This window comes from Panicum virgatum, chromosome 8K (genome assembly GCF_016808335.1).
Source record: "Panicum virgatum strain AP13 chromosome 8K, P.virgatum_v5, whole genome shotgun sequence".
NCBI classification, from domain to species: Eukaryota; Viridiplantae; Streptophyta; class Magnoliopsida; order Poales; family Poaceae; genus Panicum; species Panicum virgatum.
Genome location: NC_053143.1, coordinates 38,756,698 through 38,828,786, shown reverse-complemented (window position 1 = coordinate 38,828,786; position 72,089 = coordinate 38,756,698). Strand labels below are relative to the sequence as shown.

Genomic DNA, 72,089 nt, shown 5'->3' with positions numbered 1-72,089 from the left:
ACTTTCAAGAACTCATCAAGTTCTTTATTTTGCTATACTTTTGCAAGTCATTCTTGCAATATTGGTTAGCATACAACTTTCTTTTGTCCTTCGATTCTTTTCAAGTCATTATCCAACATGCCACTATAGTAGTGCATGGGAATTGTTGGAATAACTTTAAAAGCTCCCCCAGACTTCTTTACTTTTATGTGATACTCAAGTAGCACGTGAGTTATCACAAAACTTTCCCCTGCCATGCAGGATATGAATGGTACAAGTGCCAAAAACTTTTCTGACATGCGGTATAAAACTTTAAAGGCAATGGTAACACATATTTAATTCTACGTTGGTCAAATTGAACATGCGTTAAACTCATTTCAACCATTATCTTTACTATTGAAGGACAAAGGAAAACACTTTATAGTAATAAAATTTTAGTCACAATGACTAAAATATGCACATATACTTTCTTTTCTGATTAAATCTTCCCGTTGGTTCCAATTTAATCAGAAAATTTAACGAATTAAAATATTCGCAAAACTTTAGTGAGAGAAACCAAAAACTTTTCGAAAACAGTTGCATCTCTTTTCCATATCAACTAAAAGTCAGAATGGAACAAGCACTTTTCTTTCTTAACCTCAACTATACAGCTGAGTAACATCAAAATTTTATCTGTAGCATCGATCGGAATCAACTTTTGTCTATTAATTTCTCTCTACTTGGGAAGAATTGTATGTCTTAATTTAATGTTGGTCAAAATTAAAACATACAACTTTCCTTTACTTTCAATTCTATATCACCGTTGGGCAGAAATAGAACACATGAGTAGAATAAAAATTATAATATTGACATCATCAACTTTGGTCAGAAAATGACAACATCATAATAACCTTTAATTTTCTTTTCTTTTAAGAGCAAAGTAATGCTCAACTTAACACTTATAATGGCAAAATGGTGCCAAAACATCCTTTCTTTGACACACAACAGCGGAAGCTTTTCTTAACCTTAAACTTAAAGGCTCCTTTTTCCCACAGGGAAAAACTCATCTGAGTTTATCTTTCTTTATTGCAGTGGAAAACTTTTTCTTTCTTTCATTAAGTTTATCTTTGTTTTTTTTCTTCTCTATTCTCTGAAAATTGATGCTAAAAATGTCAGAGAATTAACATTGAACTTAAAATCACAATGAAATTATGATATTGTTATCATCAACGTTGGTCAGAAAATAACAATATCATAATTTAACTTTAAATCAATACCTTTCTAATTCCTCTATTTAAATTTTCCCGTTGGTTCGAATTTAAATAGAGAATGAGACTTTTACTTTGCAGCGGAAACAAATAAACATACTCATATTCAGAAGCAAAAACACTTTAAAACTTTGCCATTCTCTAAGACAAATTATTTGGTTGGTTCAAATTTGAATAGAGAATCAAAACTATAGGAAATGCTTCTGAAATGAGTAAAACAATTGACAAACTTTACTGTGTACGCAAAAAAAAAAAGAGGCCCAGCAGCAAATACGGCCCGCGGCCCATGCGCGCGCTGCGCTTCCTCGTGCGGCCCAGACGCGCGATCGCGCGGCCCAGTCCGCCCGCTCTGAGCCTGGCTCGGCCCAGCTCGGCGGCAGCCCAGCTCGTCTGGGTCCGAGCGCCCCTGGCCGTCGGATGGGCATCGGACGGCCGCCCGTCATCCTCGCGGAAGCAAAACCCGTCGCCGGCTCCTTCCCGTAACCCTAGCTCCATTCCTCCTTTCCTCCCCTTCTTTTCCGGACCCGAGTGGCGGCGGCCAGTTCGGCTCGCCGGAGGGGAACGGCTGGCGCCGCCGCTGGCCTTCACGCCGCCACGCCGCGCCTATCCGACCGCGCCATGGCCGGGCACAAGCTGGGGCCTTTCTTTCTTCTCCTCCCGCGCCGCGCCGTTCTGGTCGTTGAAGCCTCGCCGGCGGGCACGCAGAGATGGCGGCGCCGCCGTGGCACCCCTCGCCGGTGCACGCGTGTGGCCTGAGCCGCGCGCGGCGCTGTCGAGCGGCACCTCGGTGGTGCCCTTTGGGGCCGTGCGCGTGCGCTCAGGGCGGCATGCGCGGCGTCGGCCCGTTCTTTCCCGCACAGAGGCGGTGGAGCACCGGCAAGCCGGCGTCTCGGGAGTTCTATTGCGCACGTCGTTGGCCGGCGGCGGCATGGAGCCAGGTGCGTCCCTGCTCCTCTCATCCTTTCTCTTAGGGTTAGGATTTGAGCTATATTCTTTTCCTCTTTCGATCCGAGATCGAAATTTCTTTCTCCCTCTTTCGATTCATGACCGAATCCTTTCTGTCCCAATTCGATCTACTCTCTAGACCGGCTCTGATGCCATTGTTCAACTCTTTAGATCGACTAGGTAGTAGATCGGCGGGTTACTCACTGATTCTTGAAGAACATACCATCAATGGTTGAATACGAACCCGACGCCGATGTCCAGAACGCCGGCGACGGAGTCGTGGACGAGGTTCGAAGTCGCGGGCGTTGGCGGCGTGGCGCAGGGGCAGTGACGTCCTCGCTGTGTCGAGGACGGTGGCTTCGGTAGGCTTCCCGCCGCAGCAGCAGCCCCCTCTCTAGATCGGGTTAGGGTTTAGGATGATGGGAACTGTAGCGGCGGGGTGAACCTCATATCCCGTGCCGCAGTCCCCACCTCCTCTATATATGGCACTGCGCGACGGGGGCCCACCAGCCATCTATTGGGCTGGGCGTCCCCGATCAGGACGCGAGTCAAGGTTGGCCCAGTCGTTGGACTGGCCCGGTGGAGATCAATACTAACAAGTAATTGTCAAGATATTGACCTTCGCTGACAAATGTAACAGGTGGCTGCACTAAGGGAGCTCAAGAAAGAAGAATTCATCGAGTTCTTCGATCAGTACATAAAAGCGGGCGCGCCTCAAAGGAGGACATTAAGCGTGCAAGTCTTCGGCGGCAACCATTCGGCAGAGTTCAAAAAGGCGATCACCGAAGCCGGTCCGCCCAAAACGTATAGAATTACAGACATATCCGGCTTCAAACGATCGAGGCCGCTGTACGGCTCACTCAAGGGAGGTCCGGGCAGGATCACCATGGACTGACAGCCATCATGCCTTATCTTTCATGCACCTAGTGTTATGGCCTGTGCAATATACGCATGAATTTTCGATTGTGAATCCTGCATCAGATTCGATTGCATGATTATTGATGCCATTCTTCACTCATGGTTTTTATAACCAATAATTCACGACAGCGTGTCACTTTGTGGGCAAAATCTAGGGAGCTGTACAAATCTTGTATGTTCACATGTCTGTTTGCGTTTCTTCTGACAGCTATGCAGCCTGTACAGTTACGTATCTAGTGAACTAGAACTAGAACAAGAAGGCGCCGAGAGACAATCACGCACAGCATTCCTACAAACCAAGATACAGCTTGAGTCTGGCTTCCCGTGCGGCCGTGCCCGATGCCAGCCGAGAACCATCATGGCGCGCCCATCCGCACGTCCATCGCCGGCCCGACTTCGGCAAGCCACGGCAAGTTCGCGAGCTTCCGCCGGCCCCCACTCGAAGCCGCTGCGGTGTTAGCACCTGAACGAGCCCTGGTGCGGCGTTGGCGAGTGATGCTTGGGAGGTGGAGTGCGCAGGGGAGAAACAAGCAAAAGAGCAGATTGAGAAAATTTACGAATAGGGTAGCGAGATGCAAGACGAGGACTGCCCTTGTTGCCGGTGGCAAGGTGCGCCAGAGCGACCGAGGAACGTACAGACCCAGTCCGGGATTCTATTCCTTTGATAACCTGTTTACAAGTGCCTACAAGTGCCTAAGTTGCCATTATAGATCAGGCGCCTAACAACCTCTTCTTTCCTTTAACTAACAATCTCCAGACTTTGGTAGATCAGGTCGCGGGCGCCGGCGGTACACGCGCCCAACAAACGTGACTGTGACATTTCCCCCTCCCCAAGAAACAGCTCGTCCTCAAGATGAACATCTGGGTAAGCAGCACCAAAGGTCGGCAATGGCTCCCAAGTGGCATCAGACCCACCCACTGAACAAGCAGCTCCCAAGAACCAACGGTTGAGTCGAGCACGAAGGTTTCTTCTTAATATATTGATGCACAGCTCTCCTACACGTTCGAGAAAAAAAATCGAGCACGAAGGATCTTCGCCGGAGTAGGAATGACACGACCAAGCAAAATAGGGGGCAAATCCACATCGACGATAGCGAGGCTAGGCGTGGCGGAGACTACTTTCTTGCCCTTGCCGGTTTGATGATGCCAACTTCGTGGTGCTCGGGCCGTCGGGCGAGGATGGCTGCACTACGAGCGACAGCGTCAGATCTTTCTTTAACTATACCTCTGATCAGGTTTTTTAAAGCCTGATATATTTTTTTTTCATTGAAGGATTCGGTGTATTTTCTTTTCATTGAAGGATTCAGTGTAATTTTTAAAGCAGCTTGGCATGGCGATGGTAAGGAACATGGGCCCATTTAGGCCATTGTTTGTGATTTTGGTGATTGAGTGACAACATAATCAATGAGACTAACAAGTTTGCGAGATCACATTTGTAGGATTTTTAGGTCCCATGAATATAATTCAAAATGTCCAAACTACCGTCAAGACACAATGTCAAATCAATCGTCGAGACGCCAAGTCCAATCCACCATCAAGATGACAAGTCCAAACCGCCATCGAGGTGCCAAAGCATAGTTACAATCCAGATGGTTAAACCGACGCCCCACCATCGGTGCATCCGATGGTTGCCGGATAAACCGACGCTTAGGCATCGGTGCAAGTTTTGGGGCTAGAAGGGATCGAGTGAAGACAGCGTTTTAGGCACCGGTTTAACCGACGGGTCAAAGACAGACATCGGTGCATTCAACATACTATTGTCCAGAGACGATGTCAAGTGCGCAGCAGTCAAACCTTCAGCACCGGAAGAACTGATGCTCCAACGGAGCAAGCATCGGTGCAATGACGTCAGCAAGAAATGATCAAGTGCAACGGCTACGAGAAGATCAAGTGTCACCGGTTTAACCGACGCCCAAGCATCGATTTAACCGATGGTCCCCTGGAATTGCTGCGGCCGTGTCAGAGAAGCCAACGGCTAGAATCAGCCTATGTGTGACCGGAAGAACCGATGCCCTAGCAGCGGAAGTTTCGACGCCTACGCAAAAAACTGGCCAACGGCTCTAAACGGCTAGTTCAAGTTTGAAGGCTATATATATGGGTTCCCCCGGTCATTTGGAGTTTGCTAGAGTTCCAAGTCACCACACATACACCCAAGAACACCTCCAAGACATTCAAAAGCTTAGTGATCAAATCTTTAGTCCTTAGCACAAGCTTTGTGAGTGTTACTGCTAGGTTAGCTCCTAAGTGAGTGAGAGAGCAATGTGTTGTTGCCTTGTATTTTGGTTCTAGAGTGAACCACACTTGTATCTCGGTGCGCCGGCCCCTTGGAGCATTGGTGGCTCGCCGGCACGTCAACGACCCTCTGCCTTGGTGTGGAGCGGCATCGATAACATTGTGTGGGGGACGGAGAACCCTCCTTTGTGGGCAAGCCCCCTTAGTGGAAAGCGGGATCAAGGTGACCGTGATTGTGTTCACGGAAGAGACTTGATTGCCGGGAAGCGATACTCTTCGTGAGTGCTTCAACAACGTGGATGTAGGGGTGCCTTTGTGGCAATCCGAACCACGGGATAAATCCTCGTGTCGAGAGTTTGCTTCCTCTCATCCCTCCTCTTCAAGCTTCTGCATTTCATATTGCAACTTGTGTGCTTTTACTTTTTTAGTGTAGTATCTTGTTAGAATTGGCTATAGGTTGTAAAATTCTTTTTGGGATGAGGATTTCACACTAGAAGAACCATAGTTGCACATTTAAATAAATTGTTTTAGTTTAAATTTTTGTGCAAACTAGTTGGAGCCATAGGTTAAGGTTTTAGAGTGCCTAATTTACCCCTCCTCCTCTTAGGCTAGAGCATCCGATCACTTTCAGCGTGGAAGGGGTTATTTTCTGCAAATAAGTTCCAAGAAAGATTATTATAAAAATGGATTAACACGAGACGAAACGAGGGAGGCAGCAGGAAGGGTTGGAGAGCTAGGGAGGGTGGCCCGGGCCTTGCTGAATTTTGGACTTCGCGGGCTCGTGATTTTGAGCTTTCGCTTTTGCTCTTTTGCTTTTCTTGCTCCCGAGACCTTCCTTTATTCCTTCTGGGCTTGTCCTGGAAGCAAGAATCCGCACTGATGCCCTTGCTTGAGTGATAGGTTATTCATTCATTCCCCTATTCTAAAGCACACTAGTGCGAACGATAACCAAATAAAGTTCAGAGTCGCAATTTCTTCGCATGAGAAAATTCATATCATGTTGTTTTCATGGACTAAATATGTCACTATCTTGAACTAGTGCTATAAATGTCTTGAAAGTGTGATGCTGTTGACTATTTCCCTTCGGTATTCAATTTTTAAGATCGTCCTATTAGAATATATAGTTATAATATCTAACAAAAATATGATATCACGTAAGTTAAATCTTTCCATATATATTGTTTATACCTTCAGCTACCGTTTGGCAAACTAGAAAATATATGGTGGGAATGGGATTAGAAAATACAAACTAAAAAACTAGGTCTCCATTCTTTCACCCTCTTACATCTCACGTAAGTTAAGAATTCATTCATTTCCTTTTCCCATTCCCACCAATCATGGCCCTATATCAAACAAACCCTCAAACAAATATATTGAAGATGTTAACCGTAAAAGTTTGAAAAAAAATTGACGCGAAAGTTTGAAAAAAAATTTGACTAAGATGAGCATCAAAACGAAGCTAATAGCATGTCAGCGCATGAAAAAAAAGGATACCAGGCATCTTAGGACTGTTTGACAGAGCTCCAGATCTGATATCCACATTAGATTTAAGGTCTTAGTTAAAATAAAGTAATTTTAAAAATGGTTCCAATAATAAATACCCTCAATATGCACGTAACTTCAGATCTAAGAATTTCTAGGTCCGGGATGATTTGGCGATGTGCTCGAGGAATTCTTGGAGCTGACTTATTCCAGCCGGCTCCTCAAAGTGGATACAGGAACCCTGAAGAACTGGGAGCCACGTGCCCTAAAGAAAAGAACCAGGAGCCACCCCAAACGTGCCCTGATCAACTATCGACTCAACAACACCCTGGTGGAAAAAGAACTTATTAGATTAATTATATTTTATTAAAAATTTGAAAAAGAAGTACTCAGTTTCTGTTCCGGAGCGAAAGGGTGCCTAGCCGGATTGGTTAGATGGCCTCAGTAGCACTCCTCAGGTCCTGGGTTCGACTCCCGGTGGGAGCGAATTTCGAGCTGAGGTTAAAAAAATCCCCTCACCTGCCTACACGCCAAAGTACATGGAAATAGGTCCCGGCTCACCCCGGCCAACTACATGGAAATAGGTCCCGGCTCACCCCGGCCCGCTCTCACACGGGTTATGGTATGGGTTACGGTGCCCCCGTGTAAGGGTGGGGCAGGGGTTCGGGGGTTTTCTCGGCCTGCGTGAGAGGTCCTTCATTTTTCATTAATGCCCGGGGGCGGCTTGTCTCACGCGGGTCGAGTTTTTTTTTTAGTTTCCGTTCCGGAGAGCTGGCAGAAGAAGGCGGGTATCGGTGGCCAACAATTCTCCCCAGCAACCCTTGCAAGCTGCTGGCATGGCTCATGAGTGTCTTCTGAACACTGAATCCGAGTAAGAATAGTTCGCATTTCACTGCTGTTTTCTTCTACATTTTGCCCAGTTCCTTCTTCTCATTATTTCCCTCCGTTTTCATTGTAGACACTAGACATTTCGTTTGTAGGTCTCTATTGGAAATAAACTTGCGTAGTTCATTAAGGGCAGTGTTTGTTGTTACAGCCTTACAGATAGGTCGGTTCAATTTGGCACGAACTTCGCCAGAAGGCTGAGCGAGCTCCGACTCCATCGATTTACTTCAACTGAAACAAGACTGTCGCAAGCCGTAACCAACATCCTAATGAGAACATAAGCATCGCCGCAGCAGCCTGCAGCGATCTTCCAGCTAGGTCAAACGTTGACAAGCAGGTATGTGAACTCCCCTTCCCTGAGCTTGGACCACTTCCGATCCCCTCCTATCCAGCCTCATGGCATGCTTTGGATCCACTGGGAAGTTCTTTTAATCTTAAGTGGATCCAAGCAAGCGTATTGTGCAATTCAAATTATACAATTTATTTGCTACGATTGTTATAGTTTAATAACAACGAATTCCTATCCAGTTTATACAAGATTGTGAACTGACGTTTTACAAAGTTACACCCATAAGACTTTGGGTGAAATCACCAGCAAATTCGACTCCCTACCCTTGATCTCGTAGCATCAGCATGCCCCTCCCCCTTAGATCATGTCACCTGTGTTCTCCTTTCTTCCTTGTTGCCTCTGCTTTTCCGGCATGTGGATGACCTTTCCCAGAGCAGTGGTCGGCACGGATGCCATCCCTGGCATTAGTGTGGGTCTTCTTCGATGCTTTTCTTGTCATCCCCTACAGGACGGAAATGATTAACCTGATGACAAAGGAGGCAGAGTTCGTTGCTTTTCACAAAGCAGACAACCATAGTTATTAGGGCACATATAATGGTTGATGTTGAAGTATGATCTGAATTCTTCTCTCATCGTATAATGCCTGGTGGGACCGGGTCGTATTCTTAGCAGATTTGTTTCCGTATTGAACTAGTCCATCTCTTGCCACCTCTATATATATACATCTTGTAAATCGCACGAGGAGAGTAGACGGCTCATTGTTATTCCCTCCTGCGTTTGTACTCTCCTGATATAGTAAAGATCGTCGTCGGCGCCTATGGTTTTTCCCTTAAGGGTTTTCCATGTAAAAATCATGTCTCGTGTTTGATCTACTTTACATATTATTTGCTAACAAGTGGTACCAGAGTCTGATTAGGGTACGATCTCACGGTGGCAGCGATCGGATCTCGACGTGCGTTGCGCACGTTCTTCCGTGACTATCTCGGCGACTCGGCGAATCCGTCGACACGTTCTTCCGTGACTATCTCGGCGACTCGGCGAATCCGTCGAGTCAGAGATGAGTCCGGTTCGTTGTTGCTGATTCCGAAGCGGAAGTGAACTCAGTGATCGTCTCTACAAAAGCTGCTAGCACCGCCCCATCGTCCAGCAGAGATTCGCCCTGCCGCCCCTTTGCTCCCTCTGTCCCGAAGGCAGAGGATCGTGGGGAGGTCCATTTCTCGCTCGCGCAGGTGGGAGGCATCGTGTCATAGAGGGGGAGGGGGGTGCTCGGTCCCTGCAGGTGGGCCCGCAAGCACTATTTATTTTCTTCCTTGAGCTCGCGATGGCAGCCGGACTTCGGCGGAGGCGACGTAGGAGGCAGAGGAAGGCGGAGGTGGTTCTGGCAGCGGAGGAGGCGGAGGAAGGTGGAGGCGGCGGGGAGGCGGAGGAAGGTGGAGGCAGCGGATGATGACGGAGCGACGGGGGAGACAGCTGGTGAGTGCCCTTATCGTCGACGGCATCGACCCCGACCGCCGAGCGTACACCTCCTCGGATCCGTGTTCTTGCGTGGATCTGCTCCGTGCCGGCAGGGATGGAAAGATGGCAGTAGTATTCGTGGCTGCAGGAGGCATGGATGAGGAAGATGGGGGGAGGAGGAAGATGGCCTAACAAGTGTGACTAGGGGGAAAATCATCTAATAGAGGCAAATGGCCAACGCCAGTACGTTAAAAGTAGCATTTTTGTTGAAACCAAATTTATGTTGAAGCCACATGCTAAGGATGGCATATTTGCAACACCGGGTGAGTTTTTTTTCATAAGAAGGTGACGATTTGCTGAAGGCTTTGATGCAGGACAATGTCGTTGTTTGTAGGGGAAAGAGAGGAAAAACTCTAGGAAAACCCAGAGGGGGAAGAGAGAACATACCGTAGTTGGGTTATATAGAGCTTGGGAACAGGGTATGGACAGAAATAAATGGTTCATATATAAAGGTGTGGAAGAATGAATAAGGGGTGAGAGATTTCCTACTCATTTCCTAGCCCAATATCCAAACGGGCTCTGATGGAAATCCAGAGGAAAACAGCCAGGTTGCAGAGTGAGGGCATGGAGGAGCCCAATCGTAGAGATAGAGAAGACTTCTAGAGAAATGAAATAAAATAAGAAGAGTTGGCAAATGATCATACCACCCCTTATAGTTCATGCTTATGTGTTTTTTGAAAACTGCCTGTAGGCTGTTAGGCTGCCCAATGATGCATTAAACATTGTGTTTGATTAGTGCTATATCGTGTTTAGGTTACTCCAAATTTCCACTGAAAATTGAGAATGATAAATATTGTGGTAAAAAAAATTCAAGTTCCAAAATGACGAGTAAAGCGAAATGGAAGGAGTAATCAACAAGATATCTAGCTATATGCATGCATGCATCTGCATGCCTCACCCGCCGTTAATTTTAAATTGACAATCATGCAATGCATAGACGTACATTATGCTCCTAGTGTATATTTTATAATATTAAACTACACGTACATTTTGTAATATTAAAAACATGCAAAAAAATAATTTTCTCTTCTTCCTATTAACATGTACCTCTTTTGCCTACATATATAATTCTTTTCAATAATGCTTCACTTGAGTCTCCGTTTGCCTATATTTGCTTTTTTCCCCAATAATGCTTCATGTAACTGTCACACCCGATTTATGAACGGCAAACCGAATACATCTCATATGTGCGGCAGGATCAGTTTACACACATATGATTGACCATAAAGTGAAATATCACAACGAGTGCAAGCGTAAAGAGAGTATTAAAGACATTATTATAAAACCGAATGAATAAACGTCTATAGAGTAGCAGCGGAATCTTCTTCAACACAGGCAGATGACTGGGAGACATACGCCTAGAAATCCTCGAAGTCTTCTGGATACTCTGGACAATTATTGTTGTCTTATCAGCAAGTATGTAAGGGTGAGTACACTTATGATTGGTACTCAACAAGTGGTAGGGAAATAACTATAATATATGCAAGGCTAAAGTAAGGAATAGCTGACATGGTTTAACTGCACTCAGCACTTTTAGTTGATCATATTTTATTAGCAAGCATTATCTAGATAAAAGTATATGCCATTAAACCCACAAGATAAGCATATATAAAGATAAACAGCAATAACCATAGTAAAAGCAATGATTTAGATCAACTTCAAGTATATTTATCATGTGAGGGTCCAAGCCGCTCTTGACCGTGAGCACGGCTGATATATCAGTTTTATACTCTGCAGAGGTTGTACACTTTACCCACAATTTGTGTTTCCCATGCCGTCCGGGTTTGCAAGGCCCTTAAACACTTCCTTTGGTGAGTGGCTAGGGATTCACTATGAGGCTTTTCCAAAGAATCACTATATGTACGCACTGGTCCCTTGCTTTCTGCGGTGCCTCAGAAGACGAAGCTTCCTTCACCCGCTCCTCAAAGCACGATAACCCAAAAATCCACCAATCATTCGCCCCAGGCACGACATATAGATCATCTAGTTACTTAGCCAAGACCAGAGCCATATAATATTGTGGTTGCACTATCTTCTTGGGTGGTTCTCCATGTTCCAATTAAATCATATAATCTTGATTAACAACATTAAGCATCATGAACATGGAATAAAACAAGATAACATTTGTATCATCATTAACCAACCATAACCAAGGTAAAGCAATTAGCATAGCTACACCACATAAAATTAAACCCAAGTTGATCAAGGATAAAGGTAAACAAAGCTAGGCACATCCTTAGTTCGGTTCCCATCAAATTATAGACACATGCATGTACGTAAAAGTAAATGTGATTGATTTGGTGATTTCATGAGTCAAAAACATGATCAAGGGTCCACTTGCCTTCCTCAAATTGCTGCTGGTCCGGTCCTTCGAAGCCTTGATCTTGATGTTGCTCCTCGAACTGCGGATCGTCTATCGCACCAAACACGCACATACAAGCAAACAAGTGCAAAAGATAAGAAACAGTACACCAAACATCAAGAACAGTACAAAACAAGGTTACTAAACTATTCTACACGTTGCAATGATCGCATGAGCACAAAGATCATCGAAAACGGATTAAAAACGAGAAAGTTATGGCTAAAACAAGTTCTAAGGGCTAAAACATAATTAAACCTTATACTCAGGGGCTAAAACATAAAAGCAGGGGCTATTTTGTAAATACTTTTCAACTGCGCAGGACTGCAGGTTAATTTTGATAAAATCTAGGGGTTTATTTGCAAAACAGGCTTGGTTGACCGGTAAGCATCTGGTTTGACTCGGCTTAGGTTGGATCTGGGCCTTCCGATCTAGATCGGACGGCCATCGCGGGTTGGGGCGAGCTGGCGGCAGCGCGGACGACCGGCGGCGAGCTGAGGCGGCGGCGCACGGTGGCGGATCGCTGGACTTCACCAAAAACGGCCGTCCGGGCTTGGATTTGACACGCGGCTTGCACGGGGAGCACGCGGGGGCGATGGCGAACCCGAAGACGAAGCTTGCGCGGGGCAGAAGCGAACGGAGCAGGCCTGCGGCAACGCATGGCGGGGCGGCGGCGACGGTGAGCAGGACCAGGCGGAGCAGAGCAAGAGGAAGGGCAAAAACGGCGCCTGCGGCTTCACTACCTTCGCGCGAAACTCCGGGGTGGCTTGAAGTCGTCGGGAACACGGTGGAACGACGACTTGGGGCGCGGCTCCGAGCTCGAGCTCCCAACGATGGCAGTGCTGCAGCTAGGGCTAGGGTTTACGCGAAGCGAAAGCGACGGCTGCGGGTTTAGGGTTCCAGGGGGCGCGGGGTGCTGCTTTTATAGGCTGGGGCCGAGGCCTTGGCGTGCGGGCCACGCCAAGGAGGAGGCGCGGGGTCGGGCGGCGCTCGGACTCGGGGAGAGTCCCGGCCCGTCCCGAGCTCGGGGATGACGGGCGGGTCCCCCACGTCAGAGAGAGGAGGGAAGGGAGGTGAAGCGGGCCGGGCTGGGGAAAAGAAAAGGGAAACGGGCCGGCGAGGCTTCCTGGGCCGCGGGAGAAAAAGAAAAAGAGAGAGCTGGGCTGGGCTGAAAGAGGGGCAGAAAGAAAAAAAAACTTTTGCATTTTTCCGAAACGGTTCAAACTCTTTCAATTTAAATTCAAACACAAGGATTCAAATTTAGATTGAATGCCAAACAAATAAAAGATGCAAAACAGCATGAGACGCAGAAACCTATTTTTCTTATATTTATTTTATGGCTAAGTATTTTATTTAATTCCCGATAATTTCTCTAAACTCAAAAGAAATTAAATAAAACCGTATCGAACCTACAATAAATCTAATTAATTTTATTTAGGCTCCTAATTTGAAATTACGGGTATTACAAACCTACCCCCTTAAAAGGAATCTCGTCCTCGAGATTCGGTTGGGCTAGCAAAGAGCTGAGGGAATTCTGCCTGTAACTCATCTTCTATTTCCCAAATAGCCTCATCCTCTGCATGATGACTCCACTGAACCTTACACATCCGTATCCTCTTACTCTGAGTAATTCTCTCTAGTGTGTCCAAAATTTTGACCGAATACTCGGTATAAGTCAGGTCATCCTGCACATTCAGTTCCTCCAGTGGCAATTCCTCCTCTGGCATCCTCAAACACTTTTTCAACTGCGATATATGGAACACATTGTATACATCGGACAATCGGGCCGGTAGCTCTAGCTCATAAGCTACTTCGCCCTTCCGGGCCAAGACCTTGAATGGTCCGATGTAACGAGGTGATAGTTTCCCTTTAACCTTGAACCTGTGCAAACCTCTGGTAGGTGACACTTTGAGATACACATAATCTCCTTCTTCAAAAGTTAACTCTCTACGACTAGTGTTTGCATAACTCTTCTGCCTCGACTGTGCCACTTTCAGATTCTCTCTGACAACTTGCACCTGTGTTCGGCCTCTTTAATGATCTCAGGGCCGAACAACTGGCTTTCTCCTGTCTCACTCCAATACAACGGAGTTCTGCACTTTCTACCATACAATGCCTCAAACGGTGCCATCTTCAAACTGGCCTGGTAACTGTTGTTGTATGAAAATTCTGCATACGACAAGCTCTTATCCCAACTGCCTCCGTGGTTTAGAGCGCAGGCTCTAAGCATATCCTCTAACCATGTGGAAAAAACCAAAATAATTCGGATATAATAGGCAAAACTCCTTCAAACCCAGTGGGAAAATAAGGAGAAACACCATAATATACAATTACCAATGTTAGTAGACCCTTGAGATTATCCCAAAGTCTTAGTCTAATAACACCTTAACCATATGGTCAATATGCTTCAAATATCATCTTCCAAAAACCCCTATGGGGAAAATAGATGATATAACATATACCTTTGCGCCGGCATTGCCACATCAAAAACTTTATCTGAGAAACCACAAAGAGAAAACTCACATAAAGAAAAGAGTACAATGCATGTTATGTCTGAGTATCATCCACCAAAAACCTCATGGGAAAAATGGATGATATGATATGACCTTGTGTTGATATTGCCTCATTAAAAACTTTATATGAGAAACCCCAAGAGAAAAACTCATAGAAAGACAAGAGTGCAATATGATGTTTGTTACAAGTTACTATTCAGAGAGACTCTCCCCCTGATACCTGCAAATCTCAAATTAAATTCATACCAATGTACTCAACACATAAGAAATGTTGAGTATGGTAGACTCTGTAAATATCTCAACGAGATTATCACATTACTTAGTTTGCAAGTGTTCGTATATCCATATTATTTATGGGGCAGAACCATCTTAGTGCAAAAATATTACACTAAGTGTAACTTGTCTTCATCTACACAACACAAGTTGCATTACCTTTATAGGTAATGATGACTATTGATTCAATAGAATCAACACCACATAACTTCAATATGTGATCTATCATTCTGTCAAGCTATACACATTTATTTGAAGCCTTGTACAATACAATATCAGAATGATTATTGGAATTGACCATTAAATATCTAGTTAAAGACTATCACTAAATGGTCTTTCCATATGTACATTAAGCCTTCCAATGATCTGGATTTTGGGATCTTAGAGATAACCAGAATCATTATAACCATATAATCGGATCATGGATTATACCAAGATCACATGTGCTATTTGAGATATCAAAAGATACTCTTAATTCCAATCTACCAATATTTGGTTGGACTAGCGCTACTACTAGAAAGCAAATCTTTGCAAAATAATATCCGGCCGGGAACTTTTGCAAGATCTATTAGCGCATTAATAGCACAGAGATAATGAACCATATGTCATCTTATCTCATCTCAATTACTATGGCATACAATAATCTTTCTCCTTTTTGGAGATGGAACAACCATAGGATACCTTCATATTGAATCGCTCAATATGATCTGGATATAGAAACTTTGTACAAAATCTTGAGAGAAGATACTTAGATCATAAACGCAAATTAAATATTGGTTTAGTGTGTATCTTCCAACTTAAACTCCGTCTTTGATTATCGCGCGCTATCAATGTGTGTTCATTACTAATGGTGTCAAATTTATTGACCACCATATAAGACTATGAAGTCCAGTCAAGGACATAAAAAATGAACACCCACGTGTAATCAATCTTGTATCCCTTAAGTTTAAGGAATACACACAAAGTCGATTGTACCAAATTTGACTTAACTGCTTTAAGCCATATATTGACTTAAGCAATACACAATATATGTTGCGATTTTATATATTAGAGTTGGGTATGTGAACTCCTTCTCGGAAGCTTCACAAGTATACCAAACCAAGTGATCATATAAATATATGCAATCACTACATCTATCAACTATCAACTGCAAAGATAGATGCTTTTGTACTGCCAATCAAAAGATAGTATCGAAAATTTATAACAATTATTTTGGAGAATAATTTTCATTGAAAATCAATGTCTGGGCTTTGCGTAAACCCCTTGTGCTACTAGTCTTGCTTTGTATCTCACCACCATATTGTTCTCAATCCATTCTAGGATGAAAACACTTATATATCCCACAGTAAAGATACCTTGAGATGTTAGCTCCATAATCTAAACCATCTCTTTCTTGGTGAGAAAGACTATCTCTGTATGTACAACTTCATTCAACAAGTTCCAATAAGAGTGTTCAAAACACTCTGCCATGGTCTTATTAATTGAATGACTTGGAATGTTGTATACAATTTATTTAGAGAAATATGTGTCGACATGTGTAGCCTTTGTATCATATAATTCTCCGGTCTATCAAGACTCAAAAATACCATTAACGACTTATCGTGACTTCCTAAAATGATAGTCATGGCTTTCCGATATCCTAGCATCAGTATTTAGGTGCACCTCTGAGCTAGGTTTGTGGATGACATTCATCCACCGGGTAATAATCAATATTTACCCACAATATGTTGCCAACCATAGGTTGACCTGCATTTACTATCTTAGAAGAGAAGTCTTCTATTGCTAGCATGAATAATCCTGCTTTATGGCCATACTTCTCCCCCTCTTATTTACAATTGGGAGTTTGAGTGGTTTTATTTGGTACCTCCACTCTTTCTAGCTCAAACTTGCAAAGGATTAAAAAGTTTAAAAGATATCTTAGTAATCTATAAATGCATTTGGCAGTTTAATTGCAATATTTTGCAAATCAACAGTTCTTTGAACTCAAAACTCAGTTAATTTAGTACGTGATCCTAAGCTTGAAATGCCTTCAGCATTCCAAATATTTTCCTGACATTATATATGGTATGTCAAATCTCCCCCTAATGCCTGGAAATATTCGTTATTAAAATAAATCCAGCGTGCGGGCCGCAAATAGATCCTCCTTGAGAGGTTCTAGATACTTAATGGTTGACGGAGATTGAAATCTTATGTTGATCCCAAATTTTCTGTGTATACCCATCAATGTACGCTGTGGTGGTGAGATTGGTACGTATACAACGTAACCCAATCTTATGCAAGTAGGAAATCTTCATGGGTTCCCACGTACTAAATGCATATAGGGGATACGCAGTTAATCATAAGTCAGGAGTGTGTAAATCTACCTGACCCCAACACGAAGTTGGCAAATAGCAATTCTGTAACACTGGTTCTCTATTATTTTGATGTCTTTCGTATAAATTTCATTTATCCCTTTGGATATTTAACTGAATTCTAAATCCAAAAAAATTGTTTTAAGGCATATAAATTCAATAGTGTTCATGATAATGAGCTCACAACTTGAGCCATTATTTACCAAATGCATGGTTGAGTGTGGATACTTCACACACTCTAGATCATCTTATAAATGAATCTTTACAACCATGAAACACCTGATCTGTCCATACAATGTTTGTATCGGACTCAAACATATTCTCTTGAATATGATCAAAGAATCTTAGACACTGAAATATGATTTTAAGATAAGAGGGTCTTAAAATCTGTTTCACTGTGGCACTTATCGTAACCACACTTTTGGGAAAATATGACCAATAGAATTGCTAATAATTTTTCAACTAATCCCATAGGATGGGCAAGTTGATCATTCCAAATTTGGAATGCATCGATAGTGTGAAAAATTATCTTATATGCAATATTTTGTTAGGGGATGATTGTATGCATAATACAGTCAAAATGAGACTTGTCTCATTACCTAGATGCCATATCCAATATTGTCTTCTTGTGTTTTCAAACAAAGCACATTTTGGATATCTCTATAATTTGGTAAGATATGAGTCGAATTAGGACATAATTAAATATCCTCAATTGTTAACTCATATCCATAGGAAGAATGATAGTGGTAGAACAAACTAAACTATCATTGCATCGCATCAATGATGGCAAAAAATATTCCCTCTTCTTGTCACAAGGACCAGGAACATTTTGCTTCCCCAATGGTAAAACAATGTCCACTAGGCACATACCATTCTCACATTGGAATGATTCCCGGACTATCTATATTTATATATGACAAGAATTAAATGAAATTCTCATCTAATATATAGAAATCCATAAATATTATCAAGTATCAAATTCATAATATGATACCTACAATACTTATGCGTTGACAATGAGTATTACAACATCTTTGATGTACAACGAACAACCCCTAATTGAGGTTCATGAAATTCTTTCCTTATTCAATGGGATAAAACCAATGCTATTTTCCACTGTCCATGGGGGATAATGATACCATCTAGAGCGAGTTCATCAAACTCCTCTGAAGTCAATATCCACACATGTGACAGCCCATTGATTTAATTAATTTACATCTAAGGTAAATTAAAAATCATATGGTGATGTTGTAATCTCCAATGCAAAATTTAGGGGATCCATATCTTCACTTTGTTTTGGATAGTTGGAGGTAGTCAACAAAACTTTAAACCTCACAACAATTAGAGGTAGTCACAAGATGTGTATACCTCATAGACAATCATTATTAATATGGCACACACATAGTAGATAATTTCTATGTCTGAAACATAGAGTAGATCTCTCAGTAGTAGGCAAATAAATTACTGTTATAGGCACGATATCTGGGCTGATATATTCACATGAATATACCACAGTCAATGCCTAAAACTCTACTACCTGTATGTAACTTTTAATAACGAATAATGGTAGTCACCATAAAAATATACCATTCGTATATTTCCAAAAAACTTATTTGAGAGAACACAATGTAGGTAATCATCAAGTTAAAATAAATATGATGCAGACCTCTCAGCAATGGGTGAATAATCGTTGTCATAGGCACAGTCTCTAGGCTGAATAATTCAATATGAATTAAGCGCAACCAATGCCTAGGACTCCATTACTTTTGTTAGGATCCAAATGTATCCAAAATATGAATATAACAATTTTGAATAACTCCTCATTAATTAAGAAATTCTTAATTAAGAGGAACAATCTTTGTTAAAATGTTATTTATAGAAAAAAATAACCAAATTAACAAGGTTAACAAAGTACTCTACCATATTGATACTGTTTAAGTCAGAGACAAAAAACAAAAACAAAAAATTACTAAGCACATAGTGCTATAGTTCGATAGTGGCATAATTTGCGCAAATCATGTAGGGATCGAAGCAAATTTCCATATTTTATGTTAGCCTTACTAGCAAAAATGGTGTGACTGCCATTTTGCCTTTCTAGACTGGGCTAATATTAGCCTAAATACAACCATCATTAATTAAGCATCACTTAATTAAGAGGATTTAATTTTATTACAATTAAAATAATTGCCAACCAAACAAATGATAAACTATTTATATTTACATATATAATTTTCTGGTCTCAAAAACAAATAATGTATAGGAGTAAAGATTCTACCATACAAATTCTGTCAAAGTCCATGACTAAAACAGAAAATCATAGACACATAAAAACATATGTAAATATTAAACAGTAAAACTTTCTGCAATATAAACTGTTATGATGCAATTTCTAAAGACTCATAGGTCTCAAAAACTATCTATTTACTCTAGGTAAATAATTTGCATCAGAAGTCGTTTAAACACAATATCTAAAATAAGTATTTATATTATCAATTATAAATGCAATATATTGCAGTATTGTATCTAGTCTAGGGGCTAAAACATATGTTTTTTTTTTGAGAAAAAGGGGCTAAACATATGTGAAAAGATGAGTTCTGGGAGGAAACTCGGCTCGGCCCACAGCTTGCGGGCGTGAGGGGCCCGAGCTGCTGGCGGTCGGCTCGGCCTGTAGGCGGTCCATCTCGGGTCGGCCTGCTTCGGCCCGGACAGGGATGGGGGGCGCCCCAACCGCCCCCTCCCAGGAGCTGTCACTCCCTGCCCAAAAGGCACGCCGCCGCCGCCCCTTGAACCGCCGCGTCCCTTGGCCCCGTTTGCCGTGCCTCCCGGCTCTGTAGCGTCGATGCGCCGCCGGGGTGCCATGTCCGGTGCTGTAGCTCCATCTCCTCTTCTCCTCCCCTTCTTTCTGTGGTCCGCCCCCGCCTCCATGTGCGCTGGCCGAGGGCCGGCTGCCTGCTTCCGTCCGCGATGCAAGCCGTCGGCCGATGGGTGCCGGCCACTAATGGCGAGGATGGGGGGGGGGGGGGGGGGGGGTTGTCCACTGCCGGCAAGGGCGGCCGTGGTGGCGCTGTGGTTGAGGAGCGGCGACCGCAACCATTGTTGAAACAGCGGCCATGGCGATGATGTCGTCCGGAATGACGCTGGCCACAATGGTGAAGATGCGGCCACCAGTGCCAAATTTGTGAAGACGATGATGCCGTCCAATGGTGGCCAGTGGGAAGACAAGGAAACCGTCATCGATTTCAAAGAAATGTAAGTGTCGTTCCTCTTGCCGAGTGCCTCTGTCTTCTGTTGAATTCTCGACGAGTTTCTCTCTAGCTTTGTTGCCTTCTTCCTGCAGGAACTCGGCGAGTTCTGTTCTGGTGTTCTTGCCATGGTAGTTCTCATCGAGTTGTCTTGTCTCGGCGAATTGTACGATTGCTCAATGGAGAGCAAAGCGTGTCTGATAAGGTGTTAGAAGTGGAAGTGAATGGAATGGTTGATTCTCATTGATTGGATTGATTACATATATATATATATATATATATATATATATATATATATATATATATATAAGTACAAAGGGCATGGTGTCTCTTGGGATTGGCCCCTTCGAGTTGGCCCATTCGGAGTGGCTCCTTTGTGATTAGTAATTTTCTGATGACATCCTAGTGATGTCATTAAATCTAATTAAATAATTACAGAAATTGATCACTATACTAATTTCTTCATAACAAGCCTCTACTGCATATATATTTATATAAAGGAAAAAAACAAGTAACAGAGTCTAGTTCAAAAGGCCAAAAACTAAACTGAGAAGAGTGGGAAAGGAAAAGGAAGCTAAGAAACAAAAAAGGTTACAAAGAAAATAAGAATGATTACAGCTGAGCTTCTAGCCATGAGGTCATAGCCGCTTGAGAGGACTGTTTTGCTCTAAGTACAACTAGAGCAAATTCTGATTTAAACCGTCTTCTGACCGAGTTCAGGGATGCTGCAATTCCTTTGAAGTTACTTTACCAATTTATCTCCAACTATAAATATCTGCTTTGGTTTAAGATTCCAGAGGCATTTAAAAAAAAAATAAGTACAGGATCACTTCAGTTTTGGTCACTATAGCTTAAGCTATTTGGTAAAATTTGACCAGGGTCTACTCCGGAGCAGACAGGGTTGCCGCATTACATAAAAGGAAATGAACCTTCCTGCTCTGCTCACAGACTTGCTCACCAAATGGAATCAGGAGGCCTACGTCATGCCTCGCATCGAATTATTTATGGTACTCCTCACCCTGCTGTACTACGTGATGTTCGTGTTGTCTTTTGGTCGTCTTCGGGTTCCACAACTGTTTAACTTCCTCGACGCGGTCTGTGACTCCATACTGGGGTACGCCATGGGGGTCATGCAAGCTGCACCTTTCAAGAACCAGTTGTACCCAATCTGGGGCCTTGTTCTGGTCAGTTTTCGCTCTTGTGTCAGCTGGATCTCCAAATATGATGCATACGTTGAGTTGAGAAATGTCCTCAAGCTTTTTGCCGTGGCTTACATGTATTTAACACATGGGTCCAAGGCAGGGCGCGTCCCATTCTGGATTTTATGGGGTTTCCTTGTCCTGAAGAGCCTGAATAGAATTTTGAGTGGTTATCTGGTATCCAAATCCTTGTGGCATGGCCAGAGTTCAAAACTTCTTCAGGAGTACATGGATGTCTTTACACCTGATACAAGGTGTAACCCTGAAACAATGGAAGGATACACATATTTGGTATACGAGGAGTCAAAGAAAAACATAAAGATCAGGAACAGTTCCATTATTAGCAGCTCAAGGTCACTGGTTACCTTAGATAAGATTTGGGAATGTGGCGACCCACTGCTACGCCGCCGCATCAACAAATGGGGGAACAACGCCAAGGATATGTGCTTGGCGTTTGCATTGTTTCGGCTACTCCGATGTAGGCTGGAAGGAGCAACACTGCATGAGGGGGCTGTTTCCACAACCCGAAAGCTTATATGCTCGCGGATTCCCACTGATACTTGCGATGAGGAAGCCCTCGTCGATAATGCCGAGAAGGCATTTGGAGTCCTGAGAATGGAGCTTGCATTCCTCAGTGCCTACCTCCACACTGGTTTCCCTATGGTCTTCTGGAAGGGGCTTCTCTCGCTCGCCTTTGCCCTCCTACAATGTGTTGTGAGGCTGAGCATGGTTTTGTGGTTGGCGGAAGACTATTTTATACAGTGGTTTAAGCCCAAATTCTTTTTTCAAAAACCAGAAATTACAATTACTGGAATAGCAATTGGAGTGGTCTTTGCCTTGGACTTTGCGGAAGCTATGATGTACATCTTCTCACGCTGGATGATGTTGCTGTGTACATGCAAGTACGTGAATGGCAGCAAAATATATAGACACTTCATTCGTCCCTTGGGATCTGTTCTAGTGTTGCTTCCGATGATATCAGACATACATATAAACCAGTACATCTTTCTTCAATCATTCAACTACAGTGCGTGGAGGTGGAAACTGGTTCACGCACTTACTATGGGAGTTGTTGAAAGCAAGAGCGATGGGACAAAACTCAGTGGTGCCATCAAACTTCCCCAGAACGTGAAGGTCAAAGTCTTTGAGGCACTCGGCAGGCTCCGCTCCATGAACCTAGAGGTGCATCATCTGCCAAGAGACTTCACTCCACTGCATGCAGCTGGTGACTCCCCAGAGCGCTACTGGTCGGCTTGCCTTGAGCTACCAACATGCTCCTGTGCCATTCTTGTCTTGCACGTTGCAACCAGCCTCTGTCAGATGAAGCTCACCCAAGACCATCCCATGGAGTTGAGCAAAACCGGATGCTTGCGCTCCTTCCTAGCTAAATGCCGCCGCCCTTCCAAGCATTACCTGTTGGATGAAAAGTCTCTTGATGGTGAACTCAGGACTAACTATGAGGTGGCAAATAGCTTGTCGCGGTACTGTGCATATCTGCTTGTGTCCAGGCCTGATCTGCTGCCTGATACCATTTTGGTGTCCAAGGTGCTCATGGAAAAGGCTGTTGGACATGCTCGTGATGTGCTTAAAGACTGTGACGACTCATGGCAGAGCATCTACAGCAAGCTCATGGAAGTGCCACTGAAGGAGCCCTCAGTGCAAGGCAGCCATCAAAGGAAGCTGAGTGTAAGCATGGTGGAGGAAGGAGCAAAACTGGCCACGAAGTTGATTGACCAAGAAAAGAAAGAACATCGCTGGGAGATCCTAGCAAAAATATGGGTTAGTTTACTTATACACATTGCCCCCAGCTCCAATGCAGAAGCACACACCAAAGATGTCAAGACCAAACGTGAGTTCATAAGCCACATCTGGGCACTGTTTTGCCACTGTGGCATCGAGAAGAGCGAGCTGTGGCAGGAGTGTGCAGGATCAAGGAATGATTCTCCTGGATCGTCTCAACAAAACAATGGTGCTGCTGTTACCGGAGTTTTGCAAACTGCTGCCTCTGCTCCACCTGGCACTCCACCCGAATGCCAGGCCAGTAGTGTTTTCTGTGATCTTGAGGGTGGCAAAGACATACTAATTATCGAGACCAGTCCAACCCTGCAGGGAAAATCTTGATCACATTCTTATTTTACATTCCCAGCTTTGAATTACATTTACATGTCAAATGTGACATTCAAATTTTGCACTTGTGATTGTCAATGGTGGCATGTTCGAATATGATTTAATGTAACACCGTGTGACATGTGCTTCTCTACAGAGCCTTGTTGCTGATTTGTGTGGGTTATGATTGTATTATTCTGCCATTACGCTGGCCTATGGTATAAGTGATGGTTATTTCTTTCATGGTTGTGCATTAATCTCTGTTTGAGAGGAGTTTATTGGGTGTTTACTATCTTTTCATGTGACTTTGTGAGGGAGGTTAGATGATGGGGTGTCAGGACCGTTACAATGTTCTGTGCGACTGACTGTTCTGAATCCACGAGATAGTGGTGTAGTATCTGCACAGAAAACACAAAAACTTATTCAATCACTAATAGGGGCATGGAAGTCTTGTGTCCATATGACCACTGTGAAGCAGTAAAAGATGTAATCTAGGCTCAAATTCTTTTGAGCGAAATGATGGAGCTGGAGCCACAAATCATGGCTTCACGCGGCTCCGTTGAGCTCCTCCATGTCACCTGCCCCCTCCCACCCCTCACCCCACGCCCCGCGCGCATAGCACCTCCTCGTGGCAGCGGGTGCAGGGGCCGGCGGGAGCTCACGGCTGTGGCCGGTGGGAGGAGGTGCGGGCGGTGGGAGGAGGAGGCGTGGGCGGAGGCAGGCATGAGGCCGTGGGTGTAGGGGCTGGTAGGAGCTCGTGGCGGCGGGTGGCGGGAGGCGGCGGCGTGAGCGGAGGTAGGCAGGTGGGAAGGAGAGGCGGCGGAGATGGAAGGAGACGGGGATGACATGGAGGTGGGGGCGAATAGATGAGGAGGAGAGGAGGAAAAAATAAAAGGAGAGGAGAATAAAGGAAAGGAAAGGAAGAAGAAAAAGGTAAAAGAAAAATATAGGAAAGGACAATTCAGACATTTTACAACCTCAATCCAACAGGTTAAGCCGTTTTGGCAAATATTTTTCAAAATGACTCTAAGCTTCTCCACCAGAGGAACCAGAGCCGGAGCTATTTTTAGAGTAGCCAGAGCCCTGCCAAATAGGCCCTCAATACACTGCGAGTGTTCTTAGGAGATGGCAGCGTTCCCTACACCATGGCAGCAGTGGCGCCGCCGTGCAAGACAAAGGAGGGAGAACGAGAAACAAGAACGAGGTGAAGAAGAAAGGGAAACAAAAAGCGTTCTCCCTGACATGGACCTACCCTTCCTCTTCTGTTTTTCTTTTTGTGTGTGTATATGTTCGTGACCGGTTTGCTGTTTACACCTCTTGGGCTTCTAGACTGTACCTGGGCATGATGATTTTCTTGCCCATAAGATGAGTCATTAACCTCTTATTCTTCATAGATTAGTTCTTGCCAGCAAAGCCTTGAAATTCATAGCAGTGTACTCAAACTATCAGATATGATTTGGCAGTGTTCTCAACGAGGATCGGATCAGTAACGCACCGACGCCGCTGTAAAGAGAAACACGCAAGTTCGTGCACCTCCCTATCTATCGTCGGCCCCTTTTGAATCTTTATGTACGTGCAGTGGCTGGTTCGTGTGTATCCGGCCATGGTGTTGAGTCATTAATTATACTCTAATCCATGCAACGAACACCAGAGTTATATTCCTGTTGACTGTCTTGAGAGTATTTTTTATATAAGACTCAATGACTAGATACACGTTTGTTTTTTAGGTTTAATTGATGCCAACATTAGCACTGGTTGGTGAAACCATGGAATCTAATTTGCAACCACCAGATCCTAGAGAACGTAGAAGGCAACAGGATAGAGATCGATATGCACAAATGTCTGATCAGAAGAAAGGTGAAGTACTCAAAAAGCGTCGTGAAGCCCGTCGACAAAAGAAAGCAGCCTCTCTTGATATTCAGAATCACTGTCCATCAATTACTTTTCAAGACAATGAAAAGGATACAGAGCAACCAGTGTTAATAAATTTACAAGCCATGTCAAATACCGACAAGCCAGGCCAAGAAAGCATAGTGGATTGCGTCCAAACACTAAATTACTCTGCTACAGGTATATACTTATGACTTATCTAATTTGATAGAAATATTTCCATACATAAGAAAATAGTATAGAGCATATGCAATACATATTTATAGGAAAGAAATTAGAAATTGATGCTAATACCTTATTTATCACTTTTATTCATTTGATATGTAATTCCATTCTAGGAAATAAGTGTGCCTGTCATCCTCAACATTATGCTAGCTTGTCAGTGGAACAAGAAATAATATCCAAGAAACTCGAATCTAGACGTGCAAAAGATAGAGCACGTTATGCAAATATGACTTTGGAACAAAGGCAAGAAATACGTGATCGTCAAAATGCACGAAATGCTACAACCAACACAATTGAAAAAAGGCGTGCGCGTCAGAGGGCACGTTATGCAAATATGACTTCCGGGCAGAAGCATGCAAAGAGAGACCATGAATATGCACGTCGAGAGTTCCGACGTAATACTTTGGGTCTCAAATCTATTGCTATGGAGAACCCTTTGTATAACCCATCGGATTATCCCTATGTTTGACACAAGCAATGATTCCTTGGTCGTCAATCGAAATCTAAATCCCAATCGAAACCCGGACAACCATCAATACCTCGTACGGTTTGCACATGAAGTGAAAGAGCAAAAAATTATTAATCTTATACAGATCTAGGTAAAATTTATATTACCCGTAGCAACGCACGGGCACTCTGCTAGTGAATTGGTAAATATTGAAAAGGTATTTCTGCACGACTATTACCTCCATGCTAGCCTGTTACGACATCTTTTATATGATAGCACCCAGTTTAGTAGCGCTGGTAATATATATCCATCCTTCCCCACTTATCAGCGTGTTATAATGATGTACTCAAGGATGGACCAAGAAAATCTATTCCTCTATTTCTAATTCTAGGGGTTTGTTTGGTAGAGTTTCATCTGATTCTGATTCTCTATGGGAGTTGATTTTCTAAGAGAAGAGACTTTGTGGATGAAAGTGATTCTTTTTTATTTTCTAGCATATAGACTTTTGAAATCAGGATGGAGAATCGATTGACTGAATTATTTTTTTTAGACGAAAGAAGAAATATATTAGAACATAGTTGAGTACATCGTCAGGTTACAATCATGCTGGAATACAACCTGATCATCTAAAAGTCTTGTATAGTCTAAATTCTCAACTCCAGACCTATATGACACTTCGTATAGAAGGCTGCATAGGCAAACACTCGGCGTGCACAGGCAAACACCCGGCAATAAACTCGAGAATAGAAGCCCAACGAATGGCAGCCAACACTCCTGCAGGCGAAGTAGAGAAACTTCTTCTTTCTTGTGTCTTCCGTCTTCTTCTTTCTGCCACCACCGAAGAAAAAGAAAGACTGATCTGCATATTCTCCCTAGTCCTTCATTGTGGTCAGATCTAACCACAACAAAACAAAGAAGAGACCGGGGAAAATTATTCCATGATGGCGGCATCATCTCCGCCTTGATGTCACCACCCGAAAAACCAAGTCTCCATGTCGTCAAATCGATGAAGTTGATGACGTCGGTGTTGCCCTCATCTTCAACAGATCCGCCATGGAAAAGACAAATCCACCCTGCCCCCTTGCCATCACCGGAGAGGAGGAGGGGGAAATAAATCTCCAATACCAAGAGACTTGGCATGAAGAGACTCTAACCCTAAAAGACTTTAACCCTAGAAGACTAGATCTACTGGAGAAACTAGAAAAAAAACGATGGATCCCCACTCCTTTCAGCCTCCGGGGACCAAGCGGTGTTGGAGGTGGGAGACGCTGGTGGCGGCGATGCTAGGGCGGAGCCGAAAGCCTCGGCAGAAACGAAAAAATCGATTCACAGAATTAGAAGAAGCTATTTTCTCATCTCCTAGCCTCTTAGTTCATTTCACAGAATCAGTAGAATTAGTTATTTTTGAAAAACTGTTTGTCAGACTCCTTTTGGAATCCAGTAGCTCTGCCAAACACACCCTAAAGTGCGGATTAAATCCTTCCTTCTTTTCTACCTTCTCCAGTTTTCTGTCCGTCTGTTCGTGAACGTGATAAAGCCAGACTCAAACACCATGGGCAGGGGCGAAGCCAGGAAAAAAATTAGGAGGGGCTGAAAAAAAAATGCTACAACGACATGGCACCACTACGACACCTCACAAATGACAAATACAATAGTTTGAAGCAGTCTTATATTAAAACATCGATGGACAACGAAAATCACAAAATACATCATGAAAAATAAAGGTTGCGGTTTATCCATACTGAAAAGCCAAATTACGAAACTAATAGACATCACGCGTGACGGTGACACCCATTATTCATCGGAAGAAGCAATCTAGAGAAATAGACATAATTGATTAGTCAAACATATATAGACTTCCAAATTATGAATTTAGAATAGAACAAAGCTTGCCATTAATTTTTTAGGCAATAACATATGACGTTTTTTCATCTCTTCAAACTTCTTTTTGATCTTTTCATTACCAATCTTTCTAAATATATCCTTCTTGTTATAGCATATCATCAAGTCATTGAGCCATTCATCACCCATTTTACTATGCAAATCTGTCTTTATAGTGGATATGGCTGAAAATATCCTCTAAACTGAAGCTGTTGCCACCGGTAGTATCAAGGTTTGCTCAATGAGATGATAAACCAATTGATAAGATGTGTTCATATTAGTCTTGACCATAATTTCAGCAACTTTTTCAAGTTCAATACATCCAAGGAAATTTGGAGTTATTCTAGCACGGTTGACGAAGGATTTAAGTTCAGTTGGCAAAACAGTAAGGTCACCAATATCAAAATCCTTGGCATAAATTTCAGCAAATCTCGCAAGTTTATCCACATCGAAATTAGAGGACTTCCTTGGGTTAAAACAAGCCATACATACTAATAACTCTGAACTAGTTTCACTAAACCGATGATTCAGCTCAGTCAAGATGGCATCAATGGCGACAAGAAAAATCTCGACATGATAGTAATGCATATTTGTTACCTTTTACTTTCTACGTCTAGATATCCATCTAACATTTATTTCCTCATCCATATCTGGCACTTCAATCTCATTCCTCTCAACGAAAGTTTTCACTTTTTGAGTAATGGCTCCCATCCATTTTCCCTCATATCCTGCAAGCCATCTTTCACATCCATTATCAAATGCATTGCTTCAACTATGTCTTGATCTTTCCTTTCCAAAGCACGTGACAAAATATTAGTCATGCTCAACAATTCTATCATCAAATGCAAGATGAACACAATTTTATGTACATTGGACTATTTGTATGCTCATAACCAAAGGACATTACTTCAGATCATTGGACTAGATATTCTGCGCTTGAAGCATTGACATGGGATTTGTTATTTCAGAGAAATGTGAAATCACTAATTGATTCTAAACTGGAGAAGTGCAACAACTTATGGAATCAATCTTATTTCTACTGGGGAGAGATTAATGCAGGAACTCTAAAGTTTGATAGGCCCACGTCTGAGGTAAGTGTTCTCCTTTCAGCAACAATGCGTGTAAAGGAAATTGTATTATCAAGTATAAAGCAAACAGGTTGGCTGTAGCCTTTCGAGTAAACAGATAATACTGGTAATTAATATTAGAAAATTTTCACGAAATTTATAATTGTCACCACTTTGTATTCAGAGGAAATAGAAATAAGAAGATTGTGCCAGTAATTGTCAAGATGTATGACCTTCGCTAACAAATGTAACAGGTGGCCGCACTATGTATGACCTTCGCTGACAAATGTAACAGGTGGCTGCACTAAGGGAGCTCAAGAAAGAAGAATTCATCGAGTTCTTCGATCAGTACATAAAAGTGGGCGCGCCTCAAAGGAGGACATTAAGCGTGCAAGTCTTGGGCGGCAACCATTCTGCAGAGTTCAAGACGGCGGTCACCGAAGCCGATCCGCCCAAAACGTACAGAATTACAGACATATCCGGCTTCAAACGATCAAGGCCGCTGTACGGCTCACTCAAGGGAGGTCCGGGCAGGATCGCCATGGAGTGACAGCCATCATGCCTTATCTTTCATGTACGTAGTGTTATGGCCTGTGCAATATACGCATGAATTTCCGATTCTGAATCCTGCATCAGATTCGATTGCATGATTATTGATGCCATTCTTCACTCATGGTTTTTATAACCAATAACTCACGGCAGCGTGTCACTTTGTCGGCAAATCGGAGCTGTACAAATCTTGTATGTTCACATGTCAGTTTGCGTTTCTTCTGACAGCTATGCAGCCTGTACAATTACGTATCCACAGTGAACTAGAACTAGAAGGAGCACGAGGTGCCGAGAGACCATCACACACAGCAAGTAGTTGTAGTTGTTAAACTAGTTCTTGCTAGCTCACTACAGTAGAGGTAGAGCAACCTAGATAGAATTGTGTGCTATAGTGATCATACTCGTCTAAGGTGGCTTGCCTAACAAGTAGAGCTAGAGAAAGATTTTTTTAATTGGCTATTCCCCCGCCCCGCCAGCCAATTTGGGAAGGCACGTCACAAATGTACAAATTGTTTCTATAATTTAGGAAATCTCAAAATTTCTGGAATGTGGTGACCCAAACAAATACAGAAATGAGCAATCATTTCTATAGTTATAAATTATAATGAAGTAATGGAAATGGTACAAGTTTGAAATGGGGACGGCGAAATCTATTGATGTGGAAAGTAGATTAAAAAAAATTACATCAGCAACTATTGAGTCTACAATACGAGCAGATTAGTAATATGGCGATGAATCAAGTATATAAATTTGTTAAGTTTTAATTATAAAAAATAAAGATGGTTGATATAAATTATGAAAAAAAAGATGAATTACAAATCTAGATGAAGACTATCAAGTGCTGCTAATTGTGAATAATAAAATGAATTTAATCAGAAAAAGCTAAACCCCTGTTAAAAAAAGAAAAGAACGGGAAGAATCAGAAAATAGAAAAAATAAAACTCATGGATGAAAACATAAAAAGAAAGGAAAATATAAGGCGAAAAAGAAAGAAAAAGCTGGTGCAGCTTCTTTTGCTAAGTATTGTTCATCAGGTGACATGGCCCCCTTCTGCAGGCTGAAAAATATAAATCACCGCTCCCTTCTAGCCTGCAGCGATGTTGTGCATTCATTTGCGTTGCTTGCCAAAGCCCTGCCGCACGCTCGTCCCGAAAAGGCTACAGCTTTTGCGCACGCGCCAATGCATTGGGTGGGCTTATTGGGCTGGATGACTCTCGGCCTGCTCAGTTGGTATTCGGTAATGCATGCGCGGCACAGCCACACGCACAGGAGGCCGGGCGCCAAATTCAAGGATGCAAATGTTGGGGTAATTTTGGTCCAGGACATCGTAGAAACATGATATTTGTCAATGAACATCCTTCAAAACTAAATTTGCTGATGGACACTGCTCTTTTAAATTTATTTGCCACAAGACATAGAAAGGATTAAAATATTTATTTCTTTGTTTGGGGAGAGATAAAGACGATGAAAAGTCCATTGTACCCTTATTGAAGTGAATCCCGTATCAGTAGCTTCTAGCTCCTGTATCCTTTTTTAGTTTCTATACATCTTGCGTTGGATATGACTGCCACGGTGGCAAGAAGTGGCGTTCACTGTTGCAAGACCAGCAGCCCCAGGAAGGCACCCGCCGCCGGAGCTGCTGGTACGCCGCGCGGAGCTGCTGGTAACCACCAGGAAGAGTTCGGGAGCAGCGTCAACGACGGTGCCCGGACACTGATTCTGCTGTTCTAGGCTCCGGTTCAGCCTCGCCCCCGGCGGCTGGGCCCCTGCATCTACGTCGGCACCGTGGCTCCTCTGCGCCGGCTCGCCTCCAAGGATAACCCGAAGATGCGCACGCTGCTGGCGGAGACCGGCTCCATGCCCCTGCTCACCGCGCAGCTCTCCACGGCCGCGGGCGTGGACGTCGCTGCCGCGCTCCTCAACATCTCCATCTCCGCGAAGGAGCAGATGGTGTCCATGCCGGGCCTCCTCGACGCAACTGTCGCGCTCCGCACCGGCGCCACCGTGCACAACCTCCTCTGTGATGAGGCCCACCGCGCCGGCATCGACGCGAGGTGGCCGCTTTTTTTTCCCAGCCGTTAAACTCCGCCGCCGAGTCCTCCGTTCCACACGGTAGGGTGAGTGCGACCGAGGCAGCGCATAGGGTGGGGAGAAGCACCATGAGGCCGGCGTGCCGTGCACGGAGGTGGGTGGCACAAAGGCCAGCGCAGTGGCGCGCGGCCATAGCCAACGGTACGGGCGGAGGCATGCCACAGCCGGGGCTGGGCAGGCGGATGCGTGGCGGCAGCCGCAGGGGAGCGCGCGGAGGTGCCGCAGTGGCCCACGCGGGCAGGGGCGGATGTATGGCCGCCGCGAAGGCGAGCGACCGAGCGGCCATGGCGGCAAAGTGGGGAAGGGGCAGACGCGGGGCCGTGGAGAAGATAGGCTGATTTAAAAAAGAAGAAGAAGAGGCTGACAGGTTGGAAGCAATGGTGGGTTGGATGGGCATTTTTGTCCATTGACTATTTTCTCTCTCCCCTCTACTCTAAAAAATCATTACTTTATTAGTTTGGTGTCTTGAAGCAAATATTTGTATTTGAATGATGTCTTCTAGCAAAGACAAATTTGAATGGTGTCCACTAGCAAATATTAACATTCAATAGTGTCTTCTAGCAAAATAGCCAGGCCATGAGCGTCGTCAGGGTGCCACACGCTCTGCGCGTTCTGGCTAAGCACCACACAGACCACCAGGGTTCGACGACATGGACTCCAACCACAACCAGAAACAGAAAGGCTTCAAACCACTTATTTAAAAAAAAACAGGCCATTTCTTCCTTTTCTTTGGTCACCAACCAAAGATACGATTCTTCTTCTGACTTCCTCTGTTGGCAGTAGTGGCCGCTAGCTGGAGGGTAAGACAACCTGAAACGACTGACATGGAAGAAGAAAAAATAGTACCTACTAGGTAGAACCTACCTTTGCAAGGGCCGGTTGTCCAGTTTCATCAGCATTAAACGAGTGGATAGGCCTAAATAATATTTTATTTTAAAGTAAAGCTTTGTTTGTTAAAAAGTTACCACGTGAGAATTACAAAGGGGGGCTCTTCCTCTTAGAAACCATCGAATCCCCTTCTTTTGAGAACGTATCGAGTAAAATAACCAGTGTTAATCCCTACACTTTTGAAAATTTTATAGCTACTCAACTTTTAGTATGTCTTTTTTGGGAGATATCAAAATGTGCACATTCATTTTGAGAAATATTTTAAGGATAGCATAAATTTTTACACTTTTGAAATACATCCTAATAAGAAATAGTAGTCAATGTCGCATCTCAATTAGCACGTGTTGACGCAAAATCTGGTCACACACTCGAACGCGCTAGAACATGCAGCAAAGATAGTCAAAACAATCAACACCAGCAGCCTCTCTGTGCAAACCAGTCACACCGGTTATGCGGACCGGTCAGACCAGTGCTCCAGGGAGACGACGAAAATCTAGAACCAAGAGCTCGGGAGGGACCCCGTCGGAGCTAATGGAGCTAGGGTTGCTCTGAGGTCGGCAGACCACTCAGAACATCATCGAACGCCGTGGAGACGAGCGAAGAATAGAAGATGTGGTTGGAAAAGTTAGGATTCGAAGGATAAAAAGTAAAGGTAATTGTGTGAATCGATTGGAATTACCGTCAATCGGCCGTGGCCTTTTATATATATAGGGTAGGGAGGTCTATATCCATTAAGAGTCGAATACCTAACAAATCCCGTACCAAATACAACTCCTAACTCGGATTGGGCGTTTCGGACCGGTCTGACCGCTCATGGACCGGTCTGACCGGTCAGACCGGGGTGCAGATCTTTCGAGAAGCATAACTTCCTCATCCGGACTCTAAATTGAACGTTCCATATATGCATTTCGATCATCTCGACGAGATCTACGCAACGGTGCAATCCAATTGACAATTTGACAAACTGTACTTGACCGGTCTCACAGGTTTAGGTGACAGATCTGATCGGCCTTTCCAGATTGTCCAGAAAACCTGAACAGTGCTAATTTTGGGTGTCAATATGTGCCCCCTTGTTTCTTGGTAAAACTTGCGTACCAAGAAATATCTCTCAAAGCCCAAAACTGCACTGAAACAATATGAAGCACCTACACACCAATCATGTCTTCTTCGAGGGCGATATTGCATATCGGCCATGTCATCAAGTGCAAGTGAGACAAGCCTGAGTTTATATTACCTCGACTCTAAATCATGTTCTTCAAAGAAACTGCTTGAGTATATTTAGTAAAATAATTTGTAGCAAACTAGCAATTAACACGAAGCAATGCACCTTTGAGGATGAAGGATTAATCTGACCAATGAACTCCAATCCTCAACTTTGGAAAGGCCATAGTTTGATAATAGAATGCATCAACGCAATTTGAAATAGGGACGGCGAAATCTATTGATGTGGAAAGTAGATAAAAAATTACATTAGTAACTATTGAGTCTACAATACGAGCAGATTAGTAATATGGCGATGAATCAAGTATATAGATTTGTTAAGTTTTAATTATAAAAAAATAAAGATGGTTGATATAAATTATGAAATAAAAAAGATGAATTACAAATCTAGATGAAGACTATCAAGTGCTGCTAATTGTGAGTAATAAAATGAATTTAATCAGAAAAAGCTAATCCCCTGTTAGAAAAAGAAAAGGACGAGAAGAATCAGAAAATAGAAAAAATAAAACTCACGGATGAATAACATAAAAAAGAAAGGAAAATACAAGGTGAAAAAGAAAGAAAAAACTACGTGCGCACGGGTTGGGTTAGGAAGGGACGAGGTGTCGTCGCGTCGAGTGGTGTGGTGTGGTGGCCGATCCATGGCGGCCGCGCGGCGCCCATGCAGCCACGTGCGCGGCCGCCCGCGCGTGCAGAGAGAGACCACAGACCAGACAAGGCCGACACAGCGGATCGCCCGCATGAAGTGCATCTAAATCGATAGATGCTGTTAGATTCATGGGCTTGATCCATATAAATAATTCTAATAAATCTCAAAATCTCATTAGCGCTAAGAGAAGGTACACCATCTATTAGTCCTGTATTGCTAATGGATGAGGGTGTAGGGGGTTTGTCTCCCAATAAATACGGATCACCTCCCTCATAGAAAAAACACACCATAGATCGCTATACGTGAAGTCCCCTAGGTTTGGAAATTCATAAGAAGATCTAATCTGAGTTAGGATTTTTGCCTTCTCTTGCTGCTGTGCCGCCACCATAGTCTTCTCCATCCCGAGCGTCGGCGTGCACCGGCGAACGGGAGAGTAGGTCTCCGGAACCATTCGCCTTTGGGATCCTGCACCGGGAGAGGGTGAATAAGATTTTTGGGAAGCGCCCGGCACGACTGCTCAACGATCTTCGCCACGGCTCGTCCTCCGTCCAAGTCTGGTGCTGCGGCGTATCGTCGCCTGCGACATCGTCTGCTGCACTCTGTTCGTACAACCACCGTCGTCCCGTCTGCACCGTTCGTCTTTCCAAAGGAAAAAGCTCAGTACGTACGCTGTTGTTTAATTCAGTGTTTAATCATGTTTTCTAAGATCATGATTCTTTTGCGTTTTGCGCGTCTTGCTACTAGTATGATAGGTTTGTTCATGCTAGTTCTAATCATGATCAATATTTATTTATTTCGGAATTTAATCAAACAATTGCCTAATTATTCAACAATCCAAAAATCTTATTATAAGCAATCTGTTGATTTTACTATAGCTGGTTTTGCTGATGCACTGAGGCTGGACAAGTTTACCGGTGCGCACTTCAAGAGATGGCAAGTCAAGGTCCGTCTCTGACTTACTGTGCACCATGGATGGGATGCAAGGCTTGGTATTCCAGAAGAAGATCATTCTCTTGAGGAGAGGAGAAAGTTCACGGAAGCTAATACCATCTTTGTGGGATGTGTGCTAAGTGTTCTGGATAATCGTCTGGTCGATGTATACATGCACATCACAAATGCAAAAGAGCTGTGGGATGCATTGGTTGCTAAGTATAATGCAACAGATGCAGGCAGTGAACTGTACACCATGGAGAGTTTTCATGACTTCAGGATGGTGAACAACCGTTCTGTTGTGGAACAGGCTCATGAGGTACAAGTTCTTGTCAAAGAGCTCGAACTCCTGAAGTGTCTTTTACCCGACAAATTTGTGGCTGGATGCATAATTGCAAAGCTACCCTCCTCATGGAGGAACTTCGCCACTACTCTGAAACACAAAAGACAGGAGATATCATTTGAAAATCTGGTAGCGTCTCTTGATGTTGAGGAGAAAGCTTGGGCTAAGGATGCTTCTGAGAAAGGAGACGAGGGTAATTCTAGTGCCAACTTGGTACAGCAGAACCACCCACGCAGCAAGAACAAGAAGGCAGCCCACAAGCCTGTCAAGTCTACTACCTTCAAGAAGAAGAAGAATACAAACGCCAAGGAAGCTTGCTTCACATGCGGTAACACTGGACATTTTGCAAGAGATTGTCCAAACTTGACTGCAAGGGAAAGGCTATCATGGATCAGGAAGATCCAAGGATGTCAACATGACAACACTGGGAAGCACTGAGGATGGGTACGGTAATCTATCTACTGTTCTTTCAGTATTTCAATCCATAAGTTGGTGGTTTGATACATGTGCTAATGTTCATGTATGTGCTGACATCTCTTTGTTTTCTTCTTATCAGGTCGTCCAAGGTTCAAGCGTGCTGATGGAGAATGGGTCACATGCTTTTGTTCGTGGTGTTGGTACGATAGATCTAAAGTTTACTTCGGGGAAGATCGTGCAGCTGAAGAACGTGCAGCATGTCCCTTCTATCAACAAGAATCTAGTGAACGCCTCCCTTCTGAGCAAGGATGGGTTTAAGGTAGTGATAGAGTCCAATAAATTAGTCATGTCAAAATATGGACAATTCATTGGTAAAGGCTATGATTGCGGAGGCTTGTTCCGCTTTCCCCTTGCAGATTTTTGTAATAAGTCAGTGAACCATATTTGCAGTGTTGTTAATGATGATGCGAGTATTTGGCACTCTCGTTTATGTCATGTTAATTTTGGCTTAATGTCTCCATTATCCAGCATGTGTTTAATTCCGAATTTCACCATTGCCAAAAGGTTCAAAGTGCCATAGTTGTGTGCAATCGAAGCAACCTCGAAAGCCTCACAAGGCTGCTGAGAAGAGAAACTTGGCACCTCTCGAACTCATACATTCTGATCTGTGCGAGATGAATGGTGTATTGACAAAGGGTGGAAAGAGATATTTCATGACGTTGATTGATGATGCATCAAGATTTTGCTATGTTTATTTGTTGCAAACTAAAGATGAAGCGCTAGACTACTTTAAAATCTATAAGACTGGAGTTGAAAATCAACTAGAGAGAATGATCAAATGTTTAAGGTCAGATCGTGGTGGTGAATATTTTCCCAAAAATTTTGATGGATTCTGTGAGGAATATGGTATTATTCATGAGAGGACGCATCCCTACTCACCCGAGTCAAACGGGGCTGCTGAGAGAAAGAACCGCACGTTGACTGACTTGGTTAATGCTATGTTAGACACTGGTGGTTTATCTAAAGCATAGTGAGGGGAGGCTTTACTGACTGCGAGTCATGTCCTGAATAGAGTTCCAAACAGAAGTAAAGAGCAGACTCCGTATGAGATATGAATGGGGAGAAAGCCATCGCTTTCTTACTTGCGCACGTGGGGGTGTTTGGTGAAAGTCAATGTACCAATCAATAAGAAATGCAAGTTGGTACCTAAAACTGTGGATTGTGTCTTTCTAGGATATGCTTAGAGGAGCATAGCTTACAGATTTTTAGTAGTTAAATCTGAGGTACCTGATATGCATGTTGATAGTATTATGGAATCTCGTGATGCAATATTTTTTTGAGAATATATTTCCTATGAAAGATATGCATAGCACTTCTAGATCTTCTTCTGAGAAACTCCTGAACATGTTGCCTCTACTGATATTGAGACTTCTGAACAACCAGTTGAGTGTGAGGAAATTCTTGAGAAGGATGATAGTGAAGCTCCTCAAAGGAGCAAGAGACAAAGGGTTGCAAAATCCTTTGGTGATGACTTCACAGAGTACCTTGTGGATGACACACCCACTACCATAGCTGAGGCATATGCATCTTCAGATGCAGATGATTGGAAAGAAGCTATCCAAAGTGAGATGGACTCGATTCTATCCAATGGGACGTGGGAACTCACTGAGCGACCCTATGGTTGCAAACCTGTGGATTGTAAATGGGTGTTCAAGAAGAAGCTTAGGCCCGATGGTACTATTGAGAAGTACAAGGCTCGGCTTGTGGCCAAAAGTTACACACAAAAAGAAGGCGAAGACTTTTTTGACACGTACTTACCAGTTGCTAGACTGACTACTATTCGAGCACTTCTTTCCCAGGCTGCCTCGTATGGTCTTATCATTCATCAGGTGGACGTAAAGACAATTTTTCTGAATGGAGAGTTGGATGAGGAGATTTATATGGATCAGCCTGATGGATTTGTAGTGAAAGGTAAAGAAAGTAAGGTGTGCAAATTGTTGAAGTCTTTGTATGGCCTGAAACAAGCGTCTAAGCAATGGCATGAGAAGTTTGACAGAACTTTAACTTCTGCGGGCTTTGTCATAAATGAGGCTGATAGATGTGTGTACTATCGCTATGGTGGGGGTGTAGGAGTTATATTGTGCTTGGATGTGGATGACATACTGATTTTTGGCACAAATATTGATGCGATCAATGAGGTCAAGTCTTTTCTATCAAAGAGTTTTGATATGAAAGATCTGGGAGAAACTGATGTGATTCTGAACATCAAGCTAATTAAGGGTGAGAATGGGATTACTCTTTCGCAGTCTCACTATGTAGAGAAGATTTTGAGACGCTTTGGCTATGAGAATAGCAAGTCTTCTCCAACTTCTTATGATCCCAGTGTGATACTCCATAAGAACAAAAAAATTGCGAAAGATCAGCTGAGATACTCTTAGATAATTGGTTCACTCATGTACTTAGATAGCGCAATGAGACACGACATATCTTTTGCTTAGAGCAAATTCAGTAGGTTCATGTCCAACCCGGGTACTGATCATTGGCATGCACTTGAAAGGGTTATATGCTATCTAGTTGGTACTATGAGTTATGTGATTTACTATTCTGGGCACCCTGCCGTGCTTGAGGGATATAGTGATTCGAACTGGATATCTGATACTGATGAGATTTATGCCACGAGTGGGTATGTGTTTACCCTTGGAGGTGGTGTAATATCATGGAGGTCTTTCTAACAGACTATTTTGACGAGGTCAACCATGGAAGCAGAACTTACTGCTTTGGATACAGTCACTATTGAGGTAGAGTGGCTGCATGAACTCTTGATGAACTGTGACAATTAAACGGTGATAGTCAAAGTGAATAATGCTAAGGATAATGCAAAGTCATCAAGACATGTGAAAAGATGACTGAAGTCTATCAGGAAGATGAGAAACTCCGGAGTGATAAGTGTGACTTATATTCAAACAGACAAAAACCTGGCAGATCCCTTTACAAAAGGGCTATCAGGGAATGTGATAGAAAGTGCATCGAGGGAGATGGGTTTGAGACCCATATAGTTGCCATAGTAGTAACCCAACCTATGTGATCGGAGATCCTGTGAATTAGGACCTGGGAAGAACAAGCTATTGGTTAACTGAGGAGAGTAGTTACTTTCTAAACCCTCTCTAGGCGAAGATGCAATACTCTCAGATGCTGTATGGTAGGTTGACTATATGTCTTAATGTGTTTCTGTTGGCTTGGTTAAGCAAAGATGCTGTCCTATAGAGTATTCTTGAAAGAGACACACCTATATGAGCCCGACTATTAAACGTCGTAGTCTATGAGACTTGGGTAATCTCTAGTAAGCTCATGAAGAGACCAAGGAGTATGACGTATATGCTCCAACCGCGGAGTAGGCTACTGGCAGCCGTGTACTGGTTATGACTTCGAGTGAACCTTGTCCGCACCAAACTTGCAATTCAAGGCGTAGTCCATTGTTCAAGTTGTGGATAAGTGTAGCTTGGAGCTCTAGGTGAGAGTTCAACTTAACAGTCCTCACTAAAACACTGGTATATCAAACAGTAGTGAGAAACAGGCAAAATTTATAAATGGGTATTTGAGATCTGGTGGAGGATTGTTAGATTTATGGGCTTAGCCCATATAAATAATTCTAATAAATCTTAAAGGCCCATTAGCGCAAAGAGGAGGTACACCATCTATTAGTCCTGTATTGCTAATGGACGAGGGTGTAGGGGGTTTGTCTCCCAATAAATACGGACCACCTCCCTCATGGAAAAAGCGCACCATAGATCGCTATACGTGAAGTTCCCTAGGTTTGGGAATTCATAAGAAGATCTAATCTGAGTTAGGATTTTGCCTTCTCTTGCTGCTGTGCCGCCATCGTAGTCTTCTCCATCCCGAGCATCGACGTGCACCGGCGAACGGGAGAGCAGGTCTCCGGAATCTTTTGCCTTTGGGATCCTGCAACAGGAGAGGGCGAATAAGGTTTTTGGGAAGTGCCCGGCGCAATTGCTCGACGATCTTTCCCATGGCTCGTCCTCCGTCCAAGTCTGGTGCTGCGGTGTATCATCGCCTGCGACATCGTCTGCTGCACTCTGTTCGTACGACCACCGTTGTCCCATCTGCACCGTTCGTCTTCCCGAAGAAAAAAGCTCAGTACGTACGCTGTTGTTTAATTCAGTGTTTAATCATATTTTCTGAGATCATGATTCTTCTGCGTCTTGCACGTCTTGCTACTAGTATGATAGGGTTGTTCATGCTAGTTCTAATCATGTTCATGATTTATTTATTTTGGAATTTAATCAAACAATTGCCTAATTATTCAACAGTACTAATGGCAAGTTTCGATGATTAATGACAACCGTATGCGACTAACGTGTGTTTTGAAGGAAAAATAAATGATTGGATTAGTCTCATATGAAATGTGAAAGGAGACCCCTCAATTCGAAACAATCACAAGTGCCAAGGACTAAATTTCAAAGATTAAGGACCTTTCTAGTCTCAAGTGTCACAAGGAGATGAAGGACACTTAATTTAGCTAGGTTTTATAGTTTCTAGTTCTTGACCGTACTATTAAGAGGGGTTTTTTAGTTAGTAGCTTGACCAAAATTGAGTTGGCCTTAGAAACCTTGCACACTCACTCAAAAACAGCTCAAGATAGTCAAAAGAAGTCAACACAACACTTGGAAGAAGAAACAATCGAAGTTGAAATCAAATCCAAGTCAATTCAGCTAAAATTTACCGAAGAAAAACAGTAGCACCGGTTTAACCAATGCCTTAGCATCGGTGCATCCGACGCTTAACAGAAGATCTGATGCCCTGTCGGTCTATCTCTTCTGGATGCAAGCAGAAATCAAGTCTACATACTATATAGCACCGGATGAACCGACGGTCTCAAGCTAACCACCGGTGTAATAGATGTACTTTGTTCCAAAGAGCATGTTTGGTGGACCTCAACTCGTTTTCAGCACTGGTTGAACCGACGCTTTAGAAACAACCATCCGTGCATTGGATGTACTATGTTACAGAGAGCTTGTTTGAGTGGATCAGAGAAGCACCGGTTGAACCGATGCCCCATCGGAGCATGCACCGGTGCAATGACGCAAGCCTGTATACTGTGTCAGAACCCCCAACGGCTACTATTTGGACACAGAGAAACCGATTGAACCGACGCCATCAAGTTCTAATCTGTCGGTTCTTCCGATGGTCATGATTTTTCTGCAGTGGACTTCCAACGGCTATGTGATCCTCTCCACTCTATATAAGGGCATCCCTGGCTCATTTCAGCATCCTTTGATGCATTGAATACCTGAGGCCACCCTTGAGAAGAGAAAAGAGTGCTTTGAGCAAAGAAATGAAGATCTAGAGCTTGATAGTGTTCCAAACTTGAAGAATTCAACATTTGCAAGTGTAGCAAGTGTGCTTGAGCTAGGGCCAACTGAGTGTAGGTCAAGTGAAGGCTTAGGAACTTGTTACTCTTGGTGTTTGATGGCACCTAGATGGTCTTGGTGATCGGGAGGTTCTTGGTGAGCTCTTGGAGTTTGTGGGAGCCCCAAGAAGAAAAGCATGTACACGGTGTGAAGCTCGCTGTTCCGGAGATGGAGAAGGAGCATTCTTAGTGATCACTTGCTCTTTGGTGAAGCAAGGGAGCAATACCCTTGCGTGGGTGCTCCAACGTGGATTAGAGGGAGCGTCAACTCCTCGATACGACGGGAATAAAAATCCGGTTGTCTCATGTCCTTTGCATTTACATTCAAGCAATTAAGATTCTTTGTTTGTGACTTTGTTCTTGATTACTTGCTTCTTGACTAGGACAATCGCATGATAGTGTGACTCGTTGCTTAAGGCTTGATCTTGCTAGTTTGTCTCTTCTTAGGAAAAAATAAACATGTTAGTGTGTTTACCCACCTAAGGACCCTTTGCTAGTGTGCTCTAGTTATTAGGTTTCAAATTTATAGATTGGACAATACTAGTCTAGGTTAAGGACTTAGTAGAAATTTGAAAAAGTCCCAATTCAACTCCACTTCTTGGGCCTCGATCCTTTCACCGCAGCAGGATGATGCATGCATAATCCGCACGGCATGGGGCATGGGCGACACCACTGCACAGGGCAAGCTGGCCGGGGCGCGCGGTGCCAGCACGGGCCTGCCTGGCTCCGCTGGCTGTCCCTTCCCATGACCAGCTAGCTCAATGCGCCATGGGACCGGTTGAGGTCGAGGACGGACAGAGGCACAGAGCCACTGCAAGCATGCGTCCCCCATCCACGATCCATCGTCGTACGTGGTATTAGTACAGTGGGGTGCGTTCGTGTCTCCATCCATCGCCTACACCTTTTTTTTATCCGGAACTGTACATGTATTATTGAGTAGGAAAACCATACACATACACATACAAGTACGAAAGAGGAGGAAACATGGACAGCTGTCCTAACCGTCTAGCACAAAGGCCCCTCAGAATAAAAAGATATTGCAATTAGGTCCCTAGGCCCCGTGCTTCCCCAAGTCGCCAGATTTCGTCTTTGTCCGCCGCCGTGAAGCCGTCACCGGTCATCATCGTGGAAGAAGACTCCATGGCCACCAAAGAACTGGAGGAGCCCTATCACGCCGAGGCTTTGAGTAGCCACAGTAATCACCCGACACGGACTCTGGGATTGAATCTCCAGGGAAGGAAAATCGGCCGGGGGTACACCCCGGGCGCCTCCAATCCTGGACCAGAGCTCGTCGACGACGCTTGCCGTCCGAGAAACAAGCCCGATCTACACCCCATCATGCCGCAACACTGATAGCCGTTGCTGCATCCTTGACCCAAGCCGCCGAATCCGCCTCCGCACGAAGACAACGAAGAACAGGCGAACACGGATTATTGGACTCCTGTACACGGGCCGGCTAAACCGGACTCCACCTCCACGAGCTCATCGACGGCGCCGGAGCAGAGCACCATCGAGACGGAGACGAGCTCGAGAGGACTTTATTCCATGGTGGCGCCGCCGCCTCGACTCCAGCGCCAAAAACCTAGACCTAGACACCCTAGGACCTAATCTACACCGCCGAGTAGAGGACCATTGTTCCCCCATGGCACCGAGGGCCAGAGGCCCGCCAGAGACGGAGGGGAACTTCGGCCTCGCCGGCGGGAGCACGGACCGCCTCTCATCCACCTCTCTCAATGTTCACTCGAGAGCCTTTCGTCGTGAGGCCTAGTACGCCATCGCCTGCACTTGACCGAATGCGCAGCACAGCCATGCACACAGGAGGCTGGGCGCCTAATTCAAGGATAGAAAGGCCTCCGGCCTGGGCTGTTCAAGACTACAAGGTACTGGTGGGCCTCAAGGGATGCGCACCTGTTTAGTAAGACCGGGCATGTTTCAAAAGTTGGGCCACCCCAACTTTACGCCCAATGGCGGATCTAGAATCCAGGGAGCTTTTAATTTTATCTTATCCTTCCTCCCTCCTCTTTTTCTTCTTCCTCCTCCTCCTTTTCTTCTTTCTCTTCTTCATCCATGGTTGAAAATTTTTGGAGGGCTTTGGGGAGGCTACTATCAACCGTATGGGCCTCGAATATCATCATTGCCGACAAAATCGACTCGCTAGTCAAGGGTGGGCTAGCGCAACAACTTGGGAGGCCCAACCAGGTGGGAACAATCCATCCACTTGGCAGAGAAGGAATGGATCAACCTAGGTGATGCCGGGAAATGTGAGTTTAATTTCCCTGGTTTATGCAGATCTCCTAATAAATTTACCTGAGTTAAAAATTGACACCTAAGAATAATGTACTATGAGTTATGGTACCTTTAGAAGACCATGGCTATTAAAAATTGACATGTTTAGATGCACCGGCGTGGCAGAGTGCAAAAAATCGATGAAGGAAATAACTAAAAGAAAACAACATGGATGAAATTTGTCGACCAAGTTGGATGATCCAATCGAAATTTGACCCTTTTTTATGAAGAATCTTATTCCTTTGAGAGATAACAGGGCCGGTGAGCAGTCCGGCCGTGGCGTGAAGAACCCGGATTAGATTCAAGTATCGGCTTTCTGCATGTATCATCATGATGATCTTCCACATAATTTAGTATTACATCTGTTTCAAATTGTAGTTCGTTTGACTTTTTTATTTTAAATTTGACCACTCGTCTTACACTACTACAAAAACGATTTGTAGCACCACCTCGTTTTTTTAGGGGCGGGCCAAAAAATCACTCGTTCCTACAAATGGTCGCACGCACTGTAACAATTGAGCCGCCCCTAAAAATGACATTTTTAGGGGCGGCTCACCCCCCCACACGCCCCTGAAAATGTCACCCATTTTCAGGGGAGGGTGGGGGTGAGCCGCCCCTAAAAATATGATTTCTAGGAGCGGGTGACCCCCCACCCCTTTTCAGGGGCGGGTGGAGACAAACTAGCGGGATGACCCCATTTTCAGGGGGGGTGACCCGCCCCTAAAAGTATAATTTGTAGGGGTGGCTCATCCGCCCACCCGCCCCTAAAAAGTTATATAAAAAACTGGGTGCTTCTTCCTCCTCCCGACCCTCCATTATTGTCTCGGGAGAGGTTCTCCACAAAATCGAAAAAAAGGAAAAAAGGGGGGAGAGGTTTTCAACTCGATTTTCCTGAAGATTGGGGCCGTAGGAGGTACATTGACGCTAATTTCTTGTCATTCCTAAGCTCTTTTGTTAGATTTTTGGCTCAAATGGTGCTCTCTTTCCCTCTAGCTAGCTCTAGATCTCCATGGTGTAGATTAGCCATTTTAGACACCATTTACCTCAAACTTTTGGATGAAGTTGTGCTATTTTAGATGGAGAACAAGATTATCTAATCATTAGTATTGGATCTACATATTTTAGCCTCATTTTTAAGTAAAGTACTCACTAGATCTATGGAGGAGAGAGAAGAAGATTTGTTTTTTCTTCCCTATTTTCACTCACATGCATAATAGTTTTTTTTGTTGCAAGAAATTGTGTTACAATAATATGTTTGGTTTTATTTTCATATTTAGTACTATCTAAATTACATTTTATGAATATCTACGCTTATAGATTACTATGTATATTTGCAATGTCATTTATGGTTATTATACTTTGGAGAAATGAATTTATGTTTTTCTTAATTATTTACGTAAGTAGTTGCTATTTTTTAATTCATTTGAATTATTTGTTACTGTTCAAAGATGGATAGGACATGGATGTACACTGCAAAAAGGACAGACGCCTATTTTCGTGGAGAGTTTAACAAATTCATTCAAGTTGCCGAGAACCATGCAAGAAATGAGAAGACACAGCTGATGCATTGCCCATGCAATGCCTGCAAGAATTTGAGAGTATTCAGTGACCCAACTACAATCAGATCGCATGTGATTGTGAGAGGTTTTGTCAAGGACTACACAGTCTGGAAGAAACATGGCGAGACGGATGCTCCACCTCAGACGGATAATCCACTGGTTGAAATCTTACAAGATGAGGATTTTAACAGATTGGTTCATTCTTATTTTCACGATGATGGTGTCGACGACAATGACGATGATGCTGATGATGATGATGATGGTATTGGTGGATCCCATGGTGATGACATCGACTGTCCCATGGATGGTGATAGTAGTGATGATGAACTTGACGACGGTGATTTTCTCGACCAGTTGTTGCGCCACACCAAAGCGGAGGTATTGGTTGCTAGTGCCCGGGGGTTAGCAAACTTTGAGACGGTGAAAAAATCAGCTGATGAACTTATTTATGACCGCTCGAAGGGATGCCCGAAACATTGGACCGTGCTTCGTTTCATACTTGAGCTGTTGACTCTGAAGGCTAAGCATAGTTGGTCAGATGTTAGTTTCAATGATCTGCTTCGTATCTTGGCTTGGTTGCTTCCAAAGCCAAATAATGTGCCAGCCAACACATACAGAGCAAAGAAGTTTGTCAGCCCGTTCACCATGGGTGTGGAAAGAATCCATGCGTGTCCTAATCGTTGTATATTGTATCGTGGGGACACTTTTAAAGACCTAAAAAAATGCCCTGTATGTTCCGCAAGTCGGTACAAAAACAATGCTGGATACTGTGGTGATGACAATCAAGATCCAACCAATGTGAATAGGGGGGAGGCCTTCTGCAGAGCAGAATTCCCGCCATGGTTATGTGGTACCTCCCAGTTTTCGATCGCCTTAGGCGTTTCTTCTCGAACCCAAAGGATGCTGAGCTGATGCGATGGTGGGATTCAGATAAGCACAAAAAGGGTGACGGAAATCTCTGACATCCAGCTGATGCTCGGCAGTGGAAGGAATTCGATGACAAGTACTATCTGGAATTTGGGAACGAACCAAGAAATGTTCGGTTCGTGTTGAGTACGGATGGAATGAATCCGTTTGGTGAGAGAAGTAGCACCCACAGCACATGGCCAGTGATACTGACAATGTACAATCTGCCTACATGGCTGTGTCAGAAGAAGAAGTATCTTTTGCTATCCGTGCTTATACAGGGCCCCAAGCATCCTGGCATCGATATAGACATTTTTCTTGAGCCTCTGATGCAAGAGATGGAAACTTTATGGAAGGAGGGTATCAATATATATGATGGTTTTGCATGGGAGCCCTTTAATCTTAGAGCTATTATATTCGTCACTATCCATGATTATCAGGCATTGTTTGTCCTGTCAGGACAGATCAAAGGTAGGATGGGATGCACGGTTTGCGTGGATGACACTATATCATCTTTCCTTGAGGGTTCCCGAAAGGTAGTTTACCTTGGATACAGATGTTTCTTGGTTGAAGGGCATAAGTACCAAAGTAAGAAGTTCTATAATCATTTTGATGGCAATCCTGAATTCTGTTTTACTCCAGAACGACGAGACGGGCATTATGTTTTCAATATGGTCCGAAACGTCGAGGTCATTTATGGGAAGAAGAGAAAGAGAGATAAGGCACCTATCGAAGGTGTACCATTCAAGAAATAGTCCATCTTCTACAAGTACTTGCCGTATTGGACAGATCTTGAGGTCCGCCATGCAATCGATGGTATGCACCTCAAGAAAAATGTGTTTGGTAACACAATTGGGCTCCTCCTGGAGACATCTGCCAAAACAAAGGATACGTACAAGTCACGACAGGACTTGGTAGCCATGAAGATAAGAAAAGATCTTCACCCTGTTGAGAAAGGGAATGGTAGATACGAACTTCCCCCAGCTAGCTACAACTTGACACGTGATGAGAAGAAGGCAATGTGCGAGAGCTTAAGAGGGATCAGAGTCCCTAGTCGTTTCAATTTCCAACATAAGGAAACTAGTGTCGATGAAAGATTTGTCACTATGCGGCTATAACTGTCATGATTGTCATGTGTTGCTGACGTTGTTCCTCCTGATTGCAATCAGAGCAATCAAGTCAGTATATGTAAGGATGGTAATCACTCGGTTGTGTTACTTCTTCAATAGGATTTCACAAAAGGTGATAGATGAAGATGAGTTGCAGGATCTCAAAGAATTCATTGTGGAAACTATGGCGCAGCTCGAGATGTGCTTCCCTCCGGGGTTTTTTGACATAACCGAACACCTAATGATTCACATAGTCGACCAGATATGGGCACTTGGTCCACTTTACCTTCATGAAATGTGGACGTATGAGCATTTTATGTCCGTCCTCAACCGATACGTACTGAATCGTGCTAATCCTGAGGGGTCCATGATAGAGGGATACAGTACCGAGGAAGTCATCGAGTCTTGCCTAGGTTACCTAAAGGATAACGTGTCCCTTGGTTTGCCAATTCCACGTTTTTTGGGGAGGTTGGAAGGTGTGGGCACGGTTGGGAGAAAAATCTTCATCGACAAAGATTTCAAAGGTGTGCAAAAAGCACATTATAGCATCTTGCAGCACCTCACGTTAATGACACCTTTAGTCAATCAACACTTGAGAATGATTCGTGCAGAAAGTAATGGTCGCTCGGCTGATTGGATCATGAGAGAACACAAACGTCGACTGACTGCATGGTTGAAGGACCTGCATCTACTAGATGAAGAGTCCATGGAGGAACAAATAATCAAAAGATTGGCAGCGGGTCCATCTAGCCAGGTCACATCATGGCAAGGGTACGATATTAATGGATATCTATTCTATACTGCCGCCAAGGACAAAAAGACTGTGTCCCAAAACAGGGGTGTTCCTATTGCAGCCTTAGACGAGAGAACAGGACAAAATATAATATATTTTGGTGTCATAGAAGATATATGGGAAGTGCACTATAGTTCTAATATACAAATCCCGGTCTTTCGGTGTCGTTGGGTCAAACATTCGAAAGGTGTTGAGGTGGATGGATATGGACTCACGGTTGTAGACCTCAACAATATTGGATACAAACACGACCAATGGGTACTTGCTTCACAAGTCGCACAAGTACTCTACGTAGCTAATATCGTAAAGAAGACAAAACACGTTGTTGTCCCTGGAAAACAAAATATCATAGGAGTTGAGGGAATCGATGATGTGGAAGAATACAATCAGTATGATCAAATAAACCTCTTAACAGACCTTCCACAGAAGATTAAAATTATAGAAGCAGGCATCAGAAAAAGATGAGAAGCCTTGAGTGCGCAAAGATGGTGAATCGAGAATTATTACCGCTTAAATATATCGTGCATTTCTGTATTAATGCGCGAAAGTGATTGTAATATATTTATGGTAATACAATTGTTCAAAACATTAGCCTCATTTTGTATCAGATTTTGATATTGTTGATGAGATTCTGAATCAAAGATAGCCTTAAAGTTCACTATTTTATCAAAATTATTCTTTTTCAAAAAATCTTTTTTAAAATTATTCTGATATTTTTCAGAATACACTCCAATGTGATTCTGATATTTTTCTAGTACCACACATGTCACAATTTTATCATGTGTTTTATTATTTCATTTGAATTAAAATAATTTTTGCAATAATTTTGGAAAAGATTTTTAGGGGCGGACTGTTCCCCCACCCAACCCTACAAATGTATTTGTAGGGGCGGGTGGGGCCTGGCCCGACGCAACAAATCATTTTCAAAATAATTCAGGAAATTCATTTAATTGAAATAGACCAGCAAAATAGTTTTAAAAATGACAAATTTTTATCACAAGCATTTGATGAGGTGAACAACACGTCAAAAATATGAACAATACAATCCAAGATGTTTAGTGATAAAGAGTGTTCAAAACACAAAGTTAGCCTTAAGTGATATGAGATACTAGTATGATACATGCCTATATTGTTGTTTTAACACCTTAATTCGTTATATACACTCCAATGCTCCAATGTGATTCTGATATTTTTCTCGTACCACACATGTCACAATATGGCTATGAAAAAAAATTTGACAATTTTATCATGTGTTTTACTATTTCATTTGAATTAAAACAATTTTTGCAATAATTTTGAAAAAGATTTGTAGGGGCGGACTGTCCCCCACCCGCCCCAACAAATCATTTTCAAAATAATTCAGGAAATTCATTTAATTGAAATAGACCTGCAAAACAGTTTAAAAATGACAAATTTTTATCACAAGCATTTGATGAGGTGAACAACACGTCAAAAATATGAACAATACAATTCAAGATGTTTAGTGATAAAGAGTGTTCAAAACATAAAGTTAGCCTTAAGTGATATGTGATGATAGTGTGACTTAGTTCCACATTAGGAAATAGACAATTTATTTTATTACACAAGTGGAATTATTTATTTTTATTGTATAGATGACAATACGCTTAAGTTCGAAATTTCAGAATTTTTTGATGCTTTGTACTATTTTTTTGGATTTAAATGATTCAACTGCGTATTTTGAAAATTGATTTGTAGGGGCGGGTCGGTGCCTCACCCGCACCTCCTCCGCGCTTGCCTCCGACCGCGTCCTCCCCGGCGGTGCCTCCCCACCGCCGTGCCACCTCCTTCGCCGCCGGCTTCCGCGCCCGACCTCGTCCACGGCGCCCGTCTCCTCCGCCGCGGCCGCCTCATCCCCGCCGCACCCCAGATCCGGCCGCCTTCGCCCGGCCGCCTTCTCCCAGTGCGGTCGTCCCTCCCCGCCACCGCCTGTGCCCGTACGCCTCCTCCCCACCAGCTCTTACCTCCCCGCCGCCACCGGCGCCACCCGCCTCCCCGTGAGCCGCTCCTTCCCCATGAGCTCCATCCGCCAGCCAATGACATGTGGGGCCCGGGTACCCACTGACATGTGGGGCCCGGGTGTAAGCCCCTTGTTAGGGTTAGAGTTAGGGTTCGAAATATAGTCTTATTTTTATTTAAATTATATCTTAATTATTTTGTTGCAAGTAATTATTCAAAAGAATTTATGGTTTAGAATAATTAGAGTAATTTGTATTATTTTAGGGTTAATGGTTTAGAATAATTTGAATAACTTAGGGTTTAGAATAAATTAAATAATAGCATGTGATGTGTCTCCATATTTCCCATGCCATATTCTATTCAAATTAGCAATTTGCAATCTTTATAATTTTGTTAATTCAAAGTGTATGATATTCCGATTATCAATTTCCCCATGTGATATTTTTGATACAATGTGTTAATTCAAAGTCTTCGTATTGTAAATGTAAATTGAATGTCTTATTTCTGATTTATTTTGTAGTATTGTAGTATTATTGAATCATATTGTACTTATACAGTCTGCATTTGTAGCATTTCTATTCAAAATAATTGTAACTTATTGGTGCAATTTGTATAAGTGGACATTGTGGATTCTTTCTGTACTTTATTACAAAGTACGAGGTCTGTATTGTGGCTTAAATTTGGAATCGTTTAATGTGCATTTGCAGCATTTGTATTCCAAGTAATTGTATATTAAATGTGAAATGTTCGTGATCCGTGTAAAAGTCGTAAATGGATCCTCCGTCGTCATCCTCCCCACGAAGGGATGAAGCCGAACTGCAAGACGAGCTTCGAGAAATTGCATCCCAGATGGAGTCGGAGACCCAAGCCGATGTTGATGTCCAATCCGCGACGGACGAGTCTGAAAGTGGGGACGAGGATGGCACTAGGATTGGAAAAGGGGCTTGGAAAGACGGCAGGTGGCCGGATCCGCTCGATCCACACCCGTTTCCGCAAAGAGACCGCCGTTCAATGGAGGCGCTTGATCCGGATTACAAACCGGAACAACGTCAGGTAATGAAAACACGACAAATTACAATGAATCAATTCCATACATTTTCATAGACTACGCATTAGGACTTGACGAATCGTGATCCATGCAGGCGCCGACAGGAAGGCGTAAGCGCCGACGCCAAGCCCCTAGCCCCACAGAGGAAGACAATGAAAGCTCGGGCCCCGAACCTGCAAGTACATCCTCTGACGTACATAACAAAAGGAAACGGGGTCAGCGAGGCAGAAACCAGTACCCCGAAGGGCAATTTACTGTTAATGCAATTAGCGTGGCAGGAGAGCCCGTAGAACCTCCGCAGATTCTTGCAAAGTTTCGAAATGCTATCGGTGCTATAATAAGGACAAAGATGGTTTTGGATCCAACGATCCCAAGTTGGCCCCTTGTTCCTGAGGGGAGAAAAGAAGTGATGTGGAAATTGTTGAGCAGAACTTTTTTTCTGCCCAGAGAAACTAGAGAACAAGTTAGGCATTATGCTATGAAGATGTTGGGTGAAACATTCCGCCAGTGGAAGAGCGAACTGAATACACAGCATGTCCAGAAGGGTCGAACTCCATTCGCAGATTACGGGGACATCACACCAGCACAATGGGAAGAGTTTGTTCGGCAGAAGGCCACTGAAAAAGCTAGAGCCCTAAGCCAGAAGAAGACTGAATTGGCAAAGAGCAACATACATAAAGTCCGCCCTTGGCCATGTGGGTACCAAAGGAAGATCGACCAGTGGAGGCGTGAAAGAGAGGCGGCAATATTCTGCCGGCCAACCCGACCCTTATGAAGGAATTGACGACCGTGGATGGCTATGGCTTGAAGCAAGAAAGCCAAAAATAGTTGAAGGCAAACCAAAATTTGATCAACCTGAGACGGAAGCGGTGGCAGAAAGGATGTTACAACTTGCCCAACTACAGAAAAAAGGTGAGTTCAAACCCAATAGGGAGAAGGATGTGCTCAGTACGACCATTGGGTCTAAAGAGCATGGAGGCTGTGTTAGAGGTATGTCCTCTAAATTGAGCATCAGAGATGGGTTCGAGAAGGACCGGGCTAGGTACAGGAGCCATGACCGCTATAAAGAAGAAATCGTGGCAGCAGCAGAGAGTGCAATGGAAGCAAGGTTCAAGGATTTATTTTTTGCAACTCTCGCGGAGTAGCAGCAGTCAGGCCGACTTATGATTCCTGTCTCCCAAGAGGTGGTCATGCCCCCACCAGTACTTGGCCAAGCGAGTTCGGCATGTGCACAGAGTAGTGTCGCCTTGACCACAGCTCAGCATTACCCGGTGGATACCATAATGACTATTACTTCCTGCTTGTTACTATATCCGGTCGGCAGAGCTGGAAAGACAAAGTTAGTAGCCAAGGCCCAAGTGCATCCGGCTAGGGGTTTATTTGAGGGAAAACCGATCCCCATCAAATATGCATGCGTACAAGTCAAGCAGCTCTTAAAATCAAGCTATGAGGATAACGAGATAGATTTCCCCACTGCAGATGGAAAGAGTTGCCTTGGAGAATGTGTTGGTACCACCATTCTATGGCATAAACGAGATATCTTACTGGTTGATCACGTACCTTTGGCTACTCAGGCCCTACCATCAACAGAACCACGAGAGGCATCACCAGCTGCTCCATTTTCACGAGAGCCAACACCTCAGGCTCACCCATCACCAGCGGCTCCAATTTCCCAACACCCATCACCACGAGAGCTACCTCCGCCATCACCGCCATTATGACAGCCATCCCCACAAGCCCCCGTATCACCACCACAACGAGAGCCATCCCCTCAGGCTGACGTATCACCACCACCACAATAGCCATCCCCACAAGGCCCCGTATCACCAGAACCACGAGAGCCATCCCCACAGGCCCCCATATCACCACCACAACGAGAGCCATCCCCACAGGCCAGAGTATCACCAACACGAGAGCCATCACTACATGCACCACGGACTCGATCACCGGACCCGACTTTGATTGCTCGATCATTGCTGCCTCGAATGCTGCGGCCATACCAAAAGGACAAAGAAGGGTCAGAAATCGTTAATAGATGGCACGACACAAATATAAAGTCTGATGCAAAGTCTAAGAAGGCTAAGTCCAAGGATAATCTACCAAGTTCTAGTGGCAACAGACGGTCCGGCTTTTCTACGCCCCGCACTAACACGGAATTCAAATTGTCAATTGGGGTTGATGAAATTCAAGACTTGGAGGATGCTCCTTTAAAGTTTGTGTATGGAAAGGACTTGCTACCGGACCGGGCATTAAGGGATTGTCCTCCTTATATGCGGAGGCTTCATCATTGGTACAAGAGGGCATGTATACTTGGCCTTAAAACCATATATGCTCCGCACCATCCGGATGTTTTTGGACCTAAGGGGCCCGGAATCTTTGATATCATGTTCGATTTTGAGACATACAGCACATGTTCCGTCTCCAACAACTTGGTATTGAAATGGCTCGACTCTGGTGCATGTAAGTGCTCATGATACTAATTCATTTTGTATTACTGCATAAAGAACTATGTTATGTGCATAAATATGTAATTGTCATACATTATTATCTACAGGATGCAAACATATGATGCCATTATTATAAAGAAAAAGGTCCGATACCTTGACCCTGCTGTGATTTACGAGGCTGCGCACGCCTTGCCAAAATGGATGCCGGACACTGATGACTACCTAAAGCCATTTCCAACCAAGAAGGAAAAACAAAAGGCACGAAAAAAATTTCATGAGGAGACCATCACAAATGTTGCGGCCTACATATCGCTTATGATGACACGATGGGAAGACATGGATGTCATATATGCTCCATACCACATCCAGGAAGTCCAATATCGACCATTTCATAATAAACAATTGCTCGGATCCATGCCTACAAAATGTACATAATATTTATTTTCCTCAGAAATCACTGAATTGCTTTCCTTATACAACCAAAGCTCGGAAAAATTCTCGTTTTCGACTCCTTGGATTGGTCAACCAAGCGTTACAAAGAATTCTTAAAAATTATACAATTGTGAGTGAATTTCTTTTTATCTTTCCCATGCACATCTTGTTTATTTCTCTAGAGAAATATACATATATAAATTAACTTTCATTTATTTTTTCATTCATTTTAAAATAGGGCTTACAAGTTCTACATTCGTAAAGGAGGAGCTCATCCCGCCGACAAACCTAGTGAAATGACTCTGCGCACAAGATTCCCCTGCCACAAGCAACCCGCAGGTTCGGTATACTGTGGGTACTACATGTGTGAGAATATGAGGCAGCAAGGGTGATATACTATAGATCCAGAACGTGTAAGGGGCTACTCTTTAAGGGGCCACAAGGGTGATACACAATTTTTTTTAATGTCACTACCACTTGCATAATTTTACCATGATTTCCATAATTGCATATTTATCCTGAAGAACACGGTAGCCAGCTCCACGAGAAACAACTTCTAAATGTAGTCGACGATTTGTGCCATTTCATTATGCATGAAGTGGTCAACGCGAGGGGCAAATTTTGCCATGAAGTACAAGATTTGGCAACCGAAGATAAATACATTGGGCTTCGTGAATGGGAGAACCAACAGCACCGTGCCGCCACTAGTAGCGGTCCTAGGGAGGATTAGGAGAAAAACATGTATTCAATATACACTTTAACAATTTGTACTGTAATGATGTTTAGTTTTCATATAATTTAATTTTGTATGCGTAAGAATTTTTATTTACTGAATATATTCTATGTTTCGATCGCCTACTACATTGAATGAATTGAATTGGCTTGAATGCAAATTGGCGGCAAATTGCAAAAAATAGCAGAAAACATAATTGAAACTTTCAAATTTGAAAAATTATTGGCGGGAAAATCTTTTATAGGGGCAGGTCACCCCCACCCGCCCCTGCAAATTCATTTCCAGGGGCGGGTCACTGCCCTACCCGCCCCTGAAAATCCATTTGTAGGGGCGGGTGGGGGGTGACCCGCCCCTGAAAATGCATTTCCATGGGCAGTTGCGGGTGTGACCCGCCTCTGGAAATAGATTTTTAGGGTCAGGTTCGTTTTCCGTCCCTAAAAAAGGGGTATTTTTAGCAGTGAGAACTAGCCACGGATTTTCTACCCGCCCCTAAAAATACGTTTTCACCCGCCCCTACAACTTTTATTGTAGTAGTATTATTCAAAAATTTGTGCAAACATTGCCAAATTTAAGTCATTTTTGAAGATCTTATATTGATAAAGCAACCCACAACAAAAGAAGTGATATTTTACAAAAAATTTTAAATAAGACGACTGGTCAAACTTGGGGTCAAAAAAATCAAACGACCTACAATTTGAAACGGAGAAATATAGCCGTACTAGTTTAAACAATTTCAAGATGGAAACTTTAATATGCATACATGTTAAGCACCTCCTACCGATTACGATCCAATACTAAAAGATATCCCAATACTGTACTAAAAGATATTGTTAAATAGCATCTAGACTCACGCAACGTGATGTAAGCAAAATATTTCTTTCTTTGACCTGAGCCTCCAATTAAATAGTAAGATAAGATGACAATATGATTGATAGCATCAAACCAATTTATTTAAAAATTAGTTTTAGAAAAATCTAAATGTTCCATAAGGAAAATAACAAAAAAAATACTATCGGCGCTATATGCACAGAGTACAGGTCTCCTAGTGCCAGTACAGTGAGGTAACACACCGAAAAAAGTTGCTAGCTTCAACAAAGTACTCAGAGCAGGTGATGGCGGCTCTCTGGTGGGAGCTCAATGGCAACCCGGCCTTCAAGCATATCCACAACCGTCTGGATGCTGGGCCTCATCTCCCGCTGGTTCTGGATGCAGCACATGGCCACCTTGAGCACGGCCATCACCGCCGCCTCGTCGTCCACAGGCGCCATGGCCGCGTCCACGGCTCCCAAGACCTCGCCCCTCGCCATCTTCTCCCGCACGATGTACGGGAAGTAGTCTCGCGTGAGGTCCGGCGTCTCCAACGAGGGATACATGTTCCGGCGGCCGCCGACGAGCTCGAGGAGCGTCATGCCGTAGCTGAACACGTCGGACTTGTCGGACACCGCGTTGTAGAGCATCTCGGGCGCCATGTACCCGAAGGTCCCCTTGAGGTGCTCCGTGTCGACGACGCTGCTAAGGCCCCGGGTGACGGAGAGGGAGATGCCGAAGTCGGAGACGTGTGCCCGGAGGTCGCCGTCGAGGAGGATGTTGCCGGGCTTGACGTCGAGGTGCAGGATCCGCCAGTGGCACTCGTTGTGGAGGTACGCGAGCGCCCGGGCCACGTCGACGGCGATGCAGAACCGCTTTTGCCACGTCAGCTGGCGCCGCTGCTCCTCGGTGCCGTGGAAGATCCACCTGTCAAGCGAGCCGTTGTCGAAGAAGGGGTAGACGAGGTAGAGGCCGCCCCCGCGCTGGAGGCAGTAGCCGAGGAGGCGCACCAGGCTGCGGTGGTGCACGTTGGCGATGATGGAGAGTTCTCTCCGGAAGTCCTCCTCGCCGGCCACGGTGCGCCCGCCGTGGATGTTGATCCGCTTGACGGCGACGGGCGTGCCGTCGTCGAGGCTCCCTCGGAAGACCTGGGCAGAGCCGCCTCGCCCTACCATGCTTCCAAAGTCTTGTGTCATGGCTTGGATTTCATCACTCGAGAATTCCCGCAGCACCTTTTGGATATGAATCGGGGTAGAAAGTTGGGGTTGATGGAGCACTGCCTCTTCCTGTCGCGCCGGATCACAATCAAGAGCATCAAGCCATCTTCGGAGCAAAGGATAGACCCCATAGAGCTTCCAGAGGCAATACGAGGATATAGCCAAGACATTGGCCGCGAAAATGAGGCTGATGCGAAGACCACTGTTGGGAAGGGAGGAAAGGAGGAAGACGAACAGAAGAACTACAAGAAATCCAGCGGAGATAACCTGCTCCTTCCGACGAGAGGAGCTGCAGATATATAGGCAACCAACGGCATTGTAGGCTCCTAACTGAATTAGACACACTGCAACACTGTATGGGTCGTGGTCGTGTTGGGCGAAAACATAGGAAACTATGACCAGAGCCAATAGGACAGTTGCGATTGCAGCATGTAAGATGGTTGCTATGGTCTTTTTCCTTGATAGGGGTAGTATAGCCATCATATTGTTGGTCAACCTAGCAGGCAGGATAATGCTAAGCTTCCACTTCCAGACGCAGTAAGTGGATACAGCCACCATATTGGCCCCCAAAACGAATTCACATATGCTGTAACTTCCACTGAGCATTCCAACACAGGAGAGAAGGCAGGCAGACAGAACGAGTACAAGATATCCAGCAGAGATGACCTTCTCCTGCCGACCGGAGGAGTTGTAGATGTATAGGCAGCCAAGAGCAGCATAGGCTACGATCTCAGCGACCAGCGATCCGACACCGTACATATCTTGATGGCCATCGTATGGATAAGGATTATTATGTTTACGATAACGATAAAGGCCGGCAAACAAGCTCACAGAGAATAAGGTAGTTACCATTAACCCATGTAAGATTGCCCTCATTATTCTCAGTGCTTCCTTACAGCTTCGTCCTCCACAAGGATCAGCAACAGGAGGACTGCAGTCTTCTACATCCGCCATGCTTCTAATCTAGCAACACTTAGGATCTGTAGGTTGGATGAACAGCTAGCGAAGAAAAGGCGCTGCGGAGAGTTTACTAGGCGCGCCGGAATTGTGGGTGCGCTTCAACGAATATAATGGGTTGCTGCCTTGCTGGAAAAAAAAGGACGCGTGAATCTTTGACTTCTCGGCGAAGCATTGGCCCTGTTTGGTAACTTCCTAGAAGACACTAGAAGATATTCTGACCCCTAATTAGGGGTGTCAAAATAAGGGAACGTATTAGGTGCGAACCCATCTTTCCGTGCAAACTAAGCTTCAATCTGGATCATCAGATCAACATCCAAGGGGCATGGGGGATTGAGTAATTTTACAATCTGAACCCGCCCTTATATTGGGTAATCACACTTTTGCAAATTCCCCCTCCCATCCACTTGCACCCCTCCCCTTGGATGTTGATCCTATGACCCAGATTGAAGTTTCTGTAGTTTGCACGGAGAGATTGGTTTGCACCTAATATGTTCCCGTCAAATAAAGGCAGTTTACAAAATCAACTCCAGTACCCTACGATAGGAATCCAGACGAATCTAATGGGACCTTTGACCGCGTGATTAGAGGATGCTGTAGCATCTAAACGGCCAATCATCGATTAATTACCATCGTTAGATTCTTCGCGAAAAATTATACCTATCCCTGAAGAGATTTTGCAAACAGATTTCATTTAGTACTTCATGCGGAGTCTAGAATTAGATATTCTAGCACTACCGGAAACTCGATGTTTGCCTGTGTTTCATTGTTTGCCGTGTGCTTTCTATCGGGCACACAGCAAAGAGCAACTTTGCCGTGTGCCACGACAAAAACACTCGGCTTAAAAAAACACACGGCAAATCCATACTTTGCCGTGTGCTTTTTTTGGCACACGGCAAATCCATACTTTGCCGTGTGCCTTTTCTTTGGCACACGACAAATCCATACTTTGCCGTGTGCCTTTTTTTTGCACACGTCAAAAGAGTAATTTTTTCTCCTTCTACCTCAAAACTTTTTCTACTCCCTACACATAACTTGTGTTACTTCATATTTAAATTTGGTATATTTTTGTATTTGTTTGCTATATTTAACTAAATAATTTCATTTCAAGTAATTTTTTGAATTAAGTCAAATTTGAACCGAAAGTGATTCAAGGTCTAGAGTAAAATGAGTGGAAAAATAAAATTCATGCTATTTAACCCAGTTTGAGACCATACCCATCAAATGAAAAGAAATTTCGAACATATTGTCCATGAAACACAACCACGAACATGTGTCCGAATTATTTAAAAATTCTAAAAAAGTAAATGAAGTCTGAAAATCAAGAGATTTGTCTTGATGTGATGGTATCACACGTGGATGCTATGATAAAAAGTTGAGAAGATTTCGCACACTTTATCATGATGATGTTTACAAAATTGAAACATCTCATAAGAAGTATACGTGTGATTAGATATCAGAGAGTTAGTGAATGTATTATTTGAATACAAACTTTTTTATATGATCTCATATGTAAAAAAAGTTTATACCAAAGTCGTACAGCTCGATGAAATCTAAAACTTTGTAGTTGTCAACTTTTGTATTTGAGATTATTTAATATTTTAAAATATTATTATAAGTTATCTAATTTGAAATCATAAATTATAAAATATTCAAATGACCTCGGATGTAAATAAGTTATATATCAAAGTTGAACAATTCAACAAAATATAAATCTTTGTAATTGAAAACTTTTTTATTTGAGATTGTTTAGTACTTCAAAAGTACATTATTAGCAATCTGATTTCAAATTTGAAAATTTTAAAAATTTCAAATGGATTCGGATGTAATTAAGTTCTATACCAAAGTTGTAAAGCTCGTTGACATCTAAAACTTTCTAGTTGAGTACTTTTTTATTTGAGCTCATTTGTCTATCCAAAAATAAGAAACACAACTCGCCACATCAGTAATCCAGGTCTTTGAAATGAAGGCTTCCTATTGGCTAAAACACCTTCCCATAGATCCATCCCCACCAGCAGCCTTCTTCTTCCCTCTCCCGTGTGCGCCTCTCTCCTTCCCTGCAGCAGCGGCCGGCGCGACCCCGGCATGCGCGCGCGGGTGGCCTCGGCGGCGGCGGCGCGTCCTCGCGCGGCGGCCCCGGCGGCCTCGGGCGGCGGCGGCGCAGCCTCCCGCGGCGGCCTCGGACGGCGGCGGCCCGGCCACGGGCGACGGCTCGGCCACGGGCGGCGGCGGCCGGCGGGGGCTTGCGGCGGCACGGCCCCAAGTGTTGTTGACACACACGGCGAAGTCTTTGCCGTGTGCTCGACAAAAAGCCCACGGCAAAGAGACCCTTTGCCGATGCTTGGTTGCCGTGTGGCCTTTGTCGTGTACTACACACAGCAAAGGCTTTGCCGTGTGCAAACCGGACTTTGCCGTGTGGCCCTGTGTCCCGTAGTGTAGAATCTCTAGAATGCATCCAAACGGGATCATTTGGCCGGCGCTTCCCAGTAACTTCCCAGTCGTCCTAGACTTCGCTTTGATGACTAAGCAGCACTTCCCAGTAACTTCCCACTCGGAAAACATGAATCGTAGCTGAGCGGTCTTGATACAATGTTGCGCAGTAGATGACGACGGATCAAACACGGTTTTTTTTTTGAAGGAAAAAACGTACGTGTATTATACCTCAACAGTACCGTACAAGGACCAGTACACGTACAAGAACCAACTAGAACCATATAGAAGGGACAGCTGTCCACCGACTTTTGCACAGACGACCCTGGAAAAACTAAAAATTACAACGAAGTCCAAAGGATCTTCAGGCAACTCCATCAATCCCGTCCGGCATCATCGCCGCCGCGCATCACCAACAAGGGCGGAGCAGCAGGAGATGGCACAAGCCATCACGGCCAGGAAAAGCAACACCCGCAGGCTTTGACAAGAGCCGCAAAAGATGGAGACTGCTTGAGAACATCGGCCGGGGGACGCACCCCTTATATCCATGGCCCTTGAACTGAACCGCCCGCCGGCGAAGAACGGAGCTCGACCACCAGCATATCCTCCTCACAACCACAGACCCAAACGCCCCCTTCTAGTAAGCCCCACCGACACCAGAGCCGTACCTGACTGGAGCGCCGAGGAGCGGACTCCTACGCAGGAGCCGACAGCATACGGCGGCGACCTCGCACCAGCAAAGCGACCACCCAACACTGGGGACTCCTCCTTCACAGCCCCTTCAACGACGCCGGAGTGAGCGCCGTGAAGGTGAGGACAAGGACGGAGGGACTTATTCCACGCCGACATTGCCGCCGCCACCTCGCCGACGCCGACCGGAGACGAAAACCTAGACCTACTAGGACCTAATCTACACCGTGCGGCATGGATCCACCGGTTCCCCCCACAGCAGAGGCCCAGAGGGCACCCGGCGGCGAAGAGGACTGGTGATCCTGCCGGCGGGAGCACAAATCGCCACCCGGACGCCGCTCTCAACTGTAGCACTAAGAGAGGCTTCTGGAGAGGAGCTAATGGATCAAACACGGTTGACTCAACTCATAATATGATGACTAGCTAAAAAGAATCGTTATGCACACCCGACCCATCTAGCGCCATGCAAAGCGGGCCCAGCACAGAGGTATATATGAAAAAAAAATGCGCCTGCGGGAACTCGAACCGTCGGCCCCTAGCCTCTGGCTGTGGATGTCTAGTCACTCGAGCTACGGCAGATTGCTTTAAATGTGACACCCGCGGAGCTATTTAATAAGGGAAAAGAAGGAAAAATATTCCCTACCTAACCGCTTCATGGTAACCACAATCATGTTCTAAAAGACAACTAATTCAGGTACGAAGGGAATATATTTCTATGGGCGGGTGGCGACATGAACTGCTCCTAATAAAAATGGTGGCATTTGTAGAGTCCGGTTATGACCTCACCCGGTCATACTTTAAAGTTTCCAAAATCTTAACATTTATATAAACTAAAATATACTTAGCATATTGTTTTTTGTTTCTATAGTTTACAGTAAACATAGTGTATTTTAATTTATTTTTCTATATGTAAACAATTAAATAAATTTTTAGATGAAATAGAAAACTATTTGTAGGGTGGGTGGTGGCATCACCCGCCCCTACAAATCAATTTCAGATTTAATATAAAAGAATAGCATACCCGATATATTTACAAGTGACTGTGTAGTGTAGTGGTAAGGAAGGTACACGTGAAGCTTGAGGTAGGCGCATCGAATCCTGGTTTACGCAAGTGTGTATATCTCATCAAGAAAAAATGTACCTCTATAGAAGAGGGGCTTGTGGTGGTGGCCGGTTAGTAGGGATATTTTTTCTTTTTTATTTTACTATTTTAAACTTTTTTCTAATTTTTTATATTCTAGAAAATGATTTGTAGCGGTAAGTCATGAGCTCACCCGTTGCTACAAATCCATTTGTAGGGGTGAGTTCATGACCCGCACCTACAAATAATTTATTGGGGCGGTCATGTTACCCGTTTCTACAAATTCGATTTTTAGCTACGAAAACTAGAGATGAGTAGTGCATCCGTTCTCAAAAATAGGTTTTTTACCCGTTCCTAAAAATGATTTTTATAGTAGTGACGTTGCATGAAAAATCTAGTCTACTCAGGCAAGTTGACCTATCAGGACAAGCGCTTTCTTCCTGTTTTGCTACCTGGTTTTTTAGGCCTGTTTAGTTCCCAAAAATTTTCTATAGCACTCGTCACATCGAATATTCGAACACATGCATGGAGCATTAAATGTAGTTGAAAAAATAACAAATTACACAGTCTAACTGATTAGCACGAGATGAATATTTTAAGTCTAATTAGTTCATAATTAGATATTATTATTTGTCAAGTAACAACGAAATGTACTATAGTACCAAAATCAACAACTTTTTACCAACTACACAGGGTCTTAGTAGATTTTGCTTCCAGTTATGCAGGTGTGTTAGGCCTGAATTGTCAGAGGCCCAGCTGCACAGGTCCTTCAGCGGAGTCTAAGCTAGGACTGACTCTCTCCGTAGCAGTGCGTGTAACTGTGACACATGTCGACAACAAAAGAGAGAGAAGAGAAGGCCAGCCAAAGACTCCAACTTTGTCATGCATCCTCCTTTCCAAATCTCGCTCCAAGTCGGAGTTCCTTGCACGACACGAGTTGGTCGCTCGCTTTGCCGTCCTCTCTCGGTCCATGCAGAACCATCTCTCTCGGTCCACTACTTGCATTGCTCTGTAGTCTACTAGTAGCTCCGTAGCTCGCTAATACGTGTCAGAGCAGGTACGGATCAATGGAGATCGAGCGGTCTTCTTCCGTCTTCCTGGACTCGCGGCCGACCGCCCGCGACATCCATGGCGTGCAACACCCGCTTCCAAGTAAACTGACCGTGCTCGTTGGTCCAGGGAGAATTCGTTTCCGGGCGAGACGAAACAAAGGGTTTGACTTTGACTAATATGTGCAGAGTAAAGTTGACCTGCTTTGACCCAATGTGTAGTCCCTACTACATAACAGGCATTTGTTTCAGGCCATTTGTCCCGGCAGCTTTTAGGCCCGGGACAATAGGTGGCTTTTGTCCCGGGTCCAACGGCTAGCCAGGTCAGCGGGGGAAAGGGGCTTTTTGTCCCAGTTGGAGGCACCAACCGGGACAAAAGGCCAAAACTCCTTGCCCCCTTTATCCTCTTCCCTCTCCCCCCGCCCGAGCCATTCAGCTTACTTGTTCTTGCTGTTCTTGGCTCGGGAGAGAGGAGTTCTTGCTCATTTCTTCACCACATTTGTGAAGATCTTTGATTCCCCGTCCATCCATCGGCGCTAAAGGTTTGTGGCTTGTTTTTCTCTTCTTCCTTGGCTTGTATAGCTCATTTCATGCTTTAGAAATAGAGAAAATGTGTAGCTAGCTCATTTCTTGGACATTTAGATTGCACATGTAGGTGTGATTTTCTTTTAGATTTAGATGAGCATGTGGATAGTAGAAAATTTTAGAATGAGTGTAGACACTTCATGTGATGTACTTGTATATATGACCATATTGTGGATAGTTGATTTTTGTATTCATGAATGAATTAATGAAATGAGTATATTAAATTTTTTTTATTATGAATGAATTATTTTGACACTCTAGTGATCTATTTATTCAGGCTCACATTGAAACCATCTAGAAGCTAAAAAAATCTTTATTTCGAAACAAGTATTCGTCGTTAATCTCCATCCAACGGTGATGGCACTACCTTTCAGGGATACACGATGCGCTATAAGAACGTCGCGAATCGGTTGGTCGCATCACCAGCACTTCCGATTGATAAGAAGACAGCATTTGACGCAGTCAGCATGACCGTTGTTGTACTGAGAGCATATCAACGAGCACGCTGCCTGTGCCAAGTACTGTGCCTATTAATCGTAAATGTTGGTGCTGCGACTGGCCGATTGGTGACATCCTTATACCGCACCGTGTCCCCCCGAAAGGCAGTGTCATCACCACAGGGTTCAGGTTACTGACATATACATTTTCAGAAATAAAAGATTTTTTTTCTTCTAGAGGGTTTCTGGATATTGAAAAGAGTGTACTCCTAGAACTGAAGGGTGTCAAAGTAATTAGAAGTTATAGAGATTTCTTTCAATTAATTAGAGATTTCTTTCAATTAATGATACATTTCGTCTTTTTTATATGATTTCATTATTATTTGCAAGAGTTATTAATCTGATCATTGTAATTGTAATAGTAAATAATATTTACATTGTAATGGTAAGAATTTATAATTTTGTGGAAAATAAAGGTATTTTTCAGTAAAATATGGCTTCAGCAGCTGGAGGGAGTGGCGCCGGTGGGGGTGATCATTGTCCTTCTAGAGAGAAGGCATAACTCGAGTAGGTCGTCGGTCCAAAAAACCTAGTGCTTTTCATAGGGCAGCGCTCCGTTATTTGGAAAAAGAATATAGAGAATACATGTCAACGGGCGATGAACCTCCGTTTGATCTTGAGGATTTATTGCGGCGTTACGGTTCGTCACCACCAAACTCGGAGGTTTCAGCTCCGCCATCTTCTTCTACGCCAGCAAGAAATCCGTTAGAGCATTCTGCGTTCCAACGCAAGGACGGTTGAAAACCTATCTGTTGTTGTCCGAATTTTTAAGTTTCATGTATAGTACTCCTTTGTTAAGTTCTGTAATGGATTAAATACTCCTTTTAATTAATCAAGATGTATGATGGATATTGTAGATCTTTTAATTATTCATGTTATGTTACATTTAATTTAATTTAGGTTTGATATATTTTATTTATTCGATACGTGTAAAAAATTCAAATCGATTTATTTAAAATGCAGATGGACCGGCAATGGATGTACAATGCTGACCGATGTTCGAAAGAATTCATTGATGGCCTGCATTATTTTTTGTCTGTGATTGAGGCAAACAAGCAGAATGGTTTTATGTGCTGCTCGTGTGTTCATTGCAACAATTACAAGGATTACTCGTCTTCAAGAATCCTACACAGCCACATTTTCACAAATGGTTTCATGGAGAAGTATGTTTGTTGGACGAAGCACGGAGAACAGGGGGTTACCATGGCAGACAATGAAGAAGATTTTGACGACCACTTTCCCGGGAATGCTGGAATCGGTGCATTCGATGACGATATTCCCATGGAATTGCCCGAAGTAGATGTAGCAGAAAATGATCCCAGCGACGATCTGAGGCAGGCATTGCACAATGTGCAGGCAGACTGTGAGAGTGAAACGGAGAGGTTGAAGTTCCAGAAGTTGTTAGAGGACCACCGTAAGTTGTTTTACCCAGATTATCAAAATGGATTGAAGAAACTTGGCACCACCTTGGAGTTGCTGCAATGGAAGGCGACAAATGGTGTATCCGACAAGGGATTTGGTGAATTACTCAAACTTTTTAAAAAAATGCTTCCTAAGAACAACGAATTGCCTACCACAACGTATGAAACCAAACAACTTGTTTGCCCTTTAGGATTGAAGTGCAAAAGATACATGCATGCCCCAACGACTGCATCCTCTACTGAAGCGAGTATGAGAATCTGGATGCATGTCCCGTATGCAGTGCATCGCGTTACAAGATTAGAAAAGATGATCCTGGAGATGTCGAGGGGGAGCCTCCCCGGAAGAGAGTTCCTGCGAAGGTCATGTGGTATTCGCCTATAATACCACGTTTGAAGCGTATGTTTAGAAATAAAGATAATGCTAAGTTGATGCGAAGGCACAAAGAGGAACGCAATCAAGACTCGATGTTGAGACACCCCGCTGATGGGTTGCAGTGGAGAAAAACAGATAGAATGTACCCTGAATTTGATTTGGATGCGAGAAACATAAGGTTCGGTTTGAGTACGGATGGCATGAATCCTTTTGGTGAGATGAGCAGTGGTCATAGCACTTGGCCAGTGACTCTTTGTATGTACAATCTTCCACCATGGCTCTGCATGAAACGAAAGTTCATCATGATACCAGTGCTTATCCCGGGTCCAAAGCCGCCCGGAAATGACATTGATGTGTACCTAAGACCATTGGTCGAAGAACTCTTATTGCTCTGGGGCAATAAAGGTGTACGGATGTGGGATGAATACAAATAGAAAAACTTCAACCTACGAGCATTGTTGTTCGTAACGATCAATGACTGGCCTGTTTTTAGTAACTTGTCAGGACATTCGAACAAGGGATACAAAGCATGCACACACTATTTAGATGATACCGATAATATATGGTTGACTCACTATAAGAAGGTTGTATACATCGGTTTCTACCCATCAGGCATGCGGTACGAAAGAAGGGCAAGCATTTCAAAGGCCAAGCGGACCACCGAACAAAACCGATGCACCGTAGTGGTAAAGACGTATTCAATATGGTAAAAGATCTAGAAGTTATTTTTGGCTGGTAGCCAACCTGTTCCGAACGAAAACGGAATGGCGTCCATGTGGAAGAAGAAATCTATATTTTGGGAGCTACCATATTGGGAAGTCTTAGATGTTCGTCATGCAATTGATGTGATGCACCTCACGAAGAATTTTTGCGTCAACCTGATAGCATTCTTGGGAGTGTACGGAAAGACAAAAGATACAGTAGAAGCACGTCAAGAATTGCAACGTATGGAAGAACGAGATGCCTTACATCCACAACAGCGAGATACTGGACGACAATACTTAAGTCCTGCCTGCTATACTCTTAGCAAGGAAGAGAAAGAAACCATGTTTGACTGCTTAAGCAGTATAAAGGTTCCATCTGGATACTTATCCAATATAAAAGGAATCTTAAATTTGGCAGAGAAGAAATTTACAAATATCAAGTCCCATGACTGCCATGTGCTTATGACCGAACTTCTTCCGGTTGTGCTGCGGGGGATTCTGCCTAATAACGTCCGGTTAACCATCGTGAAGATATGTGCATTCCTCAACGCAGTTGCTCAGAAGATAATTGACCCGGAGAATTTGATAAAGCTGCAAAACGATGTGGTCCAATGTCTTGTTGGCTTTGAGCTGATATTTCCACCATCTTTCTTTAACATCATGACACATCTTCTAGTGCACCTTGTGAAAGAGATTGATATCCTCGGACTAGTATTTCTAGACAACATGTTCCCATTTGAAAGGTTCATGGGGTACTCAAGAAATGTGTTCGTAATCGAGCTCGTCCAGAAGGAAGCATCGCCAGTGCCTACGGAACTGAGGAGGTCATTGACTTTTGTGTTGACTTTATTGATGACCTTAAACCGATTGGAGTCCCTAAATCGCGATATGAGGGGAGACTAACTGGAAATGGTACATTAGGAAAGAAATTTTATGTCTGCACAGATGATTTCTCATTTAAGAAAGTGCATTATTAGGTTCTTCAACAATCATCCTTGGTTGACCCATATATCGAGGAACACAAGAAATTCTGCTCTCCAATTTCTCGGAAAAGTCTGAGGCATGGATTACACGTGAGCACATGAACACTTTCTGCAGCTGGTTGCGGAAGCATCTAATGCATAACATGGATATAAGTGAACAACTGTTCTTATTGGCTAGGGGACCATCTTGGAATATCTTAACATACTAAGTGTACGAGATAAATGGAAACACATTTTATACGATAGCCCAAGATAAAAAGAGTACCAACCAAAACAGCGGTGTTCGTATGGATGCCACGGACAATAATGGTAAAAAGAACACATATTACGGCTACATTGAATAGATATGAGAGCTGGATTACAGTCCCAATTTCAAGGTGCCTCTATTTCGTTGCCAATGGGTTAAGCTATCTGGAGGAGGGGTAACAAAAGATGAGTATGGGATGATAATAGTTGATCTCAACAATCTTGGGTATAGAGACGAGCCATTTGTCCTAACCCAGGATGTCGCTTAGGTTTTCTACATTAAGGACATGTCCAGCAAGCCAAAGAAGGGGATAAACAAGCAAAAAGATGAGTCTAAGCGACACATAGTTCTATTAGGAAAGAGAAACATCGTGGGAGTGGAGGACAAGATAGACTTGTCAGAAGAATATAATAATTTTGTTGTCATTCCACCTTTCGAAGTAAATGCTGATCCATGCATCCTGCTAGCCAATGATGATGCTCCATATTTGCACCGTGATCATAATCAAGGGACATTTGTGAAGAGAAAGTCTGTTACCGCTAATTCTTCATGTACTTGAATCATTTTATATTATTGTATAAAAACGTAATCGCAATTCGAATACTTTTATTATATATGTACTGTACAATTATACATTATGTGTTATATGTATCATTTTTTATATTTTTCACTTAATTACCAGACTCAATTATAATTTTCATTCAATAATGGATTACTCAACTAATTTTAATTATTTCATGAAATTACATTCACATTAACACACTATACTCTCTCACTAACACACACAATCTAACTAACACACACTATCTCTCAAACTCACACACTACTCATTAATATCATGAAATTGCTTAATTTTATGTGAAATTCACTTTTTAAACGATAATATCGTGATAGAATCCACTTTCTGTCGAAAAGCAACAGTTTGAAAAAATTTGTTCACCTAATATATTTTTGCATGGTCAAAATAACAAATATGATTTCAAAAAAGTTAGATATTTCGTTGACACAATCACTTGATTGAAAATTAATTATTTTTGTTGTGTGTATCAAGTTTATATAGAGATAAGAAATTTTGTTCCATAATTTTTGGAATCAAAATTTATTAACTGAATTAACAAATGAAAGCCTATTTTAAAAGAGAAGTGAAAAAACAAAAACAAACATAAGATTTGGCGGGAATGAGGGAAAACGGGCCCCTTTTGTCCCGGGTGGTAGATCTACCCGGGACTAAAGGTGGGCCGCGGGCTGAGAATTTTCCCGGCCCGCCCAAAAACACCTTTTGTCCCGGGTCGTGGCTCCACCCGGGACAAAAGGCCCCCCATTTTGTCCCGGGTGAAGCCACGACCCGGGACAAAAGGCCCCCCCTATATATATCCCTTCTTCCTCCGCCTTCCTCCAACACTTGGGCATTCCTGATCTGCGCCGCGCCGCCGTCGTCTCCCAACGCGCCTCCTGCTCCGCCGCCGTCCCGAGCGCCGCCCGAGCTCTGCCGCCTCCACGCCCCGGCCGCCTTGGACGACGACCCCGCCAGGCCGCTCACCGGAGCGCCGCCATTCTTCCCGGCCCCGTGCCACCTCGTCTTCGCCGCCACGATTCCTCGCCACCGGTGGACTCCATGCCGCCCTGACCCCCGGCCCGCTACACCTTCGCAGGTCCCTCACGAGTTGAATCACGGGATCCAGGAGCCCGGAGGACCCCTGCAGCGCCTCCTCCACGAGCTTCGCCCGTTCGCCGCCGCTCGCCATCGCCGTTGACCCTGCTGCACGCTGCTGCGCTGCATCTCCGGCCGACCCGAGCCCCCGGTGAGCACAGGTTGAATCGACCTCCGGAGCACCGAGAACGTTGAGCTCCGGCGAGCCTGAGCCGAGCGCCGTTGCGGAACTTGAGTTCCGGCGACGCAGCGCCGCCGCGTCCCACGGCAGTTAGGTTCCGGCCGCCCGATTCGCAACCAACGCACCAGATTAGATCAAGATCGGATCAAACCCGAACCGCCAGACCTAGATTCGACAGCCCTCATCCTTAGATACCGCTTCAGCCTGCCCCTGGACTTTTTGGGAATTAACCCGCGATCCACTGCAGTTCAAAAATAATTCTAGATCAGCCCTGTTTTTAGCATTTAGGCCCCTGAGCTTTCCAGTTTTCGAACCAGCCATCCAGTCCCTGTCTTTTTGCACGTTAGACCCTAGATCTAACCTTTAATTATGTTTTAGTCCCTGGTTTTTGCACAGAAACCCCTGTAGTTCAAGTTTTCTCGCAGTTTAGTCCCTGGACCTTGTTTTAGCCCTAGATTTCGCGTTCTAGCTCCATTTTAGGTGTTCTTTATGTCCACGCGATCGTTGTAATGTGTAGAATAGTTCTATCTCAGTTTTGTTTGCTGTTTTCATGTATTGTTGTACTGTTTCTTAGCATTTGTCTTTGTTTGCATGTATGTGTATGTGCTGGACCTTGTTTTGGCGTTGCGATCGTGAGTAGACGTTGATCCTTCGGAGGAGTACCAGGAGCCACCTTCCGCGGGGCACTTCGAGCAGCAGGAGCAGTTTGAGGAAGGCAAGTATAACATGAACATTCCAATCACCCTTAAATACAATTTCATACTGCGCAAATATGTCAAAAGTTTATAATATTTCTTGAATATTTCATGTATATTACTTAGCGACTACAAAATATTGTAGAAAATTGCATTTTGACTTTGTGAAATACTTAGAGAATGACTTAGTGAATTACTTAGTGAAATATTGTGTGAATTAATAAGTGAATATTTCATTGAATTACTTAGTGACATACTTGTAGAATTACTTAGTCAATATTGATGTGAATTACTTAGAGAATTTTTTAAGGGTTTTATTTGTATTCATATTTTAGTTACGATGGACCCGCGACACATAGACGCAGAAGACGAACAGTTCCTGTTGAATATGATTGCCGAAGGTCAAGGAGATGTCCCTGAACAAGCTGATGATGGCAGCAATACCGACATATATTTGAATATGTCCGGTGATGGAATTGAGCCGCCATCTATTGAGGATGACGCTGCTGCTGAACAAAGTGCTAATGTACATATCACAACTATATTTATTTGTAGTGACAATCATATTTTCATCTGAATCTATATGAATACTATGAATGTTTATTTATAGCCATCTGGATCATGGTCGCAGCAGAAAAAGACGAAGCGAGGCCCAACAAAAAAACTGGAAGGGCGGTTCATTATAACGGAAGCTGGTCCAGATGGCGAACCGATCGCTCCAGAAGCTACCGCCAAAAAATTCATAATTCAATCCGGATGTATTGTCAGGGACCACATCCCGATCAGCTTCAGCCTCTGGAAAGCTTCCAATCCAAGTGAGGAACGGGATGCGGTACCCGAAAGAGAAAAAGAATGGTGTTGACGGGAGCTTAAGAAAAACTTCACGGTTCCAGCTGAATCTGAAGAGATATGCAAGCGCTGGACCCTAAGTAAGATGGCCGAACAGCTGCAATCATTCAAGAAAATTTTGACGAAGAAATATATCAAGACCGGGACCACACCCGTATTTACCGGCGAGCTCGAAAAGCTCAGGGGTCACTGGGATGCATTTGTGAAATACAAGTCTTCAGAGCTTGGGCTTCAGAAGGTGCAGAAGACCAAAGACAATGCCTCGAAGAAATTGTACCATCACACTCTAGGCCAAGGAGGCTACAAGCTTGCAATACCCAAATGGGAGAAGATGGAGCAGGATCTGCTTGATAGAGGCATCCAACCTGCGACCTTGAACTGGCCTGAAAGGTCAAGGACCTGGTTTTATAGTCACGGGGGAAGCTTGGACCCATTGACTGGTGACTGCATCTATGGGCCAAACATCCAACGAGCAGCCCAGAGACTACAGGAGGCCATGCAAGCAGCGGCCGAGGGAACATTCCAGCCGGATAGAGAGAGGGACGAGCTGACTTATGCCCTTGGGAATCCAGAGCATCCGGGCCGCAAAAGAGGCAAAGGCGTGGTTCCGTGGAAGTATGGGTTCAGGGATTACATTGAATCATATAGAAGCCGGCAAAGAAGATAGAATGATGAGCGGGAGCACTTGCGAAGGCTAGAGGAACGGCTCATGTCACACGATCAAAGACTGGAGGAAGAGGTTCAACGCCAAGTGGCCATAGCAATGAGCCAGCAACAACAAGCGCAAACGGTGCCTCCAGAGCCTAATGTCACAGTCGAT

General features: G+C 43.9%; 2 protein-coding genes across 2 annotated transcripts; one reads left to right on the top strand and one right to left on the bottom strand.

Annotated features, from left to right (window-relative positions):
* The first annotated feature begins 21,153 nt into the window (after nucleotides 1-21,153).
* On the top strand, nucleotides 21,154-23,550 carry LOC120645696. The gene has a single exon (XM_039922457.1). The coding sequence runs from the start codon at nucleotides 21,154-21,156 to the stop codon at nucleotides 23,548-23,550; it is 2,397 nt and encodes a 798-aa protein (XP_039778391.1).
* A 32,223-nt stretch (nucleotides 23,551-55,773) lies between these two features.
* On the bottom strand, nucleotides 55,774-57,901 carry LOC120644593 (probable receptor-like protein kinase At5g20050). The gene is made up of 2 exons (XM_039921241.1): nucleotides 57,726-57,901; nucleotides 55,774-56,945 (listed from the first exon to the last, which is right to left on the bottom strand). The coding sequence occupies exons 1-2, from the start codon at nucleotides 57,828-57,830 to the stop codon at nucleotides 55,953-55,955; spliced, it is 1,098 nt and encodes a 365-aa protein (XP_039777175.1). The 5' UTR covers nucleotides 57,831-57,901; the 3' UTR covers nucleotides 55,774-55,952.
* Nucleotides 57,902-72,089: the final 14,188 nt, after the last annotated feature.

What these genes read in the sequence shown, in the direction of transcription:
- LOC120645696 (XM_039922457.1), top strand. Translation starts at nt 21,154, where the DNA reads ATGAACCTTCCTGCTCTGCTCACAGACTTGCTCACCAAATGGAATCAG.
- LOC120644593 (XM_039921241.1), bottom strand. Translation starts at nt 57,830, where the DNA reads ATGGCGGATGTAGAAGACTGCAGTCCTCCTGTTGCTGATCCTTGTGGA. An exon ending in CAATCTTACATGGGTTAATG is followed by an intron (nt 56,946 to 57,725) that starts GTAACTACCTTA and finishes CCGGCGCGACAG; the next exon opens with GAAGAGGCAGTGCTCCATCA.